This window comes from Zingiber officinale, chromosome 5B (genome assembly GCF_018446385.1).
Source record: "Zingiber officinale cultivar Zhangliang chromosome 5B, Zo_v1.1, whole genome shotgun sequence".
NCBI lineage: Eukaryota > Viridiplantae > Streptophyta > Magnoliopsida > Zingiberales > Zingiberaceae > Zingiber > Zingiber officinale.
Window position 1 is genome coordinate 57,292,832 of NC_055995.1, and position 72,089 is coordinate 57,364,920.

Here is a 72,089-nt window from a genome sequence, read left to right on the forward strand (position 1 = left end):
GCAGTCGACTGGCAACGAATAGAATGTCTCTGTTCGCTCGGATAGTGTGGAATCGAGCCGTTGGGATGTAACGGTCGAATTTTCACATAGGGCAGTCGACTGCATGTTTTAGCAGTCGACAACATGCAGTCGACTGATAGGCGGGGTTTTCCAACCCGTGGCCTATATAACCAAGCCTTGGGAGCTTGGTTGAGGTTGACGAAATAGAGGTGGTTAACCCCTATTAGTAGTCTACCTGTGCCCTAGCTTGTAAGAAGTTCTTGTGAGAGTTGTGGTGAGGTTTCTCCACCCACAAGGAGCTACGTGAGCTAGCCGGAGGTCTTCCGGGGAGTAATCCACCGACGGATAGGGATCGTGATGGGTTTTTCGGGCCGCAAAAACTGCTTTTTCGCGTCGCGGAAACCCCGAATCACCCATGCCACTGGATCTCATGCGAAGAATATAGAACAAAATTTACGAATACGAGTTTACAACTTAGAACTACTCCTAGATCTACATGAAGAAAAGGGTTATACCTTTGAAGCGTGCCTTTCGCGTATCCCGCTCGTCCAAAATGCCGGATCTCGAGAGTATCAAGATAGATACTCCTCTAGAAGTATCCACACGGACACGTAGGTGGAGAAAAACACACAAAGAGGTGTGCTAGAACCTATGTGTGGTTCGGCCAAGTTGAGGAGGAGAGGGAGAGGGAGAGCTAGAGGAAGAAGAAGGAATAATGAGGCTTGAATCAAAAAATCAATTTCATTCACAATGATAAGTGGCCGGCCACTTCTCCAAGGTGTAACCCCCATTCTCATTAAATGTAGCCATTAAAGAGAATGGAGTTGTAACTCCCATGAGGTGGCACACTTTGATGATGTGGCACATCATCATTGGTCCACATCTTGCCATCTCACCAATGATGTGGCAATTAGGCAAGTCAAACTTGACTCTTCCGCTTCCTCTCAAGTCAAGTCAAACTTGACCAAATCTCTTCCATGGTTGATCTAATCTAACCATTTGATTCAAGCCAACTTAATATAATTAATCTAATTCATTAAATTAAGTTGATTTAATGAGTCATAATCTAAATTAGACTCATTGAATACATGAATCAACTTGAGTCCAACTCAATTAGCCCAATTTGGTTTACTCTTAATCCAATTTGATTCATCAAATGAATCCAATCCTCTTGGTTCATCATATGAACCTAATCTCCATCTAATTGTCCTTAGTGTGTGACCCTATAGGTTCTTGTAACATTGGCAATGCCCCTAAACCCATTTAGGAACATAAGTAATGAGCGGTATCTAGCAACACATCATTACTACCCAATGTTACAAGAATGTTGAGATCCAACATCACCTTGTGACTACTAATTGTGACTCCTCACAATATATGACAAGTGTCCTTCTATCCTAGACATCTAGACTGATCAATGTGAGGCATAGACCGTGTCATCTTCTGACCAATCTAAATCTTGAACTCCAAGTAGACTCACTCGATCAAATGAGCTCAATATCCTATATTGACTCATTTGGGCATGGCCATGCACTTCGTGATCTCACTCTATCAAGAATACCGATGTCACTCCCATCATATAGGAGGGATAGATCCCATCTACATCACTCACATAACTCCGCATAATTTGTTACATACCCAGTAATCGCCTTTATAGTCCACCCAGTTACGGGTGACGTTTGACGAAACTAAAGTACATAACTCCTTATGTAGGGAACCATGGTGACTTCAGGTCTAAGGACTAGTAGTCATACTAATAGTCACATGAGAAAGTATATGACACTCATATAACGATCCATGATACTTTCTCATAGCGGGTCATTCAGTATACATTCTCCAAGGCATACCCATGTGTCAACTTGATATCTCTATATCCATGACTTGTGAGATCAAGTCATCGAGTTGACCTACATGCTAGTCTTATTGCATTAACATTGTCCCTGAACGTTAATACTCGACTAGGAATGATTAAGAGTAGTGTTCCCTATATCATCTCACTATCGGTTCAACTAACCGATTGATATAGGTGAGAACCATCTACTCAAGGACATTATTATACTTAGTTTATTTGGCACCAATATAAGTAAGTATAATAACCAAAAACCAAATGCCTTTATTTATATATAATATGATACAACAAGTCCAAAATACAATCATCAAATGATTGGCTCTAGGGCTCTAGCTAACAATCTCCCACTAGCACTAGTGCCAATCAGTGTAGGCTCTAAGCCCCAATGACCTAGTGTGACCATCATGCTTCCTCTGTGCCAAAGCCTTGGTCAAGGGATCTGCGATGTTAGCCTCTGTAGGTACTCTGCAAATCTTCACATCTCCTCTCTCGATGATCTCTCGAATGAGATGGAAGCGTCGTAGTATGTGTTTGGTCCGCTGGTGTGAGCGAGGTTCCTTCGCCTGTGCTATAGCTCCATTGTTGTCACAATAGAGCTCAATGGGGTCAGCAATGCTAGGAACCACCCCAAGTTCAGTGATGAACTTGCGGATCCAAACTGCCTCCTTTGCTGCCTCTGATGCAGCAATGTACTCGGCTTCTGTTGTAGAATCAGCTATTGTATCCTGCTTCGAACTCTTCCAGCTGACAGCACCACCATTAATGCAAAATACGAACCCCGACTACGATCTATAGTCATCCTGGTCGGTCTGGAAGCTAGCATCACTGTAACCCTTTACATCATTGCCTCCATATATCAAAAAATATTCCTTAGTCCTTCTGAAGTACTTAAGAATATTCTTGACCGCTATCCAGTGACTTTCACCTGGATCTGACTGGTATCTGCTCGTCATGCTCAAAGCATATGAGACATCAGGTCGAGTACATATCATGGCGTACATGATTGATCGTATGGCTGAGGCATAAGGGATCTGATCCATGCAGTCTCTCTCCTCTCTAGAAGAGGGACCTTGAGTCTTCGAAAGACTCACGCCATGTGACATCGGCAGAAATCCCTTTTTGGAGTTCTGCATGGCAAACCGTAGGACTACCTTGTCAATGTATGTACTCTGACTTAGGCCAAGCAATCTCTTAGATCTATCTCTATAGATCTGTATCCCTAAAATGCGGGATGCCTCACCTAAGTCCTTCATTGAGAAACAACTCCCTAGCCAGGTATTGACAGACTGAAGCATAGGGATGTCCTTCCCAATGAGTTGTATGTCATCTACATACAATATGAGGAAGACAACTATATCCCCTACAACCTTCTTGTAGACACAAGGCTCATCTTCGTTCTTGATGAAACCAAACTGTTTAATTGCATCATCAAATCGAAGATTCCAGCTCCGAGAAGCTTGCTTTAGTCCATAAATGGACCTATGCAGCTTGCATACTCTACTAGTATGCTGTGGATCTACAAAACCCTCAGGTTGTGTCATGTACACATCCTCGAGCAGGTTTCCATTCAGAAACGTAGTTTTGACATCCATCTGCCATATCTCATAGTCATGGTAGGCTGCAATAGCAAGCATGATCTGAATGGACTTAAACATCGCTACTGGAGAAAAGGTTTCATCATAGTCAATACCATGATTCTGCTTGAAACCTTTAGCTACCAAGCGGCCCTTATAGATAAGTTCATCCATGTCAGTCTTTCTCTTAAAGACCCACTTACACCCAATGGGTTTTACCCCTTCAGGTGGATCAACCAAAGTCCATACTTGGTTGGTGTACATGGATTCCATTTCGGATCTCATGGCTTCTAGCCATTTCTCGGAATCTGGTCTCATCACAGCTTCCTGATAGGTGGTAGGCTCATCCTCTATGAGCATAACGTCATCATGGTCAGACAAGAGAAATGAGTATCTCTCGGTGACGACGTACCCTATCAGACTGCGAAGAGGTATGTCTACTTGAACTGGTTGTTGTTCCTGGAACAACATCATCCACAACACTTTGTGGTTCCAGTTCAATTTCCATCGAGGCATCTGTGCTATTGTTCGCATCTTGAACTTCTTTAAGATCGAACGCGCTCCCACTAGTCTTTCTAGAAACAAAGTCCCTTTCTAGAAAGACCCCAGTCTTTGCCACAACTACCTTGTGCTGACTGGGAATGTAGAAGTAATATCCCTTAGTTTCCTTGGGATATCCAATAAAGTAGCACTTGTCGGATTTGGGTCCTAACTTGTCTGAGACTTGACGTCGAACGTAAGCCTCACAACCCCAAATCCTCATGAAAGACACCTGGGCATCTCTCCCAGTCCATATCCTATATGGTGTCTTTATCACGGCCTTGGATGGAACTCGGTTGAGTATAAAAGCTACCGTGTCTAAAGCATAGCCCCAAAGGTATGTCGGAAGATCTGTGTGACTCATCATAGATCATACCATATCTAATAAGGTACGATTCCTCCTTTCGGATACACCATTCCACTGTGGTGTTCCAGGAGGAGTGAGTTGGGATAGAATCCCACACTCAGCTAGATAGTCATGGAACTCATGGCTAAGGTATTCTCCACCTCGATCGGATCGAAGTATCTTAATACTCTTGCCAAGCTGGTTCTGTACTTCATTCTTTGAACTTTTCAAAGGATTCAGACTTATGTGTCATCAAGTACACATAACCATATCTACTGAAGTCATCAATAAATGTGATGAAGTACCTATAACCACCTCTAGCAGCGACATTGAAAGGGCCACATACATCACTATGTATAAGTCCTAACAAATCAGTCGCTCTCTCGCTGTGCCCACTAAAGGGAGTCTTGGTCATCTTGCCTCGTAGGCATGACTCGCATATCTCATATGATTCAAAATCAAATGAGTCCAGCAAACCATCCTTATGGAGCTGGGATAAGTGCTTGTCATTTATATGACCTAAGCGACAGTGCCAGAGGTAGGTTTGGTTCATGTCATTTGACTTGAACCTCTTGGTATTTATGTTATAGATAGGGCTCTCAAGGTCTAGAATATAGAGTCCGTTTATCAAAGATGCACTACAATAGAACATATCATTTAAATAGACGGAACAACATTTGTTCTTTATAGTAAACGAGAAACCTTTCTTGTCCAAACAAGAAACTGATATAATGTTCTTAGTTAATGCAGGCACATAACAATAATCGACTAACTCTAGTACAAGCCCAGAGGGCAGAGATAGAAAGTAAGTCCCTACAGCAACAGCAGCAACCCGTGCTCCATTGCCTACTCGTAGGTCCACCTCACCCTTTGTCAATGCCCTGCTATTTCTCAGCGCCTGCACATCAGTACAAATGTGAAAAGCACATCCAGTATCTAATACCCATGATGTAGAAATAGATAGATTGACTTCTATAACATATATACCTGAAGTGGAAGTCTCACTTCGCTTCTTCTTAAGATCCTCCAAGTATACCTTGCAGTTCCTCTTCCAGTGCCCGGTCTGACCGCAGTGGAAGCAGGTAGCATCCTTGGCAACCCCTCCTTTAGGCTTCAGTGTCTTTCCTTTGCCCTTGGCTTGGGACTTTCCCTTGCCTTTGGGCTTGCCCTTGCCCTTAGGTTTCTAAACCATCAGAACAGTGTTAGGCTTAGCCTTCTTAAGGTTTAGCTCAGCAATTCTTAACATGCTAAGCAGCTCGGGCAGTGGCTTGTCAATCTCATTCATATTATAGTTTAGAACGAATTTACTGTAGCTATCTGGCAAGGATTGCAAGATTAGGTCAGTAGCCAGCTCTTGGCCAAGAGGGAACCCCAACCTTTGTAGATTCTCTATGTACCCAATCATTTTGAGTACATATGGGCCTACTGGAGCCCCGTCTGACATCTTGCACTGAAACAGTGCCCTTGAGATCTCAAATCTCTCATGCTCGCTTGACCTTGATACAGTTGACGAAGATGTTCAACCATATCGTAAGCGCCCATTAACTCGTGTTGCTTCTGAAGCTCAAAGTTCATGGTCGCGAGCATTAGACAAGACACATCTAATGCGTCATCTTGATGCTTCTTGAAAGCATCTCGGTCAGCTCGCGGGGCAGTGGCAGGAGGACGTACAGTTTACGTTCTTGGGTGAGAACTATTCTCAGGTTCCTGTACCAGTCCAGGAAGTTTACTCTGTTGAGCTTGTCCTTCTCGAGGACAGATCGCAGGGAGAAGGTGTTCGTATTCGACGTCATGGTAATCTACAACAGAAAAAGCAGAAATAAATATCATATTCTTAATCATTTAATTAGGCCTTTAACTAAATGATGCTCCCACTGAATTCTATAATTCATGTGGGACAAGATCCACATCATACTAACCCTTGAGTTAGCTTTGGCTAATACGCCCAAGACTTAGTATGATCGGTAGGTAACGATTACCAATTACATCTCTATGCAACTCTTGTTTTTATAGAATCAAAATCTGTATTTATATTAAAACTCGAGTTAGCTTTGTCTAATACACCCGAGAGTTAATATATATGTGATTTTGACCTAACTTTCCAACCGTTGGAAGAATGCCTATAGTTATACTCGATCCAACCGAGTTAACTAGGAATACTCAATCTAATTGAGTTGTACTCACCCATGTGTTGATAGGCGGGACCAAGATTGTCCCTCCGTACCCTACCAAGATAGTATGTGTTGCACTGCTTTGGCAGATTCAACAACTACATGCGATCGAGGTAGTGGTAGGTATCACGGCATGGTAGGCATTACGAGTTGACGTGATTTAGATCTAATCTAAATGATGATGCGTATCATATACTCGATAGATCTAATCTAATCGAAGGGTGCATCATGTGCACGACTTAGATCTAATCTAATCGTTAGGCACTAATTAATTACTTAATTAACTAACATGCATCACATACACACAAAAGCAATTAATTAAATTAATTTGTGATTTAGTCATGGCCCTACTACGATCTTCTCAAGCCAATGAGAAGATCGGATGGTCAACCTAAGGTCAACAGCTTCTCAAGCTCCTTCCGTTGACCACCTCGTGTTGCTCGTGCCCTCCTCGTAACTCCGTCTCGTGTGGACCTTCCACCGCTTCAAAATTTACATTACAATTTTGAAACTCGAGTTACATTCGAGTCTAAATCTAATTTACAACCAGAATATAAGAGAAAGGCACGACGCGTAGGTCGTGAAAATAAAAATAAAAATAAAAAATAAATACAGCACACGCATCACAAATAACGGCGCGCAGGCCGTAATATGAATTACAGCACAATTCCAATCTTATTGGGTCTTTTTGGGCCATGACTATCACAAAATTAATATATAATTCTAAATTATATATTTTTTATAATTTTCTATAATTTTTCATAATTTTTACAATTTTATGAGTAAATTTTCCCGGCGGTCCTGTTTAGCGTTTTCGGGCGCAATCACGGAACGAATCCCCTTGAGGGGCCAGGGGAAGCGCCCCTACCCGCGATCTAACCATCGCGAGGGTTCCTTTGCGATCTAACAGAGCCTAAGCCCGCTGTCCCAAAAAATTTTGGAGCGAAACATTGCCATTTCGGAAAATTCTTCTCGGTAGTTGAAGCCTACAAGTGTCTAAACACTTGTGCTTCGCTCCTACGAGAAAAATACCCATTAAAACTATAAAAACATGAATTTATAGAAAGTTTACAGATCTATATTTTTCATAAAAATATGAATCTAAACTCGTACTCGCTTCGCACGTGGCTCTGATACCACTGATGAGTTTTTCGGGTCGCGAAAACTGCTTTTTCGCGTCGCGGAAACCCTGAATCACCCATGCCACTGGATCTCGTGCGAAGAATATAGAACAAAATTTATGAATACGAGTTTACAACTTAGATCTACTCCTAGATCTACATGAAGAAAAGGGTTATACCTTTGAAGCGTGCCTTTCGCGTATCCCGCTCGTCCAAAATGCCGGATCTCGAGAGTATCAAGATAGATACTCCTCTAGACGTATCCACACGGACACGTAGGTGGAGAAAAACACACAAAGAGGTGTGCTAGCACCTATGTGTGGTTTGGCCAAGTTGAGGAGGAGAGGGAGAGGGAGAGCTAGAGGAAGAAGAAGGAATAATGAGGCTTGAATCAAAAAATCAATTTCATTCACAATGATAAGTGGCCGGCCACTTCTCCAAGGTGTAACCCCCATTCTCATTAAATGTAGCCATTAAAGAGAATGGAGTTGTAACTCCCATGAGGTGGCACACTTTGATGATGTGACACATCATCATTGGTCCACATCTTGCCATCTCACCAATGATGTGGCAATTAGTCAAGTCAAACTTGACTCTTCCTCTTCCTCTCAAGTCAAGTCAAACTTGACCAAATCTCTTCCATGGTTGATCTAATCTAACCATTTGATTCAAGCCAACTTAATATAATGAATCTAATTCATTAAATTAAGTTGATTTAATGAGTCATAATCTAAATTAGACTCATTGAATACATGAATCAACTTGAGTCCAACTCAATTAGCCCAATTTGGATTACTCTTAATCCAATTTGATTCATCAAATGAATCCAATCCTCTTTGTTCATCATATGAACCTAATCTCCATCTAATTGTCCTTAGTGTGTGACCCTATAGGTTCTTGTAACATTGGCAATGCCCCTAAACCCATTTAGGAACATAAGTAATGAGCGGTATCTAGCAACACATCATTACTACCCAATGTTACAAGAATGTTGAGATCCAACATCACCTTGTGACTACTAATTGTGACTCCTCACAATATATGACAAGTGTCCTTCTATCCTAGACATCTAGACTGATCAATATGAGGCATAGACCGTGTCATCTTCTGACCAATCTAAATCTTGAACTCCAAGTAGACTCACTCGATCAAATGAGCTCAATATCCTATATTGACTCATTTGGGCATGGCCATGCACTTCGTGATCTCACTCTATCAAGAATATCGATGTCACTCCCATCATATAGGAGGGATAGATCCCATCTACATCACTCACATAACTCCGCATAATTTGTTACATACCCAGTAATCGCCTTTATAGTCCACCCAGTTACGGGTGACGTTTGACGAAACTAAAGTACATAACTCCTTATGTAGGGAACCATGGTGACTTCAGGTCTAAGGACTAGTAGTCATACTAATAGTCACATGAGAAAGTATATGACACTCATATAACGATCCATGATACTTTCTCATGGCGGGTCATTCATTATACATTCTCCAATGCATACCCATGTGTCAACTTGATATCTCTATATCCATGACTTGTGAGATCAAGTCATCGAGTTGACTTACATGCTAGTCTTATTGCATTAACATTGTCCCTGAATGTTAATACTCGACTAGGAATGATTAAGAGTAGTGTTCCCTATATCATCTTACTATCGGTTCAACTAACCGATTGATATAGGTGAGAACCGTCTACTCAAGGACATTATTATACTTAGTTTATTTGGCACCAATACAAGTAAGTATAATAACCAAAAATCAAATGCCTTTATTTATATATAATATGATACAACAAGTCCAAAATACAATCATCAAATGATTGGCTCTAGGGCTCTAGCTAACAGATCGTCCACCTTACGGACACGCCGTGGAGTAGGAGCTTTATCTCCGAACCACGTAAATGATCGTGTAGCTTGGTTTGCATTCTTTCCTTTAGTATTTAGCTTTCTACTTGCTTTGTTTGCATTTCCACTTGTGCACTAACGTTGTAGAAAGAAGCGAGTATTTAGGGGCGCCGTCTATCCAACCCCCCTTCAAGCTGGGCACCGATCCCCCAACAAGTGGTATCAGAGCCAAGGGCGCACTTCACCGGACTAACCGCCGAGAAGAGCAACGCATAAGAAGATGGCCGGGTTGATTGTCCCTCCAAAGTTTGAAGGAGGAAGCCTTGGGGACATCACATTTTGGATGATGAAGATGGAAGTCTTCTTCGATACGGATTGGGACACCATGATGGTGATCAAGGACCCGTTCGAAGTCCCAAGAGACAAGAAGGGAAAAAGACTCCGACCACGACATTGGACGGAGGAGCAAACCACACGATCGGAGGCAAATTCAAAAGTAATATCAATGTTGATTGAAATTTTGCCTTCTAACGTGATAAGTGGTGTAGGTGAATATAAGAACGCCCACAATTTGTGGAGCAAAGTGAAGATGGTTCTACTGGAAGAACCTAAACCTACACAAGAAGAAGAAGAACCCAAGGAGATGGGTTTAATTGCTCAAGTTGAGGAGGAGCAAACGGAAGTTGAGTCATGCTCAACATCCGAGGAGGAGAAGGAAGATGAGACATCATCTACATCCTCAAGAATTGAAGAAGATTCCAAGACAAGTGAAGAAGAAGAAGTCTTGGAAGTCAACATAGCAAGCACCTCCACCGAAGTGAAGTCAAAGAACAACATAATTTGCTTCGGTTGTAATGAAAAAGGACACTACAAGAGTAGGTGTCCATTGTGTAAGAAAGAAGTAAATCCTAGACTCATTCAAGTTAATTTAAACACTAACAAGGGTTGTAGGAATGAAGAAGCCCAAAAGAGGAGATTGTGCATTGTGTGCTTCACGTGTGGGGAGAAGGGACACTACCACACCAAATGTCCCAAGAAGGGGGAAATCAAGAAGATTGCACATCTAAAGAAATGGGAGAAGAAAAGGAGCTCAAATCAAGGGGGAGCTCCAAAGGTAAAGGGTAAGGTAAACCCTAGTTTAAATTTGAAGTCAAATTTAAATTCCTCCATGCATGCTAGAAATAACTCTCATTATTTACCCATGCATAATTTTGGATTTAGATATCATGATAGGAATAGGGTTAATGTAGATCAAAACCCTAGGAGACCAATACATGATAAATCTAGAAATGGTAGACCTAAGGAGACCCAAGGCATTAATCCCAAGAAGGGGAGACATATGCCTAGAAAGGGTAGGTCTAGGAATGTCCAATTTGGACAAATTAACTTTAGGGTTAGGAACCTAGAGAAGGAGAATCAAGCCTTAAGGGGAAAGCTTGATAAGTTAGAACAATTCCTTAAGAGATTCAATGTTGGATCTAAGGAATTAAATATGGTGTTGGGTAGCCAAAGACCCAACCATGATAGATCGGGCTTGGGATACTGATCTAGTTCCTCCAAGGCTAATGAGAGATCATGTGCTAGGGTGGCAAATGATCATGGCAAGGGAGAGTCCTCCAAAGCTAAGGGAAAGTCTTATGCTAGGGTTGTATATGACTATAGCAAGGAGAAGCCAATAAATGACAAGGGAAAGCCATTTAATGGTAAGGAGAAATTAACCAAGGACAAAGTGTCCAAGGTTAAGAAAGTTAGATTTGTAGGCCAAGTGTCACCGGAGGTGCACCGGAATGGTCTAGCCATTGTGGATGAGTCACTTAGGGAGGTGGCTAAGGCTAAGAACTCTAGGGGGAGCTCAAAGAGTCAATTTGGGACCCATGGCCAATGGATCTCAAGTAGGTTTTACTTGGGAGTCTAGGTTAGGTCATGGAATGTGCCAAGTGGTTTAGAGACGGACTTGAGTCTCAAACCTAGGGAATTGGCATACATGGGTTGTGTTTCATGCTTGAAAATATGACATTGGGGTCATATAGCATGATAATTGGTTTTGGATGTATAGATGTCATATAAACCAATGCTAGGGATGCATTGTGGGTTAGTATGAGCAAATACATCAAGAGGAAGCCAAAACTAGGACTTTAGGTCAATGTTCAATTGAACTTTTTAGCTAGTTTTATGTTTTGTGTTAATCTTAGGATTGGTGATAGATATATTTTTATATATATTTTTCCTAAATAGATATTGATATAATAGACCTCTCCACAAAATTTGGAGATTTTTAGAGGTCTGTGAAATTTCTGACGCATTTCTGAAGTTGGCCAGAAAAGGTTGATTTTTTCATGAATAGTGTACCAGTCGACTGGTAACACTGTTCATGAGCACAGAATGTTTCTGTAAGCTCATTTTCATGGGGCAGTCGACTGATACTTCTTGCAGTCGACTGATACCAGTCTGAAAGTGTTTTCAACACTGGATTTTGACCGGGTCAGCTCGTATAGATGTATAAAATTCATGGGGGATTAATACATGAGTTTAGGGTCAATTTGGATGACAAGTTGTCAATAATTAGGATGTTGTTGGAGAACTTTTTGGATGTTAGGCAAAGGGGGAGAAGTAAGATTTAGTTGGGAAAACCTGAAAGTACCTTTACGTAGGGGGAGCCTTGGGATAGGTTCTTAAAAAGCCCGTTGTAAAAATCTCAGCTCATTGGGGAGCGTAGGTGTAGGAGGAGCCTTGGGATAGGTTCAAATGCATGATGCATTGATTCGGCGTTGTAAGTTCAAGTGTGTAGTCTTGGCATCGTAAGTCCATTCGGCGGAGTAAGTCCAAGTGTGTAGCCTTGGCATTGTAAGTCCATTGTATGTATTAGCATGTTTATTTGCTATTTGTTTTCCCTAACTTAAATGTATTGCCAAACACCAAAAAGGGGGAGATTGTTGGGGCAATCCCAATGGTCCGTGCGACCATGTGTTTTGGTGTTTGTGCAAAGGGTTTAAGTTAGGTTCACCCTTGTTATTTGATATGTGTACTTGAGTTGTGCAGGACTGCAGGATACACATGTGAATCAAGTTGATGGCTTCGGGTCCGGTGAAGGATGGAGCATCCGAGAGACCGTGGACAAGGCAACAAGGACAAAGGCCGAGGGAAGCGACTTCAAGGCATACGCGAAGGATGGCATTGGGGACGAGCCACGGGCTTGAATGCATCCGAGGGATGAGAGTCAAAGGAAGTAGGCTTGAAGGCAAAAGGTCAAAGCTGCAAAGGAAGCGTCAAGTGAGTCATAAGGGTGAGGGTACGAGTGCACGAGAGATTGTACTCGGAGTAAAATCTTAGTTTTAGGGTTTCACTGTAGCGTTATTGTAGCGCTACTGTAGCAGTACTGTAGCAGTCGACTGCATGTTTTAGCAGTCGACTAGTGCATTCGACTGAGGCAGTCGACTGGCAGCGAACAGAATGTCTCTGCTCGCTCGGATAGTGTGGAATCGAGCCGTTGGGATGTAACGGTCGAATTTTCACAGAGGCAGTTGACTGCATGTTTTAGCAGCCGACTGGTAGGCGGGGTTTTCCAACCCGTGGCCTATATAACCAAGCCTTGGGATCTTGGTTGAGGTTGACGAAATAGAGGTGGTTAACCCCTATTAGTAGTCTACCTGTGCCCTAGCTTGTAAGAAGTTCTTGTGAGAGTTGTGGTGAAGTTTCTCCACCCACAAGGATCTACGTGAGCTAGCCGGAGGTCTTCCGGGGAGTAATCCACCGACGGATAGGGATCGTCCACCTTACGGACACGCCGTGGAGTAGGAGCTTTATCTCTGAACCACGTAAATGATCGTGTAGCTTGGTTTGCATTCTTTCCTTTAGTATTTAGCTTTCTACTTGCTTTGTTTGCATTTCCGCTTGCGCACTGACGTTGTAGAAAGAAGCGAGTATTTGGGGGCGCCGTCTATCCAACCCCCCTTAAGCCGGCCACCGATCCCCCAACAGTTTCATATGGATATTTTCTTCAAGACTTTCGTTAAGGAAAGCTATCTTGACATCCATTTTCCAAACCTCATAATCTATATGAGCGGCAATAGATAAAAGAATCCTGATAGACTTAAGCATGGCTACCGATGAAAAAGTTTCCTCATAATCGATTCACCCCTTTGCAACAAGCCTTGCTTTGAAGGTTTCCACCTTTCCGTCTGTCCCTCTTTTTCTTTTGTAGACTCATTTACATCCAATAGCTTTTACACCATTTGGTAGTTCTACTAGCTCCCAAACTCGATTAGAATACATAGATTCTATTTCTGAATTCATTGCTCTTTGCCAAGATATTACATCTTTATCTTGGAGTGCTTCGTCATATGTCCGGGGATCAGGTTCATGTTCTCCAGAGATCAAGTCCGAAAACTCTCCCAAAAATATGAATCTCTCAGGTTGCCTCACAACCCTCCTACTACGATGAGGCACTGTCTGTAGTTGTGTATCATTTGTGATACGTGTTGCAGTTTCTTGTGATATTTCATCTTGCACTGTTGGTACTAAGCTAGACGTGTCCTTTCTAATTTCTTCTAGAATAATTTCACCCATAGGCTTATGGTTTATTACATAATCTTCCTCTAAAAATTAAGCATTGGTGCTAACAATGATCTTCTGACTTTTAGGATTATAAAACAAGCCACCTTTTGTTCTTTTAGGATATCCCACAAACAGACAAACTTCTGTACATGATTCCAACTTGTCAGTATCTCCCTTCAGCACATATGCTAGACTACCCCAAATCCGAATATGTTTCAAACTAGGCTTACACTCATTCCACAATTCTATGAGAGTAAAGGGTACTGATTTAGAAGGTACCATATTCAGAATGTACACTGCTATTTCCAGAGTATATCCCCAAAATAAATTTGTTAATTCTGAATAACTCATCATGAATCTAACTATTTCCATAAGAGTCCTATTCCTTCGTTCTGTCACACCATTCTGTTGGGGTGTACCAGGTGCAAATAATTGAGATTGAATCCCGGCCTCTGATAAGTAACTCCTAGACTCTCCTAAGAGATACTCGCCACCACAATCAAACCGTAGTGTCTTGATACTTTTACCATGATGCTTCTCTGCATTAGCCTTGTACTCTTTGAATTTATCAAAGCACTTAGACTTGCGGCGCAACAAGTAAATGTACCCATATCTCGAATAGTCATCTATAAAAGAGATGAAATATTCGAAACCACCTCTCGCCTGGATTATCATAGGTCCACACAAATCAGAGTGAACCAATTCCATCACATCTTTTGCTCTATACCCCTTGGCCTTTAAAAGGTCTCTTGGTCATTTTATCTTCCAAGCAAGATTCACAGGTTGGAAAGTTTTCCACCACCAATGGACCCAAAAGTCCATCGGCTATTAGTCTTTGAATCCTACTCAAGTTAATATGTCCAAGCCTTAGATGTCAAAGATATGTTTGGTTCAATTCCAAAGGTTCCTTTCTCTTATTAGAATTAGAGGATGTGTTATTAATTTCCATTTGTTGCATCGTGGGGGTTATTGGTTTTAGAGTAAATTGACAACCAACGTACTAGAACAGATAACTTCCCTATTTTTCTTGATAACAACTTTGTTATCAAAAGAGACAGAATATCCACCCTTGAATACTTTAGAAACTGAAATCAAGTTCTTTTAAAAACTTGGTACGTAAAGACAATTTCTCAAAATCAATATTTTATCCCTATAAACATCTCCCACTGCAACAGCTGCTACATTTGTAGTAGTGCCCATGCAGAGGGTGTTTTCCCTTTCATTTAGTCATCGAGTTTCCTGGAACCCCTGCAATGAATTGCAAACATAATTAGTGGCTCCCGTATCTATACACCAGGTACCGATAGATAACACTACTAAACATGTTTCAAAAACTAATGAAATAAAATACACATTTATTGTTCTTATTTCTGAGAGGATATTCCACCTTAGTGTCCAAGTTTTCCTATCACTATAATTGGGACTAGTAAGTGTATTCTCTAATATAACAACTAGGTAATTGAAAATCATTTGAAATCCTAAGAATCACAAAATATTTGGTCAAGACCAACATCTCAAAATCCCCATGAATCTTGTATTCCACGTTAGTGTGGACATATACAAATTCAAGCATTTGTAAGAGGATATTTTATCCATTAATTTTATTATCTTGTCATCCTAACTTTATGACAAATAAAATTAATAGCTGGTCTATCTTCGATCAAATATTTAGTCAAAACTTTAGAATTTAAAATAATATTGATTTCTCAAACAATATCATTTAAATTCACCAAGACCTCAAATATCATGAATTTTGTATGTCACGTTAGTGTGGATATATACAAAATTAAACATTTGTAAGAGGAGGGATTTACCCATTAATTATCTTTTCAATCTAACTTTATGACAAATAAAATTTTCTCAAAAACCGTGAATTTTGTATGCCACGTTAGTGTGGACGTATACAAATTCAAACATTTATAAGAGGGGTTTTTACCCATTAATTTTTATTATCTTGTCACTTTATCACAAATGAAATTACCTCAAACACCGTGAATTTTGTATGCCACGTTAGTGTGGACGTATACAAATTCAAACATTTGTAAGAGGGGTTTTTACCAATTAATTTTTATTATCTTGTCACTTTATGACAAATAAAATTACCTCAAACACCGTGAATTTTGTATGCCACGTTAGTGTGGACGTATACAAATTCAAACATTTGTAAGAGGGATTTTTACCCATTAATTTTATTATCTTGTCACTTTATGAAAAATGAAATTACCTCAAACACCGTGAATTTTGTATGTCACGTTAGTGTGGACATATACAAATTCAAATATTTGTAAGAGGGATTTTTACCCATTAATTTTATTATCTTGTCACTTTATGATAAATAAAATTACCTCAAACACCGTGAATTTTGTATGCCACATTAGTGTGGACGTATACAAATTTAAACATTTGTAAGAGGGGTTTTACCTATTAATTTTATTATCTTGTCAACCTAACTTAAAGACAAATTAATAGTTGGTATTTCTTCGATCACACAAATAATAGCAGTGACTCCGTTGGGGAGGATACTATTAAATGCACCTAGTGTATACCATTACTTGATATTTAGTCCATTAAATAGGATTGTGCCCCTTCAGTTGTAGAAGATCACATGCTCCTAAATAATTTCCTATAATCATCCATAAAGGAAGTTTGATCTAGTGACCCGCAAACAAACTCATCCGTTGTGGAGGAAGGCACTCAGAGCAACACGCAAGTTTGTTTGCATCACTTACAGACCAGTAATGGAGACCGTGGAATTTATTTAAAAATCCCTCTCCCACTTAGTTATTTAAGGTGAGGAATTTTAACATGCAAACACACATCATATGCACACACACATCACAACAAATAAAAAGCAATAAATATGGAAAAATAATTTTTCAACTATTATGACCTCTGTTGGAGCAATCTGGGTACCCTAGGTTTTGATGTTTGGGCAAAGGTTTAAGTTAGGTTTATTGTTGTATTTGATATGCATTGTGAGTGTGCAGGATACAGGTACAACAAGGAAAGTCCAAGGGTGAGTCTTGGCGGTGTAAGTCCAAGCATGTAGTCTTGGCAACGTAAGTCCAAGTGTGATCTTGACAAAGGAGGAAAGTCCAAGGATGAGTCTTGGCGGTGTAAGTCCAAGCATGTAGTCTTGGCAACATAAGTCCAAGTGTGACTTGGCAATGGATGAAGTCCCGGAGGCGCGACCTCTTGGCAAAGGAAGACCCGACAACAATGACAAGGCCGATGGAAGCTCCAGAAGGCAAGACGTGAAGGATGGGGAGGCATCCGAGGGACGCAAGGCTGATGGAGGAGGCTAGAAGGCTAGGTCTAGGTTGGTCGGGCGAGAACGAGTGCTGAGTGAATGTACTCGGGGTAAAATCCCAAAATTAGGGTTTACTGTAGCAGTACTGTAGCGTTACTGTAGCAGTCGACTGGTGGTTTCATCAGTCGACTGGTGCAGTCGACTGGTAGCGAACAGAGGGTTGGTATCGAGCCGTTGGGCTGCAACGGTCGAATTTCCACGAAGGGCAGTCGACTGCATGTTTTGGCAGTCGACTGGTAGGCGGGGTTTTCTAACCCGTGGCCTATATAACCAAGCATTGGAAGCTTGGTTGAAGTTGACGAAATAGAGGTGGTTAACCCCTATTAGTAGTCTACCAGTGCCCTAGCTTCTCAAGAGTCCTTGGTGAGAGTTTGTGGCGAGGTTTCTCCACCCACAAGGAGCTACACGAGCTAGCCGGAGGTTTTCTAGGGAGTCATCCACCGACGGATCGGGATCGTCCACCTTACGGACAGCCGTAGAGTAGGAGCTTCATCTCCGAACCACGTTAAACAACGTGTCATTGGGTTTGCTTCTTGTTTATTGTTTTCTAGGGTTAGCTTTGCTTTTGTTTGTTAGTATTTTTATTTCCGCTGTGCACTAACAAGCGTAGGAAGCGACGATTTGGGTGAGACTCTATTCACCCCCCCCCCCTCTAGCGGACGTCAAGGTCCCAACAGCCTCTTCCATCACCGTCCTCCGTGTGCTGCCAACCCTAGCTGCTGCCATCTTTAGCCACCGCAATCGGGTCTAGTTGTCGCATCTATCTTGCTTCTTTTTCCGCTGCACCTCTGGTCCTCAAATAGTACCATACCTCGTAAGGATATGATCAGCGATAAAAATAAAATTTTACATTTATCGATCCTATATTCCATGAAAGAATGTACATGTAATCTAGATCGAACAAAAAGTAAAATCCTAAAACTAATACAGCTCCTGCTGTATTTAATACATACAATCATGCATACACATAAAATGCCCTCGACATGTCCGAGGGCCCAATCACACACAAATCACATAGGCCATAATAGTTGGAGCCTACAACCACAGAGTTAATCTATTTACACATCCTATATTATCATGCCTAAATTATGTATGACATGTGCATAATTAAACTAAAACCAAACACACAGAGGCTAAACCCTAGCTCTGATACCAATTGTTGGTTGCTACACCTGGAGACCGTTCTATTCCCCTGTACAAAAATTTTGTAGAAGCATAGAACTTTCCAAGATACTCTTGTGCTCTACTGAAGTTCAACTTGGATTGCAAACAGAACTTAACATTATTAATCCAAGTTGTCATTCAGAAGTTAAATTTGGATTGGGAACGATGCTTAATATTCTTACTCTAAATTTAACCGATGTGTTCTTTTTAAGTTAAATCATATTACAGAAGTTAATCAAATATCTATTTCAAGGATTAGTTTCCAGGTCAAATGTGGCGAGGCACATGACCTTCTTAGATATGGGAGCATCTACCACTGCCTAGACAAAGTCTTTCAAAGAAATCGGATATTTAAACTTCTTAAGTAACCTAGGCTTAACTACGAAGACCTCAATAGAAGCACAATATCGAAACATGAAATCGAAACAAAAAAATCAATTACAAAACGATAACTAAAAACCGATAGCCTCTTGTGTTTGGTTTTTCAAGATATATACAAAAGATGAACTAGTTATGATGCGGAATTAAATAACTAGTTATACCTTTTGTAGCTTATAAACCTCATGATCTTCTATTGTATTCCTCTTCTTATCTCGGACGTCGTGTGGGTGACAATCTACCAAGACAAGACTCCACCAAAACTTTCTTCTTCCTTCCAAGTTTCGGCCACCAACAATCTCCTAGAGATGAAGAACTTCGACCACCAACCAAGCTCCAAGGGATGCTAAGAAACAATGCCTCCTATCTCTCCTTCTTCCTCTAACAAGATCCGGCCACCAACAACTCCTAGAGATGAGATGCCTCCGGCCACCAAGGAAGAAGAATAGGGGAAGAAGAGGGCCGACCACCACCAAGGAAGAGAGGAGAGGAATAATAGATGTGTTGTGTCATGGGGAAACCCCTCCCTCTCTTTTATAATCCTTGGTCATGACAAATAAAGAAAGTTTTAAACATAATTAAAAATTTCTTATTTTCCTTGCCAATGACTAAAAAGGAAAATTTAATTAAAACTTCCTTTTAATCTTTCAATGGCCGACCACATCATGTGCACTAAACAAGGAAAGTTTTAAACATAAAATTAAAACTTCCTTATTTGTTTCCGGAAATTTTTAAAATAAAAATTTCTCTTTTAAGTTCCCTTCATGGTTGGTTATAAAAGGAAACTTTTATAAATTAAAATCTCTCTTTTAAAACATGTGGATGATTACAATTAAGGAAAGTTTTTTTCTAAAAATTTAAATCTTCTTTTTAACTACAAATAAGGAAAGATATCATATCTTTCTTTTAATCCTTTGTAGAAACTATAAAAGGAAAGATTTAATTTTTAAAACTCTCTTTTAAAATCATGGCTTCCACATAAGGAAAGATTTTAAAATAAACTTCCTTTTATTTTTTTATGTGGTCAGCCACCTAAGCTTGGGCTCCAAGCTAGGCCGGCCACATCTTAACGTTGGTGCAACCTTAGGTCAACGTTGACCTGGTTGACCAGACTCGAGTTGACTTGACTCGAGTTATGTTTTGATGTTTGACGAGTTATGTTTGACTATGTTTGACGTGAACAGAAAAGTTGTATCTTGATGTTTTACAAGGATACAAGCTTGGGAGATTGTGGGTGCAACCCGTGGTCAAGGTTGACCTGGTTGACCCGAGGTGAGTTGACCTGACTCGGAAAAGTCCAAGCAGGGAGCTTGGCACGAGAAAAGTCCAAGCAGGGAGCTTGGCATGGGAAAAGTCCAAGCAGGGAGTTTGGCATGGTGAAAAGTCCAAGCAGGGAGCTTGGCACGGGAAAAGTCCAAGTATGGAGACTTGGCACGGAGAAGTCCAAGTATGGAAGCTTGGCACATGGGAAGTCGGAGAGGGCTCGATAGCTCGTTCTCCGGACTGTGGTCAAAGAGGGCTCGGGAGCTCGTTCTCTGGACCGGATGGAAGTCGGAGAGGGTTCGGTAGCTCGTTCTCCAAACTGTGGTCGGAGAGGGCTCGGTAGCTCATTCTCTTGACCGGATGTGGAAAGTCCTGGTGAGTGAAGCCAGGCAGACGGATAAGTCCTGGTGAGTGAAGTCAGGCAGTGGGAAAGTCCTGGTAAGTGAAGCCAGGCAGTGGGAAAGTCCTGGTGAGTGAAGCCAGGCAGTTGGAAAGTCCTGGTGAGTGAAGCCGGGCAGATTGGAAATCTTGGTGAGTGAAGCCAGGTGAAAACCCTAGTGAGTGAAGCTAGGTGAAAGTCCTGGTGAGTGAAGCCGGGCAAGGGAAAATCCAGATGGATCAAGGGTGATCGGACATCTGGTGTTGAGAAGGTCAAGTAGGTCAAGGGAGTGACCGGATACTTGACACGAAGAGAAAAGTCCAAGTGGGTCAAAGGGATTGACCGGACACTTGGTGGGGAGTCTTAGCAGGTCAAGGGAGTGATCGGATGCTAAGCATGATGTACCAAGAGGTCAAGGTTGACCGGATATTGGTTTGGACTTGGTTTGGGCAAAAACCAAGACCTGGATCGGTCTGGAGACCTATCAGAAAGCGATCGGTCTGGGGACCGATCAGCAGGAAGCCTGATCGGTCCCCGGGACCGATCAGGGTACGCACAGAGAGTTGGGCAACTCTCTGTGAAAGCGTTCTGATCGGTCTGGGGACCGATCAGCATAGAGCCTGATCGGTCCCCACGACCGATCAGATCAGCCCCAGACCGATCAGGGTGATGCCTGATCGGTCTGGCCCTAGCCGTTGTGACTCAACGGCTAGGTTATTTCGGGCTTCTGTGTTCTGGCCTTTTTGCTTGCAGATTCGCAGGATGGTTCAGGATATCAGAGGTTATAAAAGGAGATCGAGGGCTACTGCTTCTCTTCTTCTTCCTACTCCTGACTGTGCTCTTGAGCTTTGCTGAGCTCTGAAGCTTCGTGTGAGCTTCTTTGACTGAGTTGCTTGTTGGCATTCGTCCGTGAAGTTGGTGCTTCATCCGGGACTTTAGTCGACGAGAAGGCAAGCGAGTATTTGTACATTCATTGTGTATTTTGTTCTTGCTCTTCTTTGTATTTCCATATTGCTGTTGCAAGCTATTGTGGCGAGGTTTCTCCACCCACAAGGAGTATTTATTAGCCGGTTCTCCGGGGTCTCATCCACCGACGGATTGATCGGATTCGTCCACCTTACGGACACGCAGAGGAGTAGGAGTTTCATCTCCGAACCTCGTTACATCGACAAGTTTGAGGTTTGCTATTCTCCGCTTTCGTTTCTATTCGTTTTATTTCCGCTGCACTAACTTGATTTGTAGAAAGAAACGAGCAATTTGGGGCGGCTATTCACACCCCCCTCTCTAGCCGCGATCATCGATCCTAACAAGTGGTATCAGAGCGAGGTCGCTCTTCGCCGGATTAACACCCGAGGGAGCACAAGCTAGAGATGGATCAACTCGGAGAGGACATCACGATTCCACCCTTCTACGATCGCGACGACTTCGCGTATTGGAAGGTAAGAATAAGGTATTTTCTTATGACTAACCTTGAAAATTGGAGTTGTGTTCAATTAGGTTTCAAGCCTCCGATGGACAAGAAAGGAGAAACCCTAGAGAAGAAGAAGTGGACCAAGGAACAAGCCCACCAATCCCTAGTCAACGATGAGGTATTGAAAATTTTTGAATTTTCTTTACCTAATGATGTTTTGTGTAGGATAGGTGGATATAACGATGCCAAGGAGTTGTGGAACAACTTGGCGAAGTTCCATGAGGAGAGCTCCAATTCAAGCCATGAAGAGGAGTCAAGTGAGCCAAGTAGCTCACATCATGGAAGTGTTGAATTAGAAGTTGAGGGCTACTCAACATCTAAGGATGAAGAGGAGGAGAGTTCTTCTTCAAGTTCGGAGCAAGAAGAAGAAGAAGCGTCTACCTCCGGAAGGGATGAAGAAGAGAGCTTTCATCCATCCTCAAACCTAGGTAACTCAAGCATTTTAATTTCTAGCAAATTACACATAAGTTGCTTTGAGTGTAGGGAATTTGGACGCTACAAGAGTAAGTGTCCAAAGAGGATTAGAAAGTCTCCACCGGCGCCAAAGGTCAAGAAAGTCGGAGTCCCGATACGCAAAGGAAAGAGCACGTGGTGTGCTTCGAATGCAAGCGAAGGGGACACTATAGGAGTCAATGTCCGAGGGGGAGGCAATCTCACAAGGACAAGAAACCAAGCACGTCGATAGGGGGAGCTAAGGCAAACCCTAAGGTAACCTTTAAGGCTCATTATTGCAATTCTAATAAGACACATGCTAGTAGTTTTATTGCAATTGCTAATAATGATAAGCATGTTAATTATAGGAATCAATATATGTGCTTAGGTGCTAAACATGTTAGCCTAGGTAAAGACAACACTAGAAATGTCAATCCTAGGATTAACTCATCTAAGGTTAGGGAGAACCTAGGTAGAAATCCCAAATCAACTAGACACATGCCTAGGAATACCTCAAAGAAAAATGATAAATTAAAGCTTGAGGTATTAGAGAAAGAAAATCAAGTCTTGAGGTCAAGACTTGACTCTCTAGAAAAGGCTCTTGAGGACTTGACTCTAGGGTCTAGGGGTCAAAAACCCAAGTCCAAGGACAAGAAAGGTTTGGGTCACAAACCTAAGTCCCAAGTGGTCAAGCCCACTTATCATAATGTTCCATTCGATTATGGAACAAGACCTAGGGTTAGGAAGACCATCACCAAGGTCACAAGGGGAGTCACCCCTAGAGTTGATCTTGATGAGTCCCAAATGGCCAAGGCTTTAAAGCCTAAGAGGGTCATTAGGAGGGTTGCTAGGGAAGTCATCCCTAGTGAATATTTAGTGAACCCAATGAGCTCAAATAGGTATTGGGTTCCTAGGAGCGTGATTTCATCACGCTAGATGAGTTAGGGTGTGCCAACCTTACTTGAATAGGTAGTTAACCTAATCATGGCAAAAGGTGGCACTTTAGGAATTTTCAAGGTCTAATCAAGCCTTGAAAATGAAAGTGAAAATTATTCCTAAGATAATTAGGATGTGCCAACCACATTTGAGGAATTTTCTAGAGTCAATCTAGTTGGCACATAGTGATCTAAAAGTCTTGAGGATATGATTTTAGGTCTATTACACTTAGGAATATAGAATTTATGGCAAAATGATCAAAATTATCAAAAATGGCAACTAAGGCTAGAATTAGGTATTTTCTATACCTTGACATGTTATTTGCCATATATTGTTTGCCATATGCCATGTCATGACATCATAATTAATCTATGATCATTTGAAATGTCATGATAATGCTTAGGTTATTTATATGTCATGCTTTATTTAAGTTTCATACTTTATGCCATGACATCATGACATTGGCACATGTTATTATGTATGATATCATTTTATGCCATGTCATCATTTCTTGCATTTATAATCAATGAAATTGATTTAAGGTTAAAAACACAATTTGATATGGAGATCAAATTGATGTTTAGAAAATGCATAAGACCTTAGCCTAAGATAACCTAAACCCATATCTCACATCAAAATTGACTTGGATGTGTTTGATACACCTTAGATGTGTGTGAGATATTAGGATGATGAGTTAGGATCAAGGTGCATAGTTCTTGTACCTAGATGAGCCTAATTCAAAATTGGAGATCATAGGGAAAGCTTATGTACAAGTCATGTACATTTAGCCCAAAGAGTGTGGTCCTAAATTAAAGGGTTTAAAATCATTTCAAAATTGATTTGAAAAACCTTGATGAAGCTTTTCTAGTAATAGCCTTCATCATTGAACAAGTTGATACAAAGATGACTTAACTTTGAGTTATTTCAAAGTCTTTTGAACTTTGTATCAAGATTGAAAAATGGAAGATATTTTCATAGAAAACTATTTTTCCATGATAGTATATGTTATGAGGAATGTATCCTCAAAGTTTTATAATTTCTGGAATTTTCTAGAATTTTGTAGGGGTTTCTGAATTTCTGAAGGAAATTCAGAACTGATATCAGAGGTTGTGGACCGATCAGAAGGGAGTCTGATCGGTCCAGGCAGTTGTGGATCGGTCACTGTGACCGATCCAGGGAAGACCTGATCGGTCTGGTGACCGATCAGGGCGTGCCAGTTTCGACTGTGCTGTCTGAAATTTCTGAAATTTCAGCAATGAAGTTGGTGTTTTGGATTTCTAAAGGGTTGAAACTCTCCAAGACATTGTTGGTGCAATGGTCAAGGGGGAGTTTTACCTATTAGTCAAGGGGAGTTGACTTTTAGGGGGAGCTTTTACTCCTAAAGACTTGAGTGATATGGGATTATCACTAAGTTAATTGTTGGACCTTAGTATCAAGGGGGAAATTAAGAGTTTCAATGAAAGGTATGAGACTTTCATTAGGAAGAAACTCTTGACCTTGATTCACTCTTTTTGATGTGTGTCAAAAAGGGGGAGAGTAGGAGAATGGAGAATGTCTAGAGAATGTTCAGGGAAGAACATTGGAAAACCTAAGTTAGGTTATCGGGTTAACCTAACTTGATTATGGGTTTTGTCAAACATCAAAAAGGGGGAGATTGTTGGTGCAACCTTAGGTCAAGGTTGACCTGGTTGACCAGACTCGAGTTGACTTGACTCGAGTTGTGTTTTGATGTTTGACGAGTTATGTTTGACAATGTTTGACGTGAACAGAAAAGTTGTATCTTGATGTTTTACAAGGATACAAGCTTGGGAGATTGTGGGTGCAACCCGTGGTCAAGGTTGACCTGGTTGACCCGAGGTGAGTTGACCTGACTCGGAAAAGTCCAAGCAGGGAGCTTGGCACGGTAAAAGTCCAAGCAGGGAGCTTGGCATGGGAAAAGTCCAAGCAGGGAGTTTGGCATGGTGAAAAGTCCAAGCAGGGAGCTTGGCACGGGAAAAGTCCAAGCAGTGAGTTTGGCATGGTGAAAAGTCCAAGCAGGGAGCTTGGCACGGGAAAAGTCCAAGTATGGAGACTTGGCACGGAGAAGTCCAAGTATGGAAGCTTGGCACATGGGAAGTCGGAGAGGGCTCGGTAGCTCATTCTCCGGACTGTGGTCAGAGAGGGCTCGGGAGCTCGTTCTCTGGACCGGATGGAAGTCGGCGAGGGCTCAGTAGCTCGTTCTCCGAACTGTGGTCAGAGAGGGCTCGGTAGCTCGTTCTCTTGACCGGATGTGGAAAGTCCTGGTGAGTGAAGCCAGGCAGACGGATAAGTCCTGGTGAGTGAAGCCAGGCAGTGGGAAAGTCCTGGTGAGTGAAGCCAGGCAGTTGGAAAGTCCTGGTGAGTGAAGCCGGGCAGATTGGAAATCCTGGTGAGTGAAGCCAGGTGAAAACCCTAGTGAGTGAAGCTAGGTGAAAGTGAGAGTGAAGCCGGGCAAGGGAAAATCCAGATGGATCAAGGGTGATCGGACATCTGGTGTTGAGAAGGTCAAGTAGGTCAAGGGAGTGACCGGATACTTGACACGAAGAGAAAAGTCCAAGTGGGTCAAAGGGATTGACCGGACACTTGGTGGGGAGTCTTAGCAGGTCAAGGGAGTGATCGGATGCTAAGCATGATGTACCAAGAGGTCAAGGTTGACCAGATATTGGTTTGGACTTGGTTTGGGCAAAAACTAAGACCTGGATCAGTCTGGAGACCTATCAGAAAGCGATCAGTGTGCCTCTGTAAGCTTACTGATCGGTCTGGGGGCCGATCAGCAGGAAGCCTGATCGGTCCCCGGGACCGATCAGGGTACGCACAGAGAGTTGGGCAACTCTCTGTGAAAGCGTTCTGATCGGTCTGGGGACCGATCAGCATAGAGCCTGATCGGTCCCCACGACCGATCAGATCAGCCCCAGACCGATCAGGGTGATGCCTGATCGGTCTGGCCCTAGCCGTTGTGACTCAACGGCTAGGTTATTTCGGGCTTCTGTGTTCTGGCCTTTTTGCTTGCAGGTTCGCAGGTTGGTTCAGGATATCATATGTTATAAAAGGAGATCGAGGGCTACTGCTTCTCTTCTTCTTCCTACTCCTGACCGTGCTCTTGAGCTTTGCTGAGCTCCGAAGCTTCGTGTGAGCTTCTTTGACTGAGTTGCTTGTTGGCATTCGTCCGTGAAGTTGGTGCTTCATCCGGGACTTTAGTCGACGAGAAGGCAAGCGAGTATTTGTACATTCATTGTGTATTTTGTTCTTGCTCTTCTTTGTATTTCCATATTGCTGTTGCAAGATATTGTGGTGAGGTTTCTCCACCCACAAGGAGTATTTATTAGCCGGTTCTCCGGGGTCTCATCCACCGACGGATTGATCGGATTCGTCCACCTTACGGACACGCCGAGGAGTAGGAGTTTCATCTCCGAACCTCGTTACATCGACGAGTTTGAGGTTTGCTATTCTCCGCTTTCGTTTCTATTCGTTTTATTTCCGCTGCGCTAACTTGATTTGTAGAAAGAAACGAGCAATTTGGGGCGGCTATTCACACCCCCCTCTCTAGCCGCGATCATCGATCCTAACACTTAATCCCATCCAAGGCTTGTTTGGCCGGCCCTTGCTTGGGCTCCAAGCTTGGCTTGGCCGACCACCTAAGGATGGGTAAGAAGGTGAGCTTTAGGTGGATATAAGACTTTATAATTAAGAGGCTACAATAGGGACCGAGAGGAGGAATTGATTTTGGTCTCCCGATGAACTTGAGTTTCCCGTGTTCGCCCAGAACACCCAACTCGAGTTCATCAATAATAACTCATACCACTAAAGAGTTATTATTGAACTACCACACCAATCCCATATTACTATATGGGCTCCTTCTTATCATGAGTGTGTTAATCTCCCTGTGTTTAAGATATTGAATGCCCACTAATTAAATGAGTTACTGACAACTCACTTAATTAATATCTAACTTCAAGAGTAGTACCACTCAATCTTATTGTCATGTCAGACTAAGTCCACCTGTAGGGTTTACATGACAATCCTTATGAGCTCCTCTTGGGGACATCATCAACCTAGATTGCTAGGACACAGTTTCCTTCTATAATCAACAATACAGACTATAAATAATATTATTTCCCAACTTATTCGGCCTCTTGATTTATCGAACTAAATCTCACCCACTGATAAATTAAATAAATAAATATTAAATATATGCGCTTGTTATTATATCAGGATTAAGAGCACACACTTCCATAATAACAAAGCTCTTGTTCTTTTATGCAGTCAATATAAAAAGAAACTACCTTAAATGGTCCTGCTCAATACACTCAAAGTGTACTAGTGTAATTTTATAATCAAGATAAATTAATACTAAATACACTACAACTATTCCAATGGTTTGTTCCTATCCATCTTAGTCGTGAGCTACTATTTATAATTTATAAGGAACTGATAACATGATCTTCTGTATGTGACACCACACACCATGTTATCTACAATATAAATTAATTGAACAACTACACTTAGCATATAAATGTAGACATTTGACCAATGTGATTCTTTATTTCAATATAAATGTTTATAAAAAACTAGGTTTTTAGTATACACTCTAACATGGAGCAGAGGGCTCGGACTAAAAAAGTCAACATGATTGACTTTTCAGTTCCGGGTGCCCATAATTGAATTCTATCCGGATCGAGTTTGATCGCGATCCATTACAAAGGGGATAAAACTCTATCTCCCTCCAGCCGCCTGGAACCCTTCCAAGCGCCCCGACTAAGGCTATAAATACAGTTTTGGTCCCAGAAGTTAAAAACAACCAACAATTCTTGATACAACACTTGTACATGCTTTAGTTTCCATTTAGCTTCTCATTTTCTATGCTCCATTGCTGTAAAGAGGCTTCTCCGCTTGAAGGAGATCTTTAGTGCGCATTCACTTCCTTGGATTAACAACTTCCCCAGTTGTAACTAAGTAAATCCTCCGATCCTCTGTCTTTCTATTTATTTCTTATTTTATTTAATGCAAGTGTTCCTTTAAGTCCGAGAAGGGTTTGTTTGTTTTGATTTTGTGCAGGGTTATTCAACCCCCCCTTCTAGCTGGCCAATGGGACCTAACATTACTATCCTGAGTAAGATCCATAATTTTTTATATGTGATTTTACAAGATAGAATATATCATATATGCAATTTCTTCTTTCTAGTGAGTTCCATCAGAAGAGTTTACTACTCTAAGTAACTTTAGGGCTCACTTTCCAATATGAAAGTGATAAAATCCATTCTATAGGATTTTCTACTCGAGTTTTTTTTACTTTATCTAAGCTCAACATCAACTGGTTTATCATCTTCTTCTACCTCTTGCCATTCAAATGTCCATTTTGAGGAACTTGCATCCTCTCAGCTCTTATATAGAAATAGATGCTTGAAGAATGAGGCATTTCTCAACTTTATTATCGAGCTCTTATATATATCCGATATTTATGACTCATACAAAAAAAAATGATACACACTACTATTATGTGCATATCCAATAAATATACAAACAATAATTTTTGATCTTATCTTCATCCTTTTCGGATCAGACACCAAAACTTTTGCTAGACACCCCATATTCACAAATATTTATAGAATAATTATCTTCCATTTGACAACTCATAAGGGCTCGCTCTTATCTATTTTCTTTCTAGGTACCTTATTTAAAAGGAAAATAGTTGTTAAAACAACTTCCCCCCCACATGAACTCTAACAGTCCAGAGTTTAATACTTCTTTTTTCACTCAGCAATTCCATTTTAATAGGGAGTATAAAGAGTTGTTGTTTTATATCTGATTTCATATTCAACACATAAATCAGTGAATGGTGATATATGTTCACTGTCTTGGTCACTTTGAACTACCTTAATCTATTTATTAAGTTAGTTTTCAACCTTATTTTTATAAAGAATAAATTTCTCTACAACTTTATTCTTACTTTTGAGAAGATACACATAATAATATTTTTGTGTTATCATCTACAAAAGTGAGAAAGTAAGTATTCCCACCATGTATTGGTGTGCATTTTAGGTTGTACATGTCGTTGTGAATTAGGATACAACACATTGTTGAAAGTAAACTCCTTGCCCAAGGTCATCTTTAGCACCACTTTTCTGTGGCCCATGATGTCCGAGGTTGCTAAGTTCTCCATGAATAGCTTGTCCTCATCTTTGACTTCTTCAAAGTTGTGGAGCGGCTCATTGTTGCAGCATATATGTCTAGTGGCACCAGTATCGATCCACCATTACTGTGGGTTTGAACTGACCAGGTTCAGTTCAGAAACCATGAAGTAGAAGTACTTATCCATTTCTGGTCCCTTGTTCAAATTCGCATCCTACTTTTTCTTTGTCTTTCTGTACTCTAAATATTTGTGACCGACTCGAACATAGTTGAAGCACTTCTCAGTGAACTTTTTGCTTATTCCTCCTCTGGGTCCCATATTAGAAGATTTGAGATTCTTCTATTTTGAGTTTTGATCGTGCTTGACTACGTTGGCTTTTATAGTAGTTTGAGAGAACAACTTTCTCTTTGAACTCTTGTTGTCTTCCTCAATGAGAAATCTAACAAAAAGTTCTTCCACGTTTATCTGCTTTTGCTTATGCTTCAGGTAATTTATGAAGTCTTTCTAGTCGGGAGGTAGCTTCTTAATGATTTTTTTCCACCTGAAAGGTCACTGTCTTTCGAGTGAATCTCATGCAAGATCACTTGAAGCTCTTGTACTTAGCTAATCACTATTTTCGAGTCAACCATTTTGTAATCCAGGAATCAATCCATGATGAATTTCTTAGCTCCTGCATCATCCATCTTGTACTTATTGTCTAGGGATTCTCACAACTCCTTGGTCGTTCTCTTTGTGTTATACACAGTATACACAAGTCGGCAAGATATGTGAAGATGTAGTTTTGGGATAGAAACTCATAATAAGTCCATGTCTCCACTACACTTATGGTTTGGACATTAGTAGCATCCTCAACACGCTTGAGAGGTTCCTCTTTCAAGAACTGAGCCAAATTTAGCATGGTCAAGTAGAAGAACATCTTCTATTGCCACTGCTTGAAGTTTAACCCAGTGAATTTCTATAGCTTCTCCTCATGATTTATTGGAATATTTTCAATTGGGGTGGAGGGGATCTTCATATGATGAGTCAGTTATATCTCAATACTTTTTGTGGTCATCTCAATAGAACGATTCTATTTTAAGACTGTTAGACAATCTTCCACAATGAAGATTGTTTGCTGAAGGTTACAGGGAGAGTTACTGAATTGAAATATATTCAATATTTAACTTTAGACCTGTTGAGATGACTTGAGCTGATAATCTTAGAATGTCAAGTAGGAAGGAAGAGTTGTTTGGAAAGTTAGGCTGCTTGGAAGACTTAGCCAAGATGAGCTAGTCCAAGATCGAGCTAAGCTATCTGAGTTTGTGCTGAGCTGAGATCGAGCAAAACTGCTCATGTTCGAGCTGAGCTATTTAAGGTTGAGCTGATCTATCGAGACTGAGTTGATCCGTCAAGGCTGAGCTGAACTATCGAGTGTTGAGACCGAGTTATCTTAGCTGAGCTGTTGAGGCCAAGTTATCGAATCTGAGTCAATAGAGTCAAAGTCGATAGAGTTTGGCTAAGTTCGAGTGACCAAGTGCTCCTGCTGAGTCCGAGTACTCCCAAGTCAGCCAAGTCAAGTACTCATGTCTTGGTCAGAGGCTAAAGGATATGGAGGATAAAGGAGATACGGTAAGTAGCACACCCTTCCCAGTTACTTGGGTATCAGCTAGCCTTAGATACAGATCAAAGGATGTCTAGATACGGATCAGATGGTGACTATATATGACACAGGAGACGACTACATATAGATGGATCAGCTCTGGATGGGGATTAGATGGTGGCTACACTAATGCATGAGATGACTATGTATTGAAGGATGTTGTGCATGTGGCACCAACAAGGTAATGTAGACTTGGCACCTTGTCAAGTCAATCATGATTTATGGTAGGCAAGGGATTGTAATATGTTGGATGGTGATCTTTTAGATGTCAAGCTGGCATTTATGAAAATACAAAAACATGTATATTAAACCTCAGGTATTTACTCAGATTTCATACTTTATCAAATGAGCAATTATTTTTGGACATTGTATGATCGTAACTCTGATAATATATATTCATCTTTCATAAAAAAAAAATATATTATTGATAATAGGATGAAAATAGTGTTACGTAATTATTATAAAATATCTATTAATATTTTAAAATTTTCATATTGCATTCACTAATTCAAACTTTCTCATCACATCTACTTCAAATACATTCATCTCATTCATATCGACTTCATAGGGAGGATTAATTATAATGCTTGTTTTTTTTTTCAACTTATTTAAACACAAGTTCAATTTAAATTAGAGAATATTATAAATTGCTATGAAAAATTCAAGCATTCACCTCCATAGGTTGATTTTGTTATAAGTTCTGCAAAATCATTTTCATTATTACCACCTTCGTATTACATAAAAGAACAATAGAAAGAAAATACCTAAAAGTCAAAATGCAAAAGAGAAATACAGTACATCTATTATTTTTAATTGATATCGATATTCAACGTATGTTGATTAAATTTAAAAATAATCGATTCAAATTTATAAAAAAAAAATTATCAACCATCAAAATAAATTAAAAAATACTAAGCTATCCATCAATTCAACGTTGTTAGATTATAAAAAATTCATCTGTTAATTTATAACTCGATTCTAAAATGTCAAAAAAACAAAAATTAGGAAAACATCCTATTGCCCATGGGCAAATTACATCTATTTTTTTCTTATTAGAAGGAAGATCAAAAGAATAAAATTAATAAAGAAACACGGGTAGATAGGGTTAACAGAGCACGAGCAATGTGGGCGACAGCAATTTGGGAGACAAATGTATACCGTGGCAACACGAGATATGACAATGCAGGCAGCAGCAACATGAGTGGCGGCAACATGGGCAGCAATGTCATGAATGTGAAGGGATGAAGAATGCATAGGTCTGAGAATTAGGGTATTAAATTTGTACTTTTGCAAATAAATCCATAAATCACAACTAAATCCTTTAATTAATATAAGATTAGCAGTTCAAGATGAATACTTCAGTTGAGTGGAAAAAAAAAAAAACCGCCATATCAGCACCCCTAGAGTCAGTCTCACGGATATAAAGAGAGGTAAAAATTGAGTGGAAAATAAAAGAATGTAATGGTAGTGTCTGTCGTTTCTAGTAAGACAAATATACATAGTTACATACAAGATACCCTAACAAATTGGCCCCTTGAAATAAAATAAACAGCAGTAGCAGCTTTCTTCGGTGAAGTTGAGCCAATTGAGTCTAAAACCACTAGATCATTAGCACTAAGAACGATAATCTTGCAAGCTTGAAAATTTTTGAAGCGGCTGATCATTGGAACCTCAAGGAGCAACTCAAATAACCCACAAAATTGAAGATGAATAAAGATAAATGGCTTCGATTCTCAATCAATGCGAGGTAATAAGAACATGAAACCTGAGTTCTCTCTAATAAGCGGTGGCGGCTCGATATCAGAAATGTCAATTGGTTTCATTGACTTTGATATGTCATCAACTGAAAATGGTATGCTGCATTATCAAAAAAAGAATATGAGCAGCCAGAAGATTCTCAAATGGTAGAATAGCCATCAAAAGATCATAAAGCAATGTCAAAGATCCAGTATGGACTAGTCATTTTGCAATTCCTACCTCGAATCATCATCTAATAAGAATGAGTTGCTCACAGAATTGTTCGACTCTTCAGCCATCAGCATCCTCATACTTGATATAACCTAGTCAATTTGCAGATGGATTATTAGACATCTCACAATCTAATAGTTGTTCTCATAGCATTCTTTATGAATGTACTGGACAACAATCTTGCCTCGGGAGACACACTGTGTGTTCCATATTTATCGTCCCAATACATTGTACTTATCCGGTATAATTGTTGCACACCAAGTACCTGCAAAATAAGAAGTAAAATTTATTGGATTCTCAATAAAGGTGGTAGTGGAGAAGCGAAATAGATTAAAAATAAACCACTCACAGGACAAAGGTCATGGCTAATTTCATCCAAGGTCTTCTTTGGCTTTTGATGGATGACCTGAAAATTTCACAGATGATTTGTAGATTCTCTAATTTGAAGTTGTAGACTTTGCAATCATTTTTTTAATTTCTAATTAACAATTAAGCAACTAATTACAGCGTGTAAGACTCATGTGTGTTGATTGTAGATGAGCTGCTGATTTGGCTGATATGACATGAGATCAAACTGAATATAATTGTAAGAATATATTATTAATCGAAAGTATCAGGTCGAGCAGATAGGAGGGCACTTTATTCTGATTTATGTTCAAATTGAAGATAAATATGCACCAGAAAAATTATACAGGGGTGAATTATTAGTCATTGTGGTTCTAAAAATATGCATTGTAAAATGAAGTGGATGTAATTACCAGGAACCCAATAGCCTGTCTTATATGCTTTAGTTCATCCCACGACGAACCTGCATACTATAACCAAGAAATGGATAAATTTGGAAAAAGATAAACAAGGTATTCTCAAGTAACCTAGTTCGACTACACGTAATTCAACATACAGTAACTATTTTAAGCAAACAAATAAATCAACCTTCACATGCAACAAATAGTCATTGCTAATGCTGCATGTAGATCTATGTACTCAACCATGCCAATTATTTTTTTATCCAGAAACGAATACAAGTGTTAAGAAAAACTATATAGGCATCAAGATCTCACATGCAGTACTATCATTAATAATTCTAAACTGTTGAGAAAAACACCCATAGGATAATAACCATATGCTCTCGGATGGTGTTGTAATGCTATTATAACTTCTTTGTATAAAGCCCAATGGAAATCTCAGTACAACTGAAATTGCCAAGATTCTTTGTTGAAGAGGCTATTCATACTTGAGCATTGACCAAAAGGGTCCTACATAACCACAATGAACTGAAGGAAGAAGCTTAGAGAGCATTTGATTTGCGAGTTTTCCATTTTCATTTTCTGAAAAACGTGTATTTTCTGAAAAATAGTGTTTGATTTGTATTTTCCACATCTGTTTTCTAGAAAAAGAGATAGCATTTTCTAGAAAAATAGAGGATATCTCAAAGTCATTTTCTAAGAAAAGGGAAAACACGCGTTTTCCAAAAATAAAAATGGAAAACGTGCATACCAAACACTCTCTTATCTTTTATTATTCTCGCATGCCTTCCTAGACCCAAGATAACTGGAGGGCCTTGATAGGAGGCCAGTTCAACCTAAAAAAAAATAAAAGATATGTGAGGAAGGGGGATCCTTTGATAGTTAAGCGTGCCAAGAGGGTCTCCCACTGCCATGTGAACTAAAGGAAGGAGGTGAGAATTTTGCCTCAATGTCAATATCATCAGAGGCAATGGACTAGCTCTGAGTCTTTTATACTGTGTGAAAGCCTAAATAAACCAATCCAAACCAGAATTTCAAGACCCTTTAGGTGGGATTTTTTTGATAATTAAGCAAGTCCAAGAGAAAGCCTCAAATAGCAATGTGAAACTAAGGAAGAGGTACTCTTGTTAGTCTAATTCCCTTTTACATACCTCTTCCTGAGTCCAATATCACCTCAGGTGGAGGGCTAAACTACTAGTTGCTAACTGATAATATGAGAACTAGACAACTAAAAATTTATACCCTGCATAGTTGTTTATTCCTATTAATGTCTAATTTCTCAACGTGTTATGTAAAGTTTATCATAGAGTAAACAGTTTACTGACATAAGCTAACTTAACAAATAATATTGGCCTACTTTTCATCTGACAGTCATTTAAAGAAAAAAAAAATAACCTTGAAAAAAAAATCAGAGAAGTGAAACAAGGCTACAACATATTATATAAGAGTTGTTTGCCCTGGCATACAAAATCAGTAATATATTTTTATTCTGGAATAGGATAGCTACCTCATCAGTTGCTTTGTAGCACCAATGTTCCAGTTCAGCTAATCCTGCTTTAACATACTCACCATTACTAAATGAGCAACATTCTCTCCTCAAAAGAAGACTGCACAAAGAAACAGAGTTTGAAAAAAAAATTTCCATGTCAGCCACAAAATTTCTTTTAGAAGGCAGTCCAAAATGTGCACCTGTTAAATAATTGAACATTTATAAACGAGAATATCTGTGTAAAGACCTTCCGAACTAAGAATGGAGGCACCTGGTCATAAAAGGGCAACTATCATGAGTAAGAGAATTGGAAATGCTAGAGAAAGTACAGCAAGGTTCGAGGATGGAGAATAAACCAACATGATTTGATTTCAATGTGTTCAAGAAATTGTCAAGACTCTTGACGATCCCTTGCCAGTGAGCAATCAATGTTTGCTGTGCAGCAGCAGTTCCAGGTGAACGAGAAGACCCTTTGACTAGACTAGCTCTTGATGTTCGAGGGGCCTGTATCATTTAATTACAGAAACAAACCCAAAAATTTGAGAAAACACCAAACCATAAAGACACTACTTAACCAGAAACAAAGCATCATGGTCAAACTAGTAACACAAAGTTAGCAGGGAAATAGCATGAATTGAAATTCAAAGTCCATTATTAGGCTAGTTTTAGAGCACAAACAGCCCAAATTTACCTGAATGCAAAAACCAAGCAATGGAGATATCTCTTTCTTCAAATTATCCCGGATCATTCCATATATTTTCTCCACATAGGCAGTTAGTTGTTGCTTGAATAATAGAGCAGGATACTTTGCTTCAACTTGGCGTAATTTATCTACTCCACTTGTCAAACTCCCATTAATTAAGGCAAGGTTCACACCTTGTGGTGTACCCCTGAAACTCTAAGGAAAAAAAGATGCAGAATAAGAAAGTGCCATTACTTCTTAATGCACAAGATATATTAAATAACATATTTCCTAACTTGAGTCATCCTCCCAAAAAGAGTAGCTGATGATGAGCGGCGACGTTGGGGTGTCATGCCTGCTGCACCACTTGCTTTCAGGGTGCGTTGGAGAAGCAACAATAACATTGAAGAATTGGAAAGCCAATATGCCAATATCTCATTATTATCCTGAGTCTTAGTATAGAAAGAATAATATCACATGATCAATAAAATCAAAACAAGAAAAAATAATAGACATAATAGACCAATTTAAACCTCAATAGCATGACCAATTGTCTGAATAATACGATCAAAGACACTTGTCCGCTCCACTTCAAATGATCGCCATTGCAGAAGGCATTTATAAGTAATAGAAGCAGCAACAGGTCTGTTCCCTGCAAATCCCAAGTCTTGTGCAATACACCTAATCAATAACTCTTGATTTTCCTGTAAATGCAGTAAACAAGTCAAATTGAAGTGACAGAATCAAACAAACGTGCACAATTGGAGAACCATTCTTGCAGAGAAAAGATTAGAAGTTATTCAACCTGTTGTTTCTCATTGAGGTTTCTCTGTGGCTTATCCTCTATTTCAGAACTCTCCCTCATGTTAAATGATGCACTTAGGGAATCCTAAACCACACAAATCACATCAGTTAAGAAAAAAAACATGTTCAGTTATTCTGTACAAATCTAGATTATGGACAGAAAGAAGTTTCATCTTACTGAGATAGTTCTAGTCTCCCCATTGATTGCATGACCATTTTCAGAATTCCTCTAGAATTACAACCAGAAAATAGGTTTAATAGGACAAGATACGAGCATGATAAATGAAGTAATAATTTTGTTACATTCACCTGAAGTATCGATTTTGAACGCCCAGATAACAATCTATTGGGTGCCATGGATAAAGCCTGCTGACGCAATACCTTATTTTCTGACTCCACGTTTGCTAGCTTCTCTTCAAGCCTAATTCAGCAAGATTATAATTAATGTACCTAAAATGAACTTTGCTACTATACTCAACTGGTCAGCAGTGCAGACAACTTCAGATATTATTTTCTCCTATCATGCCGCATAAAATGAAAATTAATAATAGAAAGCATTTTTACACCAAATGGAACTCCAATCATGGCCATAACTTTTAGTGTGCATAGTCTCTTCCAACAAAACAAAGTTAATCTTCCATGGTTAACAGTAGCAATTTTTAAGAGAACTATATATTGTTACACAATCATTTAAATTTTCTCTGCATCAATCACTTGTAGAGAATAAATGATGATGCAAATAATTCAACCTCTGCGGGCTTGATTGTCAAATACACTTCTTGAAATATTCCTAAAGTTCATAACAAATGCAGTAGGGGAATTCAACTTATGGGATTTTTACAGCGAAGGTCTACAACGAACTAGTATAGTAGATACCATTTACCAGATAGTTGGCAAATTGATGCTAAGGTCAACACATTTCTCAATAGGCATAATAATATCAACCTATTAAACTCTATGGAGTCCCTGATTTTCACCATAACTATGTATTTGAGAAAGAGCTACTAAACACTTTTATTAATAATGGGGAACTCCCGATACACTACAAGATAAAGGAAAAGTTAAAACCTGTGCGCAGTTTCTTTTAGTTGAAGTCTCTTTCCTTCCTCTTCAAGTAACTTCTTCTTTCTTTCTTCACTAACTTGATGATCTTCAGTGTATTTGATTTCAGCATCATCAGCTCTTTGTTTTTCAGACTGTAACGAGGCCTAAAAGAACAAGAAAATTGGATTGAAATTAATCGCTATGTTCACATTGTAAAAGCTAAATTTCTGGGAGATGTGTAAAATTGAAATAATAAAAATAACTTGCCTAGAAATTTGTTTCATAAGAAAATTCTTCCAAACTAAGGATAAACATAAACAAGACCATCATATGTAGCTAATCCAGTAACCATAAACTATATAAAATCATGAAATCTGGAAAATTAAACTCTATGTCAATCCTTATCACTTATCAGCTATTGGATACATTCCTCTTGATAGATAAGAAGACACATGTTGAACCATGTTACCTCATTAAACATACATTATCTAGAAAGGAAAATACTGTGTATTTCACTTCTCATCCAATTTAAATAAACCCAATATAATCTATCAGTAGAATCAATTCCTGAAGCTACTACCTCAAGATGTGAACAATGAAGGGGGAAATAAATCACAGAATTAAATGAATCTTGATTGCAATTCATTGAAAGAACATCATACCCACTAGGCTTTGCAATATAGAAAAAGTAGCATTAAGCTAAAGGTATGGCCATAGATGAAGATAAGTACCTTCAAATTCTCCACCTCAGCTGTCAAGGAATCAATCTTCTCAGTATCTTGCACAAGCACAGTAGTTTCCTTGACAACAGGAGGTGCTTCTTCAATAGCCTTCCTAGCAGCCTCTCGTTCCTTGACAAGCATTGCAGCTGTCTCATCTAATTTACTTTGCAGATCTTGCAAAGTGTTTTGTAATTTTGCAATCTCTTGTCCTTTAGCTTCCTCTAAATCTGTCTGTATCATCACATGATTAACCTAACTCCACTTCAGTACAATGTTTAAAAAGTGCAACAAAATGAGTAAGAGATTACAGAAAACATATCATGAAGATCTGTGTTCCATTCATGATTATTCACTGTAGGCCAGCTCCATCATTGAAGCTATTGAAATAGTGATTGAGATATTCAAACATTACCCGCAAACGTTTTTCCAACTGCAAACGCCATGTAAGATCTTCTACTGCCTTTTCAAGTTTATCCTTTGCTTCCTTGAGAGCACCTGTTTCTCTTGCAGCCTGAAGCAAACAAAAGAAACAGAAAAGATTTACTAATGATGGGTGGCATACCATGGATTACAAATAGTCCTCTCAAAAACAACTTTTTTTATAAAAAAATTGGGAAGGATGTGGTTATTTTTGGAAGCATTTCCTTAATGTATGAGAGAACTAATGAAAGAATAGATATATCTGGGAATGAAACAGTTATATAATTTCTTGTTTCTCTCTTTTCTTTGCTGTCTTACTCAAGATTATAGAGTACTACTGCTAAGCACAATGTACAAACACAATCATTGATATAATTCATTGTGGCAGCTCCCAAGTAGTTGGAACTAGTAGTTTCTTGTTGTTGTTATGTTTTTATAAAAGGGATGGGAAGGGAAGGGATGGATGCTTATGCTTTCCTTTTCAAATGAGGGTTCTCATATTAATGCATAGAATGTGTACCAATTTATGCCCATGAAATTTCATGCGACAGAAATGTAGTCTGGATTTATATACCTTGCGACAATTTCTAAAAAAGAGTATATAACAATAAAATTATGGAGTTGTAAAATTTTCAGTTTACAACTAATAGTTTCTCATTTTCTTAAAATTAAACAATAAGTCAATTCCAAGCATATCGCATAGTGTAAAATTATATGTACAAAACTCACAGTTGGGACCTTCTTAAAACTAACAAAAAACTTAATGAAATCCTAGTCTTAAAAGTTGTGGTTGCACCACCATGTGCAGTGAAATAAGATGCATTAATTCTCTCATTGTCTCCCAATATAAACATGTGTCAAACAAGTTTCATCAGAATATATATATATAGAGCAAGAGAGAGAGAGAGAGAGAGAGAATATGCTGCCCGACTCCCTGCACACGACTCCGTCCGCAACTGCCTCACACTTCCGGACATCCTGCACACTCAGTCAGGCAACATATATATATATATATTACATTAAAGACACTTAAACACTTCACCCAATGATGGTAAGATTTTTTTTTAAGGATATGCAAAGAAAACATGAAGGCTAATGAAGAAGAAAACGTAAAGAACCCAATTTGAAGACATGTTTTTATCCTCATGAACCTACACATATATTCGCCAGAAAGTAAAGTACCAACCATTTTTAGCTTCCTAAGCTCTTTTCTTGCAACTCTTCCCCTCCATCGACACTGGGTGACAATTGCTGCTCTCTTCAGCCTCTTGTGGTATGAATGAGCTCTATAACAACGCCATTGAGCCTGCAAAAGAAGACAATAAGATAGAGAGGATTATAAAAAGAAGAGAGTTAATGTTATATGATCTCATTGTGAAAGAGCAACCTGAATAATAGTGGCTGCCTTTGTTTGCCTCCTAAATCTAAACTCATTACGAGCAGCCAAAAATCTAAAACCAGTTTGTAGGATCAGAACTGAATGTTTCAGCTTTTTGTAAGCGTTCTTAGCATTATATCGCCACAAATTTTTCTGAACTATAATTGCTGCATTCTCCCTTCTCATGTGCTCATACAACTTACGAGCCAATCTTCCTACAAACATAATCATGTTAGATGTTGATGAATAAAGAGCCAGAGAGTATACCAAGACACTGAGATGAGTTGAACACACTTCTCCACAATGATTGCACGTGAATGGTAGCCTTCCGTAAAGCAATAAATTGCTTCCGCAAAATATGTGTTCGTATTTGATTTTGGATAGTCTTTGCTGCTCTGTTAAGCACTTCAGCTCGTAGAGCATCTAACTCTGCCATCTGACCAGCTCTAAGGAAAACTTTTGTTTTACCTATCTGAAAATTCAGGAAGAAGTGCAATAAAGACACAAAGAGTAAAGAGTTATTGATTGACCCAAAAACTTGAAAGCCAAGGAAAACACCAAAAAAGTTTCTAGTGTTAGTTTCATGAAGCAAGCTCATTCCAGATAAAAGTGGCCTGCCTACATGTGTCATAAGTATGAAATTGTAGTCAATATAGCAAATGTGGTCAATATTACTAAACTATGATAGGAAGAATTCAGAAATGATGAATTCGCAAAAATAGGAAACTATTGTGACAAATATAGTCGAGGAATTACTTGAAATCCTTTCAACCCTTTACTTTCTAGAATTTTCCTGCAAGCTGTCTTTTCATCGCTAATCATGAATGCAAAACCAAAAAAAAATAAAACTTCATAAATTCAAAGTCATATAATCTAATTTAAACCCCACACACTATCATATGCAAGATTAAATAGGACTTACTTCCCAAGTAAAGTTTCTGGAGCAAGTACACCAAAACGGTGCAAAAATTCATAGAATATACGACGTGTAGGAAATCCAGCACAGCTGATCCTTATAGCCTCAAGAACACCCTAATGTCACAAAAATCATAAGGAAAAGATAGATTATGGAATGCATAATTGTATCAAATGACATCTTTTCAATACTGAATAACATGCTCTATGATACTCACACCACAGCGTAATTGTTGCATGACATTGACATTCTCAAATATGGCAGGCTTTAAAAGGTTGTTTGGCTTCACACATCTGATGTAATGGGGTTCTGTGGAATTTAATGTTTCCATCAAAGCCTGCAGTTGTAGCTGAAGCAAAGTTCAAACTATAGTGAGAAACACTATTCCATATCAAGCGGATCTTAAAATGTTTTCAAACATGAATTTTATCAACAATAGAAGAAGATAATTATACACCTTAAATCGAGAACCAATTGATGAAAATTTAGAAGACTTGCTTGTCTCCTCAGGCAGAGAAGGAAAAAGTCCTGAAACAAATGAGCATTTTGAAGCACTCAACAAATCTTGGTGTTCTGCAACAACATAATCCTTGTTTTTGTCCAGGAACTGATCAGATTGATATAAAACCTGATAATAAAAAACAAACACATTAAATTTAAAAATGTTTTATAATAATTTTAAGCTAAATCAAGAAATCCAACCTCTCCAGCATAATGATTAATAGCAAAATCAGTGCGTGAAAGCTTGGGCTTGATGAAGCGCTTGTGTGTTTTAAATGTCTGGTAAAGTTTTTGCGCAAAGGTTTCATGTGTTGATTTTGGAAACATACTGCATTTAAGAAGATTATCAGACATAAGTTATCCATTCTAAAAAAGTTTATATCCAAAACATTTAAAATCTAGAAGAGGACAAGTGTAAAAAATAAGATGAAAAGGCAAACCATGCTTCATCAAGAAGTGCAATCACACCTCCAGGTTTCTGTCAAAAAAAAAAGGAACAGAAGAATTAGCTTCCTTGCACGAATCTCCATTCATTACAACAGTTTATAACCATTTGCATTTATAGTCTTAATCAGTTGTATAAGAAAATCAAGTGAGTTAATAAGGAAATAACATTTAAATTGAATAAAGAGAAATACAACAGTATAAGAAGCAACACGTAAACGAGAACTCATACAAGTTTGCATGAAATAAGACATCTCATCAAATAACAAGAAAATCATGGAAATAGGAGCAATATATGAAGGAAGAGTTGGTAGCAAGGGGTTAAGAAATTTCATTGAATAAAGAGAAAACTACAATAGAAGAAGCTTGCAGTTCACAAGAGGCAATTATATACCTTTAGGGACCAAATATAAAGCAAAGCAATTATGCAAATTTTATGATCTCTATGAACATCTAAGTGGAAATCTAAATCCAAGATGATCAAGGTTGAAGACCAAGACAAAAAAAACTGTTATTTTTAATTCAGTTAAAACAAGGAGGAAGAGAATTGAAGTTGTTAATAAATGGGATAATGGCACTACGAGTAAGGGATATAAGGATTAATGTAGGGGTTTTACCCATTTGTAATAGAACCTGTGAAGATCTAATTCTGCTACTGCTAACCTGGTTGAAAATATCTATTGGGTTGGGTGGAATGGATTGGCTCCTAGAACTGCTGATCTTAGTAAGAACACCTTCAGAGGTGTGGTCTGCTTTGAATAACTTGTATGAGGGTAATACCCTAAGTCTAGATGGATGTAATGTAGAGTCTAAGTGTTTATATAGGAAAGTATTAAGCTGATTAAATGGGTGGTGCCTTGCCTATGGAACAAGAAGGATCATTTTCATTCCTAAGAAAAATGAAAACAGAATGACTTTGTTAAATTGTTTGTAAAAAGAATGCCGCCTCATATGATGAACATAGATTTCAATGAACCAAGGGACTCTCTTACCTGGTAGGAATATTCAATACAACATTACCGTTGTAAGATGGTGTGCTCATTCTATTTGTGACAAAACTCAAGTCTTTATGTTATTGCAAAAATTGGCAAAGTCCTTTTGATATAGTTTTCTTGAAATGCAGTTAATGCTATCATGAAACTCATGAGTCTTTCATAGAGGTTTCTAGGATGGATTAAGGCCAATCTTGCTTCACCTATTTTTTATTGCCAAGTAAATGGAATTGTTTTCAAGGAGTTTAAGGGGAATATTGGCATCAGGCTGGGGATCCTATATCACCTTACATATTTATCATGTTGCAGCAACTTCTCGCTGGGGTTCTTGGCAAAGTTGCGGACCATGCTAAAAACATTCCTTGTGTACTAGGAGTGTTTTAAATCTTGTTTGATGGTTTGTGAACCTTGTTACTAAATGCAAAAGGTTTTTCTAAGCTACTCAGCAGAAGATTAATCTACAGAAACATGCTATGAACCTAGGGACTTAAACATAAATACTATATAATACTAGAGGCTTGCTTGTAATTTTACATTGATGAATAATAAAGATAGATGAGATGAGACTACCAACCGTAATAATTTTTTTCATTATATGGTATGAAAGAGAAATTAATCCTATAAATTTTGTTCCTCTCTTGGTGATGAGATGAGACTACCAACTTCACTCAAGTTATTGTATCCATTGGATAATAGCCAGTGTCGAACTCACATTATATGAGACTCCTCCATTCCATCTTTATTGAACATATACACGAGGATATTGAAAGCTTATACTACCTTCTCACCCAATGAGGTTGTAACAGGCAATCTAGTGAACATGACAAACTCAAGCACCCAAACTAAGAGAAATCAAGCAATATCAAAGATGTTTGCTACTTTGCATGGCTACCCACTGGTCATCCTTCACACACTACTCATATGGCTTAACTACAAACATGTCCTACCAATGCCACAATAATCAATAGATCTCACAATATTTCTATTTCACCTTTGTTGTGCAGCACTCGATGTCATTTATGTTTTCATTAAGATTCAATAACTAGCAAGGTGATCAGCGCAGAGCATAAGTCTCAGTAATAGTGGCAGCTAGATCTACTTCCATTTCCTTCTACTTTTTTTTTTTTTTACAATCCCATCACCTCTTCAGATCATCCTAGTCTTCAAAAGGCTTTGAGTCATGTGAGTTCTACTCTTGGGTTTAAGTACTTTATGGTAATCATTGATGATTATTCTCAAATAGCATGCTACTTTCTAATGAAAGAGAGCCTTAAACTTCTCTATATTTTCAACTTTTTATTTTAAAATTGTCTATTAAAGTGTTCACGATGATAATTCTAAGAAGCCTTATACTTTAGTTTTCTCTTTCGAGCTAAAGTAGCCTTCTAGCCTTCTTTCCCTTACATCCTATAGCAAAATTACAAAGTAAGAATCATCAATAAGTTGAGATTGCTCAGGCTCTACTTATACATATGTTTAGTTTCTTTCTTTTAGATTGATGCATTTCTCACTAGGAATGGGTAATAAAACCAAACCACCCGAAAAATGCTAAATGCTTTCTATAGTTGGGTCTGGGTATCCAAAATTTTATATTTTGAGTTTGGATAAGGTGTCCGTCCAAGTATTATGCAAAAAAAAAAAAACTGATATTACATAATGTGAATCATATCTATATATATACACACACACCATATTAACTAAAACATATCTCACATAATGAATATATATTTTATATGCTTTATGTTATCAAGTAGTTGTAAATTAGATTAATGAATAACATAGCTACTTAATTTTAGAGAAACTGTCATTACATGTGTCTATTCTTTCAACTTCCAAGTTTCTATTTTTTTCTTCCATTGTTTATAATCTCACAAGATTGAACAATTCACCTTCATCATATCTGTTTGTCTCCATTGTGTGCCCCTTCCTTTGTTGTCTCATCTCATTCTACTTCAGCAACATAGCATCCCTCCCACATCTGACATCCTTTCAGAAATCCCTTTTTCCTTCCCCGATCTCAGGAGATCATTGCTTGCATCTTTCCTTTATATAATTCCTTCTAGCATCCTTTCTACCTTCCACCGTTCCACGATCTCATGAGAAAGTTGCTTGCATTTGCCTCTATCTTCTTGTCTTTTCTTCCACATTTGCAACTCAAATTTATTTGACATACCTTCTATATTTAGCCTTCCTTCTGCCATTCCTTGTTAACATTCTCATTTAGGATGGTTAGGATCCATAGTAAATAGTTAATAATGCACATTTTTCATTGTCGACACTTTTGTTTAACTACCTAAGATACTTGATATAGTGAGAAGAAATATTAAATTATTCCCTTTCTAGCAGATAATAGTGGCTTACAACTAAAAGATATCAATAGCATGTGTTTTCATATTTCTTTTTTAAGTCCACAATTTATAGTTCTTTAATATAGTTCCTGTAAATTGAAGGGGAGCCTTGGCGTAACGGTAAAGTTGTTGCTTTGTGACCAAAAGGTCATGAGTTCGAATCCTGGAAACAGCCTCTTGCAAAAAGCAGGATAAGACTGCGTATAATGGATCCTTCCCCGGGACCCCGCATAGTGGGAGCTTCGTGCACCGAGCTGTCCTTTTTTTTTTTTAATATAGTTCCTGTAAATTGCAGATCTTGTATTCAATCACATTATTCTAGATACATTCTTAGAAGTACAAGCTCCTTGTATAGTTTTTTTGTTTTAATTCAATTACATTATAATTGTTTATAATTCTATTGATAGAGTTTTTGTATGGTTTGGTTTCTATGAATTGGACTTCATTTCATAATTTTGTAACTTTAGATGAAACTAGTTTTAAAAAAAATGTAATATTCCTAAATTTCCCAAAATCTATAAAAATACCAAATTACCAAAACCCAAATCTACCTGAACCAAAATATTTGGGTTTGGGTTTTTTAAATTTTTTTCAGGTATGGGTATGGGTATAGAGATATCTTTATAATCTGAAATCAAACGGTTATTTTTTAAAAAGATTTAGTTTGACCCTTGGCCACCCCTACCTCTCGCTACATGCTATAATGTGAACAAGGGAAAAAATATTGATTTGAATTTTAATTTGGTTGACAATTACTTTATTTAGGTAGGTATGGTTAAATTGGGTTGGAATTTCTCAAAATTTGGTAGTAGTTTAATGGGTATCTTTTGATTTGGTAAGAGTTTATTGGCATCATTATGTTGTCCAATTAGGTATTGCTTTCTTAGTCTAGTTGGCATTAGCTTAAGATTGAATAGATGAATTGTGGGCAATTCATGTTTTGGCCAGGAGACATGTCATCAATTATAAATGTGAATTGAAAATTGTGATGTGTTGAGGGAAATGATGATTTTTGAAGCATATTTAAAATTAAAAAAAGGTGAACATCAAGTAAGAAAATCTTCTATATGAATGTATTTCCACGAACATGTAATGTTTGTCAAAGATGAGATCTCCCAAGAATGTATTTGTTATCCAAATGGATCCAAGACTCTCGACATCTAAGACCATAGAGTAAGTTGATCCCATTATATTGCTTGGACTTGTCAGAAATCTCCTAACCAGTCTGTCTTCGTGTAAAAAGTCTAATGGATATCTTAATGAGCTCGAATATTCAGATTTAAACAATCTTAATAATCAGCAATACTCCCATTTCAACTACAACATTATCATATGAATTTCAAGCAGCATGGTAGCCACAATAGACACTATTCAGAACACTGATTGAGATACACGCACAAAGAACTACTTTGGAAAATATGCATGCTTCTGAACAGGAAACTGAGCCAGAAAGAAGGAAACTATACTACAAATAGATCTTGTGCTGGTAAAGAGAAATGAGATAACCTTCTCAATAAGATCCAGAACATCTGTGTTATCAACAAATTCAATGTAACTCCAATCTATTGCCTCTTTTGTGTATTCTTCCTGCTCCATCTTGAAAACGTGCTGAAATTAAAAGTTGCAATCCAGTAACTGTTAACTAATCATTCAAATCATTAATCCTCATTTTCCAATGAATGATCAAATTCTTCATCATCTAGGTTAAACATTACTACATAAACAGGCATTAACTTGAAAAATAACTTGCTGTTATTGGAATTTTTGTCATATTGGAAAGTAATTTGGAAAATTTGCAAAAATTGCATATGATGTCTACAAAGTGAAATTGTGCTTCCTAGCACACTATAATTACTAGAGCCGAGAATGAATGAACCATATAGGAAGAGCTTACTTGGTTGAAATGCTGTTGTAGTTTCTCATTTGTGAAGTTGATACAGAATTGCTCAAAGCTGTGAATAACAATTTTCAGTCAAATTTTTGAAATAGCCTAGTAACATAGACCACATCATGAATGAAATTTTGATAGTCAGTAACTACCTATTCGTTTTAAAACTTTCAAACCCATAGATGTCTAAGACCCCAATCAGTGACTTAGAAGTTGGATCTTGTCCAATTGAAACATTTATTTTATCAACAATCCTGTTGGTAAAATGAAATAGATCAACAAACAATCCCACAAAAATTATAATTTTAGTATCACTAATTATTATGAAAATTAAGATAATTATGAAATTGAATCATCAGACATTTCTTTACCAGTCAAATAAGCGAGAATATATTGTTTTAGCTAAGCCATCCCTGCTGACAGCTGCAGATTGAGGATCAAGTGGCCTCTTAATGACTTCTTCAGGAGTTATCATCATACGCTTACACAATGCATCTTGCAAACCATCAACATCACACCTGATAATTGATAATTTTCACAACCTTGGAGAGACAGCATCTATAGCAAGAGTAGAAGTAAATGAGAATTTAGACTTCACATTAGAAGCTCAGCAGCCATCTTAAGATGGAACTTAGCTTTGTCATCCTTTGGAACTGATGAATCTATCTCTTGTCCCTTGGTAAAAACAATATTTCCAAGATGAAGAATGGCTGCAACAACCCTAAAAATGGCATCCTATGAAGAGAATAAAACAGAATATAATCAGATTATTCCCTTTTGTCAGTCATGATAGCTGTTATAAAAATAAAATAAAATAAATCTCTACCTGTTCTTGTGCACTGATTCCAACAATATCCATAGCCCTCCTAGTGGCTAAATATTCATAGGCATCATTCACACCAACCAATTCATAACAGTTTGATTGGTTAAGATAATGAAATGTATTTGGTTTCCCTAATTTGTACTTTTCAGTCACCTGGAATGTTATGTGGGAAAATGTTTCAACAATCACCATGACCCTCACAGCACATAGTAACATCACAAATAATAATTGTCCAAGAAAAAGAAAGACACACCTCTGTTGGTGCTGCACATAGAAGGTAAAAGCAGTGATAGTTACGCTCTGGATCAGATATCTGGCATACTCTTGACCTCTCAAGAAGGTAGGTTCGGATGGCAGCACCAGATATTCTACCTTTATTATCAAACTGAATCTCCACAAACTTGCCAAAACGGCTTCATTCATTATAAAATGAATTAGTAAAGAGGTTCACTGCATCATTACAAACAAAACCTTCTCATGTGTTACCTTGAGTTATTATTTCTCACAGTTTTTGCATTGCCAAATGCTTCAAGAACTGGGTTTGACTGAAAAAATGGTCACATATCAAACACTTAGTACTCGATGATAGCATTAGCTAGTAGGGAGCTCCAGTTCAACAGCGCATAGCAACCATCAAACCCTCAACTTACTTCAAGAACTTGCTGCTCCACTGTTCGGCCTTCAGTGGCTGCACGTCCACCCAAGTAAGCTAGATAGCGCATAAGCATCTTTGTTGTCTCAGTTTTTCCAGCGCCACTTTCACCACTAACTAAAATGGAATTGCTCTTTGTCTCATTTATCATTGCCCTGTTCATACATAACTCATAATCATACAGTTTTAAGTTAAAGAACAGAATCCTTTAAGCAACACCATTTAAGTAAAACCTGTATGCCACATCTGCTACTGCAAACACATGAGGACTTAGCTCGCCTAATGGAGCCCCTTTATACTGTGTCATCATGTGAGAATCATATAGATGGCTTAACCTTTGAAATGGATTTATAGCAATTAGAATATTTCCTGTGTAAGTCTGCCATGGAAATGCTTATCAATATTAGAACACTATACCACAAAAGTAAAACATACAATAAATGAGGTAGAACATACATAAATTTCATTCAGTTGGTATCTTGTGGACAAATTCTGCAGAACTCCCGGTTCATGCAAATATGATAGTTTTGTCATGTCATCAACCCCGCCAGGAGGGGCTTCCGTATCTTTTGGATACATTTTTGACAGTGTAGTGACAACCTAATATAACCAGAAATACATACTTGAGCCTGTCATTTGCATGTGATAAAAATATATTCTCCGAGTGAATTGGTAGCTTCCCACCTTTTTGATCCAAGATGATTTTTTTAAAAAAAAGTGTGATTAATTCTTTTAGACTATATAGCCGTTAGTTTCTATGCTTGAACACAATAGGGACAGCAGCATTAAGCATTCGGCTAACCTTTTTCCCATTAGAAGTCTGGACCTCGGCGTTTTCACCAGTAATTTTAGTGACCTGTCCATCAACCCATGCCAACTGTGGATCTTCAACCCACACATGAGAATCCATAATAATGTTAACGGAAGTTCCCTGCAAAAAAAAAAAAATTGAATTTTTACAATTTCCACTTCTAATCGTAAAACAAAAACAAAAAAGAACGGTGTTTTCCTTTTCCTCGGGAAAAAAAATCCCGAAAGATTGTTTCTGAGGGATGACAAATAACAAAATGTGACCAGAAAGAGAAGAAATGGAGGGTTTCCGTTTAGAATTACGTACCATTTTGGATCAGTTCGCATCAAGCAACTTCTCCGAGGGAGGAGGAGGGCGGATAAAGAAGTAGGTAAGGAAGGATTCGGAGGCGAAGGGGAGGCAGCAGGGCGGGGAACCCTGAAACGAGGCGAGGGGAGTAAAGGAGAAGAGGGTGGGAGTGCTTAAACCAAAAGTGATTTAGCGCGCGCTGTCCAGCCATTGGGAGAGGACGCGCGAGGGGAGCCACGAAACCTCCCGCGTGATCCGCGGTCGCTAGTGGTGCCCGTTTGCCGATGTTCCCCTTCAACCTCGCCACCTCCATCGGAGCTCACCGTCTATCGGCCTCTCCGAAACAAAATGCACCAGAAATGGTTAATTCGACAATTTTTACAAAGAACCCTATACTTTTTTTTTTCATAAAACACCTATGAGATGTCGGAACATTTACAAGCACCGATTAATCAAATATTCACCCCACTTTAACTTATCACTCTTTCCATCCATTTTTCATAGCATAGTTAGTTGTCAAATGACATATTTACGGAATTGAATAACGGTTAAATCCTGATAAAAAATTACTTCCTATTTCTAAATTCTAGGTTCGATTTTTTGATTTACTATCTTCTAATATGATACGAAATAGTCATAAAAGATTACTAAGATGACAAATTTTATTTTTTACAGAATATTTCAATTTATTTTCATCTATTATAAAAATATTCTCAACATGGTATGATGATGAAAGATAAAAATGATTCTCATACATTCAAATCTCATAATGAGAATTTTCAAAATGTCCTTAAAATTTAAATTACTAATGATGTAGGATGTCATATTAAGATCTATCTGAATTTTTTGAATTTATTTAATGATCAATCTATAAGGTTAAGTTGTTCATATCTATAAGGTTAAGTTGTTCATATCTATGATCATCGAATCGAGGACTGGATACTTAAATTAACAACAACAACAAAAAAAAAAAGGTCTCATAAAACCTTAACATTTCAATATTGTCATCTCTAATGACTTCCTATGAAAGTAGCATATCTCTTCCCACTCACGCCTATCATTATTCTCACTCTCCTACTATGTTTTTTTTCTAGCACATTAATGTTGTTAGCAATAAGTATTGTATCGTTAAATCATAGGAACACTAAAAAAGTACAATGTCATAAGTCGACCCTTCATTAAAATTATCATCTAAATCTATCAAATCAAATATAAGATAATTAATATTTTATAATATTTATTTATTTTTATCCTATCTATAATATAATGTAAAAACTCTTACGTATTTATTTAATACTATATCAAAATTTTCATAAATATATATTAATAGTTTTTATCAAAAAGTTACGGTCGGATTTGAAACAATCAAATTTAACATAATAGTTTAATGCATCCTGCCATACCATGCACAATCTCTCTCTTAATTCCCTAAAATGATAAAAAGACGACCACCGAGTAAAATTCAAAGCTTGGTTGATTGACACGTTTTAATTACAAGGGAAAGTGCAGTTTTCAGCATGCCTGTCTTAAAATTATGTGAGATTTATATCATTTTAATCTTTTTATATTTTTAAAATTTATAATTTATACAACGTCGTTTATGCAAAATTGTTATATGAATTTGCTTAGGCATGGACGTCCGAGCAGTTGGGCGGCAAATCCAATTTTTGGATGGATAATAAGGTTAAAGCAGTTAATTCAATGACATAGCGGAACACTTGGGATGGGCACCTTTGAATTTGCTAATGCATCTAATCATGGCATGGATGATCTCCTCGGGAGGAACGTTAAGCCTTAAGTATTTTTTAGTATTATTTTTTTTTATATTTATCTTTCAAGTTGAGAGGGTAAGAAAAAGGGATTGTAACAAAAACTATAGTAATAAATGTTTTTGACAAAATTCACTGCTAAGAAAACTATCGTAATAAAGGATTTCGACAAAACAAAATCACCATTAACAAAACTATAGTGACAAAGGATTCTTAACCATAGTTAACCATAAGATCCTAATTAATGCATTTTTAAATCATACGAAAGTATGTTTGGAGCTAAAGATGGAGTGTGGACAAGGTGAGGCGATCATGGGCGAGAGAATCAGATGGTCATGGGTGAGGGAAATTATATCATAGCTATAGGGATTTTCATAGTCAAGGCCGTCGCTTTCATGTGGAGGTTCTATGAGATTTGGAGGCGAGTGGTATTTTGGTGCTCTACAATGCAAGGGTGATGGCTCCTTGCTATACATCTTCTATCAATCTTTCATGAATTTTATTTGATTCAATTGTAAGGAATTTAAATTATTTTTACTTGTAGAATGTCAAAATTTAGGACCATTTCTCTTAAGCCCTTGATGGTTAAGGTTATCTTCAAATCTTAATCCCAAATCTAGTGGGGATTACTAGATTTGGGATTTGTCAATGGAAGAATAACAACAAATTTTTTTGTGTGTGCTATGAGAGTTTCGAATTAGTGTAAAAGGGAGTAAACTTTGATTAAAAAGTTAAATTATGTAAAATCTTTTGGTAATTGATGCAGGGGTATTTCTTAGGTACCACATGGCCAAGAGGGTCAATGAACAAATCAAAATGGCATGCAGGTCAACAAAGGCCTGACTACCAACTGCTGATTCCCGGCTACGCTTGGTGTCCTACTTTCGGTTACACCCGACTGTTGATTCACGGCTACTACCGACTCCCGATTACAATCGGTGTCCTATTCCCAATTACTCTCGACTGTTGATTCCCAACTACTCTCGATTCTTGGCTATGCTCGGTGTCCTACTCTTAGTTACTCCAAACTGCTGATTCCCTGCTACTCTTGGCTATGCTCAGTGTTCAACTCCCAGCTACTCGCGACTCTCGACTGTCGACTCTTGACTTACGATTCTAGGCTCTCTCAAACTATCAAGGACTGGAGCAATAAAGTGTTACACTATTCTTGGAGGACAATGAATAATGCAGTTGTTATTGCGGGGAATGTGAAAATTGCAACTATTAACTCCGACATAAATGGGTCATAATGGGTATTTATTTCAAGGATGTAGCCATGACAACGAGAAACAGGGGCACGGGGAGAACTTACTGGAGAGATCCGGTCCTATAAAAGATAATTGACTCTCGTGAGCAAAGGTACGCACACATATATTTTCAAAGCCCTAATTTTCTATAACCACTTTCTTCTTAAAAAAGAATTGACTTAGCATTGGAGTGGCTTCGTCGGGGACTTCTCTACCTGTCATTCTAACTCATTTTCTAGGATTTCTTCATCTTTGTAGAAGGGGAACCACATCACTTTCCTAATCAGTAATTATAGTTGTGCATTGCTGATGAGTCAGACATCTCCGTTCTCAAGCAGGATCAAATTGACGCTATTTGGGGGAACTCTGAGTTAAGAACTAAACTGAGACGTAAGATGGATGACACCAGACGATCTAGAGTGGAAGCTAATGAAAGGTCAAACATTATCACCATGATAATAGAAGAATTCAACAAGCTTGTGGCGACTACTATATAAGCGGTGTTACAAGGGCAACCCCGACCTTTAACATCCTTGGGGATTATCCTCCTGAATGAGCAACCATCCCAACCTGCAGAGGTGACACCGACATTACAACCGAGATCAAACCGGCTAGGAGAAACCCCCAAAGAGGCATGCCTAGTCCTTGTTGTTGGGATTTTCGAGCCGCAAAAACCGCTTTTGCGTTGCGAAAACCCCGAAATCCCATGCCACCAGATCCGTGCGAATATTAAAATTTTACATATACAAGTTTTCTAATCCTAGATCTACTTTAGATCTACATGTTTAGGAGTTTATACCTTTGATGCGAAGCCCTTCGCTTATCCCGCTCGTCCAAGGTTCGCCGGATCTCAAGGGTGTCAAGTGAACACCCCTCTATGTGTATCCACACGAACAAAAAGGTGGTGAAGAAACCTTAGAGTGTGTTGCACCCTTGAAGGTTTCGGCCAAGGTGGAGGAGAGGGAGAGAAGAAGAAACAAGGAGGAAGAAGATGGAGTTACAAAACAAAAATGAAACTCACAACCATTGAATAGTGGCCAGCCACTTCATGAGGAGTTTTAAACTCCATGGAATTCCAAAAGTCACAACTCTTGATTTCCCTCATGAGGTGGCACACACATAAACCAACCTTGATGATGTGGAACATCATCATTGGCCTACCTAATGCCAACTCACAAATGAGGTGGCAATGGTCAAGTCAAACTTGACCTTTCATATTCCCTCTCAAGTCAAGTCAAACTTGACCACTTCTCTCCCATGGTTGATCAAATCTAACCATTGGTTCAAGTCTATTTTAATTTAATGAATCTCTATTCATTGAATTAAATTGACTCAATGAATCCAAGTCCAAATTAGACTCATTTAACACATGAACTAAATTGAGTCCAACTCAATTAGTTTAATTTGGATTACTCTTAATCTAATTTGGTTCATCACATGAACCTAATCCTCTTGGTTCATCATATGAACCTAATCTCCATCTAATTGCCCTTTGTGTGTGACTCTATAGGTTCCGTTCTTGTAACGTTGACAATGCTCCTAAACTCATTTAGAAGCATAAGTAATGAGCGGTATCTAGCAACACATCATTACTACCCAAGTTACAAGAATGTTGAGATCCAACATCACCTTGTGACTACTAATTGTGATTCTTCACAATATATGACAAGTGTCCTTCTATCCTTGACATCTAAATTGATCAATTTGAGGTATAGACCGTGTCATCCTCTAATCAATCTAAATCTTGAACTCCAAGTAGACTCACTCTAATCAAATGAGCTCAATATCTCATATTGACTCACTTGGGCATGACCATGCACTTAGTAGTCTCACTCTATAAAATATAACGATGTCACTCCCGTTATATAGAAGGGATAGATCTCATCTGCATCACTCATATCCCTCCGCATAATTTTTTACATACCCAGTAATCACCTTTATAGTCCACCCAGTTACGGGTGACGTTTTGACGAAGCCAAAGTATGCAACTCCTTATGTAGGGAACCATGGTGACTTCAAGTCCAAGAACTAATAGTCATACTAATAGCCACATGAGAAAGTATATGACACTCATATAACGATCCATGATACTTTCTCATGGCGGGTCAATCAGTATACATTCTCCAATGCATACCCATGTGTCAACTTGATATCTCTATATCCATGACTTGTGAGATCAAGTCATCGAGTTGACCTACATACTAGTCTCATTGCATTAACATTATCCATGAATGTTAATACTTGACTAGAAATGATTAAGAGTAGTGTTCCCTATATCATCTCACTATCGATTCAACCAATCAATTGATATAGGTAAGAACCTTATACTCAAGGACACTATTATACTTAGTTATTTGACACCAATACAAGTAAGTATAATAACCAAAACAAATGTCTTTATATACATAGGAATATGATACAATGAGTCCATACAACAATCATCATATGATTGACTCTAGGGCTTTAACTAACACTTGTTAGTATTTCTATTATGATGGAGGAATCTATGGGGTCTTCAGGGGAAATTCCCCATCGGAGTCTCCCGAAAGAAAAGGTGCATGTAGCTAATAAAACCCCAAATTCTAAAGGCCCCCTTTTTCATCAAGAGTTCTCAAAGATGAATTACCAAGGTATTTCTGAGCCCTATAAATTGGAGAATATAATGGTGCAATAGATCCTGTAGACCACCTCTATAAATTTGAAAATGCTGCCTTATTACATCAATATATAGTTAGGGTCAAGTGTCGAATTTTTCTAATGACACTGTCAGACTTGGTGTAAAGATGGTTCAATTACTTTCTAACATCTTCCATACGGTCCTTCAAGGACTTTAAGACATTGTTCATGAGGTGTTTTTGTTGAGTCCTTAAAAGATTATCTATAGAGGTTCAATTGGATGACCATAGATGTATGTTTGGTTACTCCAAAAGTACAAGTCAGTGCATTTTCTCAGGGACTGATTGATGGAGATTTATTTAGATCCTTGGTAAAAAAACCCCAATTGACTTTGATGGATTATAACCTTGGGCTATCAAATATGTTCAAGTAGAAGAAGTCCAATCTATTAAGAGAAAAGAAGTATCAGCCCAAACCTCAGCACCCACTCTAGCAGATTAGAAGCCACATATACCTCCTTTACGAAGTTAGGATTTCATGAACTGAAGGGAAAAAAGTTGTGCAAACAATAGAAAGTAATCCAATTATAGAATCAAGTCGGGAGCTTATGACGGGACCTTATTATGATTTTCATTGGTCGAGTACTCAGTCCACTAGAGAATGTCAACAATATACCTGAGAGATATGATTGGTTGCCAATCAAAGAAGAGCAAGGCATAATATCAAAGAAGAGCAAGGCATAATGCACCATCTAAGAAACTTGATGGACCTTATTATCGTCAATAAAATGAGGGGTAAAAGATGGACAGTGGGCGAAATTCACAATAGTGATCTTATTCTCCTGAGCACCATTCTGACAATACTTGACCACAGCTACCCTCGATGGACCAGGATAAAAATAATGATAAGAGCAATGGTAAGGTCGACCCTTGGGAATGATTAATATGATTTATAGAGGGGCAACATATGGTGATTCCACCTGGCCTAGGAAGGCCCAAGGATACCGATTAGAAAATTATATGGTCAGCTCGAGTCATGGTATCGGTCTCGGTCCCATGATCAACTTTGGTCCTAATGATCTGGAGGGAGTAGAGGTCCCTCATGAAAATTCTCTTGTAATTTGGACCCTTATTTCCAATTACATAGTCAAATGAGTATTCATTGACAAGGGAATCTCTGTTAATATTGTTTTCAAAGATGCTTTTGATCAATTGTAGTTATACGGAGAAGAGATGTACTCCATGAATACCTCTTTATTTGGATTTACAGGGCATCAGTTACAACCTATAGGGTAGATTGAGTTATCCCTTTCGATAGGGGAAGAATCGAGAAAAAGAACTCGACGTACACCCTTCTTGGTGGTAAATACCAAGTCAGCTTATAATGCTCTATTAGGAAGACCAACGCTAAATACTTTCCAGGCTATGGTCTCCACCTTCCATCAAAAGTCAAATTTCCAATAGAAGGCCAAGTAGGGAGGTAAAAGGGAGGCAGTTGGTGGAGAAAAAAAATGCTATGTGGATGTAATCTGTGTGGACTCTTAGAAGGCTCATCGCACTCACAACACCTTTTTTCAGGTTACTAAGAAGTCACTAGTAACTCAACCCAAGGAGGGTCATTAAGAAGTGTAAATTCACCCGACCCACACCCAAGGGGGTCGTTTGGGTGGCTAATGACCTTGTACCATGCCTCAAAGGCAAGTTGATTGCTTGTCTCTCTTACAATCATGACGTCTTCATTTGATCACCTAAAGAGGTGGCAGGGGTCTTTCCTTTGATAATGGTTCATTGGTTGAACACTCTGCCAGGAGCTCGACTTGTATGGAAAAGGAAGCAAAAATTCTCACCTAAGTAAAGTCAGGTGATCCAGGTAGAAGTAGATAAATTGCTAAAAGACAACTACATACAGAAGGTTCAATTCCCAACTTAGCTATCTAATATGGTGCTGGTCTCCAAACTAAGAGGTAAGTGGCGGGTTTACATTGATTTCCAAGACCTCAACAAAGCTTGCCCAAAAGGATTGCTATCCACTTCCTTGCATTAATCAATTAGTGAATGTGACGGCTGGTTGTGAAATCATTTTTATACTAGACTCTTACCAGGGGTATCATCAAATCCCCTTAGCCGAGGAAGATCAAGAAAAGGTCAGTTTCATCACTCCTAATGAGACATTTTATACAATGATATGCCCTTTGATTTGAAGAATGCAGGGATAACCTACTAGTGACTCATTAACCAAATTTTCAAGCATCAAATCGGGAAGAATGTGGAGGTATATGTTGATGATATTCTAATCAAATTCATAGGCATCGATACCCTTATTTTATATTTTGAAGAGACTTGTACCACCCTTTGGCAATACGGTCTTAAGCAAAATCATCACAAGTGTCTGTTTAAAGTCAAGATTAGAAAATTTTGGGGATATATCATCACCAAATGAGGAATCAAGGCTAATCCGGAGAAAGTTCAGGCCTTACAAAGCATGCTACCCCCTCATAATATTAAAGAAGCGCAATGACTGGTGGGTCGTATCATGGTATCATCTCGATTCATATCCCGTGTAGTTGGCTAGAGTCTACCTTTCTTCAAGATATTAAGAAAAATGACTAAGTTCGAATGGAATGATAAATGTGATCAAACTTTCATGGAGTTAAAATAATATTTATTCCGACTACCCCTACTCTCTAAGTTGGTATCAGGAGAAATATTGTGGATGCATTTGTAAGCCTCCGAAGAAGCAGTTACAATAGTTTTGTTAAGACAAGAGGATAAGGTATAATATCCCATCTACTTTTTTAGTCATCTATTGTCATGTCCCAGGTAGTCCCTGCCAGAAGAAATTTCGACAACATCTCCCATGTACGGGTGATAATATGAAACTTGACTACATCAATCCAGATACCTCGGCCAACACGGCCGGAACATATGTATAATAACAATGAAAATAATCAAACACCCACGTAATTTAATAGTAAAACATTAACCTAAACAACGATAAGATAATCATTTCAAATAACCTACTCAACTACACCCATAAAGCACAAATCCGATATCCTACTCAACTACACCCATAAAACACAAATCTGATATCCTACTCAACTACACATATAAAATACAAATCATCAGCATGCATCTAAATGAAAATCCATCAAGAATAAGAAATCGTACAAGATCCAAATGTCAAAAGATACAAGTCTGAAACATAGTCTATAACATAATAAGGAAACCGAAATGTGCGAACTCGCCGCGACGCGCAGTGGTGGGGGACTAGCGACTGGAACCTCCTGAACAGCCTCAACCTGAAGATAGTAATAACGGGGTGTGAGTCCGACACTCAGCGGATACCTAGTTGACATGCATAGTAAATAGTAACCAGCAGAAAAAAATATGCATACAATCTCCTGAATAGAAAATGCAAAACGGTAAAGTAAGGAGTATCTATACTAATCAGAACCTGGGAATAGGGATATTAAGGCGGTCAGACCCTAAGTATCATAAATCTTGTATGCATGTCAAACAATGCATCCATCCAATATGCAGCATATAAAGTACAATAAATACAAGCAATAAATGCAAATAATGCATATGACGCCAATAACATGCCTGGTCACCCCTGATGCCAGTCAGCTATCTTACACACGATGGTGAGACCGAGTGGGCAGGGCTATGACAACCGTGCACTCTGTCGTCACTACTCCTGATGAGTGACCAAGTGGACGGGATGCTGTCGGAGTACACCTATCCTCCTACCCTAAATCATAAGTGGGGGAGCGTAATGCTCTCATCTCCCTGAGCCAGTCCAGAGGAGGGATCTCTGCCGGCTACCACACTGTGCCACACTACCCATGAGCAGACCAACGGAGCCAAACAGAGCAACCTACTGCACACACCCTGCCTGAATAAAAACCACTAACTCATGAGTGATTGTGTGTGCAGACCAATGTAACTGGCGATGCGCTCAACAATAATGGAGCCGACTATCGCACAACATGCAATCATGCGAGATGGTGCATGACACTAAGCATAGAAATATCATGATCCTATATACCTCCATAAAAACATGTACCATATACGCGGATCAAATAATATGATCTAGGTACACATGTCAGGTATGATATCTAACCAGTCCGGTATATCATAAACTATGACATGTCACTACCTCCATAATATAAATAATAAACATGGCATGAACGCTAAACAAGTAACAAACAAATCATGCTCAGAAACAAATAGTGACATGCTGATGTAGATATAAATATAATTATTGCTACTTGCTAAAATCTACTAAACATATCAACAAGACATATCAAAATAGATAGGTCAAGGTACCCGCCTCCAATGTAGATCGAGCTAATCAACCTCTATGTCGAAGTGCTTGTCCCGAATCCGAATCCTGTAATAAATCGTACGGTGTAGCTAAGTTTTATTGTAAATAAAATAGCTAAACCAAAATCCTTATTTACTAGGAACCCTAATTCAATCATTAACGTCGGTTAATTAAATAAATCGGATCTAATCCGAAGCTTAGATTAGATCCAACCTTTTTAACCCTAATTATTAGACAACCACTTGGGTCTATAAACAGCAAGTATAAATTCCTTCACTAATCTAATCCAATTGGTTATCCCTTCTATACTGGCATACTACAATTATCCAACATACATGAATCAGCAAAACCACTAATCCATATTTATAATTTACTACTGTTGACTTGCAGCTGGAAACAATTTACTGCTGCCTCCTTGTGGCTAGTGCAATAAGCCACAGCTAATCCCCAAACCAGATTACCTAGATCAGTACTGAGTAAATACTAAAACATCCACAAAATGAGTGGTAGCAATTTACCTTATGAGTGCCAGCCAGAAAACACTATGAGTTCTAGTGCCGATGGCTGCGATGCACTCCCAGCGAAGGATGCAGTGCGGCGATGTCTGAGATTTACACATTGGATTGCACATCAGAGCTATAAATCACTCCAAATCATCACCGAATCACACTCTTCACAAAACATAGCTTACCTCAACTTGGTTGCTCGCGGGAACAAGGGACAGAGGAATGAGGTGTTGAGGTTGGTTGCTCACGGCAAAGGGTAGCATCGACTGTAGATCGGCAACAGTCTGCTAGATCAGCAGTGGTTGCCGTCGAGATGCCCCTCAGATGATGCTCAGTAGCGATCAAGCGTCGGCCAAGGTGGTCGGCGGCAGCACAGAGGGAAGGGAGGTCTAGCGAATCAAATATAGGGCTCAGATTCCCCTTCTCTTGAACGAAGGCCAACCCGTGCAGCGGTGCGGTAGTGAGCGATCGGACCTAGGCTTGGGCACGGGAGTGCCGATGGTGAAGTCGGTATCGGCAGAAGAGAGGAAGAGGGAAAGTGGCAGTGGAGGAGATGGCTAGGGCTTCCTTTGGCCACTCCTTTTGTACCAGAGGGGAAGAGAGGAACCGACACAGGGGTGGCGGCGTCGGTTGGGAGAAGGGTAACGACAATGACGCGACACGAGGCGCGGGGGAAGAGGAGGAGAAGAAATCGGCACACGGTAAGGAAAAGGAAAGAAAAAGAGGAAAAGAAATATTTAAATAAATTAAACATTTCCTCGTTAAATGGGGTAGCCTAAACAGACTTTCCCGAGGCCCAATATTCATCCTCGTAAACTCATCGTACGAGCTCTGAAAAATTTTCAAAAATTTTTCAAAAATTTTTCTTATGGTTGTTCGCCCTTTTTCGATATTTTTCATCTATTAAAGGAGACAGAAAGCAAATATACCAATTTGGAGAAGTTGGCATGAGGGTTTACCTTAGTTGCTCAAAGGCTGAGATCTTACTTTTTAGCCCATTCAATTACTGTCCTCACTAATAGTAATTTGTAGTGAGTACTCATCAACTTGAAAGCCTTAGTACGATTAATCAAATTAACTACTGAGTTGAGCGAATATGACATCTAATACTAGCCAAGAACTGCTATTAAGGCTCAAGCCCTAGCTGATTTTCTTATGGAAGTATAGGGCAAATTGTAGGATAGATAAACTAGAGGGGGGGAGGGGGGGAGGGTGAATAGCGCTCATGACTTATATATTCGTTTAAAAACTTTTGAGAGATAAGCAGCGAAATAAAGACAGAAAGAAAGACAAACAATCGCTAACACTTTGATTTATTTGATTCAGAACCTGTAACGACTCCTACTCCAAGGCCCGCACATGAGAGTACTTTTGATGAGAAATCCACTAGTAGTTTGAAGAAAGATTATAAATATTATGTATAAGAACTACAATTATAAAATTTTAAACAAATACCGATAACTTGTAAAGATTTAAAGTCGCGAGCCTTCGATTGTTGAAGTAGCGTTTAGGAATTGTCGAGTCCTTTCTAGAGTAGCGCACAGGAGGGAAACTTCTTCAGAATGTTGTTATTGAGGTGATAGTCGAATCCTCCTTTTATAGCCCACTCCGGGTGTCTTAAACCTCCCCTGGGTGTCCCCACAGGGCTAACATGGCGTACTCTTGTCGAAACTCGATCTTTAAAATTATCCATCTCCGAGCACCCAGACTGTGACGTAGGTCCGCCAATCATCGTGCTCCAACTCGCTGTGAAGATCGATATTCAGTCATCCGGGTACCTAGAGCAACTCTAGGCACTCGGACTGTGAGGGCACCTAACCAGGCACCCTATTGCTTGGTGAAGGCATCTCAAGCACCCAAAGCAGCTCTGGGCACCCGGACTTCGGGCGCCCAGGCCACCATTTTCTTCCAACTTCTTTTTTCCAAAACAAGGTTAGTCCAGACAAATAATATTTAAAGAATAACAAGTTTTGACAGCCTTCGGACTGTCCGGTCCTGACTTTGAGTTTCACAGAAACTCTAGGTCAGACCGATGCCTGTTGTTCTCTCTTCAGGGAACGCGTCCTCACTTACTCCTCTCAGGAGAAATTACCTTTTAGCATATCGATCCTCCAGATTGTCTGGACTTTTGCTCAGCATTCAAAATTTCAGGACTTTATGCTAGATGTCCGCTCCACGACCCGTCCAGTCTTCCACCTAGTGTTTGTCACCCCCAGGATTTTTACCTAGAGTCCTTGACTTTGGGATTTTGTCCAAAGTTTTTAACCCTCCAAGACTTTGCCCAGTCCCCTAGACCAGGTCTTTATTGTCTAACCACAACTAAGCCTTTCTACCTGGCTAGCTTCAACTAGGACTTTTCCTTTGCCTAAGATCACTTAGGACTTTTCTACAAACTTAGTCACACTTGTTAGATCACAAGATAGCTTAACTTTGAACCCCTTTGCTATAATCAAAACATAGGTTAGATCGTCTAGTACTCCTTGTACTAACACAAATGGCTGAAGATATCTGGAAAGTTTTATGTGGATGACTTCTCTAATCGACAGGGTAGCGGAGTGGGAGTTCTACTGATATCTTCTCGAGAGGAAGCATTGTCTCTTTCTATCCGGCTAGTGATGTGAATCCAAAGAGAAAGATATCTCAAGAACCCACAATGAATGGAAGAAGAAAGAAAGAAAGAACTAAATCAATAATATTGATGAAAAGAACCTCGACCCAATGCTTAGGAAAGCATGAACCTTGGTATAGAAGATGGAAGACGCCACAACCTTAGGATGGAGGTTGATAAGTCTTTGAACACCATAAGGAAATACCTTGATAAGTTCTAATTCAATGAAGAACCAACAAATGAGAGCCCCACCACACTTTGGATTGAAAATATGTCAAAGATACATGTGTGGCCGTCACCCCCTTATTTATAGCTATAAGGTGATCAAAAAACCCTAAAAGGCCAAAAGAAAACCCATTTAGTAAAGGCCTATATAGACTACTTAGCCATTTTAAACTTATGGCTTTATTACAATCTAAATAAAAGTAGAAATTAAGTCTAAATTGAGCTTACATATCCTTACTACATAGACATGAGACTTAAGTGCCAATTAAGCTCATCTAAGGCTTGAATTAGGTTGACTATGCCGAATGACTTACTCTTGGTCAAACCTTCTTCAATGGTAGCTTTGGCCTTCACATCTTCAATTAGTACATTAAGTGCTTCCTTCATCTTTCTAGCCTTAGTCCTTATAATTGGGCCTCCATTGATGTATAATGGATCAACATTAACATCTAGAGTGGGTTGACCATGAATCATATCGTTAGCTTGTTGCTCTCTTTCTTTGACTCCATCATTCCCCCTTTCCCCAAAATGATTCATCCTCAAATCTTGATCACCTACATCAAAGGGAGAAAGATCAGAAACATTAAATGTAGCACTCACATTATACTCACCTGGTAAGTCAAGCTTGTATGCATTATCATTGATTTTAGCAATGACTTGAAATGGACCATCTCCTCATGAATGTAACTTAGTACGACGTTTAGTAGGGAATCTTTCCTTCCTCATATGAACCCAAACCCAATCTCTGGGTTCAATGATCACTTTCTTTCATCCCCTGTTGGCTTGCATAGCATATTGTTCAGTCCTCTTTTCAATTTATAATCGAACTTTTTCATGCAGTTGCCTCACAAACTCAGCTTTTCTGGTACCATCTAAACTGGCACGCTCAGAGACAAGCAAAGGTGACAAATCTAAAGGAGTTAAAGGGTTGAACCCATATACCCTTCAAAAAGTGAAAAATTAATAGTACAATGCACAAATCTATTATAAGCAAATTCAACATGTGGTAAATAATCTTCCCAACCTTTTAAATTCTTTTGAATGATAGATCTCAATAACGTAGATAAAGTTTGATTTACTACCTCAGTTTGTCCATCTGTTTGTGGATGACAAGTTGTAGAAAACAAAAGCTTTGATCCTAATTTTCCCAATAGTGTCTTCCAAAAGTAGCTTAGGAACTTTGCATCATGATCTGAAACTATGCTCCTCAGTACTCCATGAAGCCGCATAATCTCCCTAAAAAATAGATCATCAATATGGGTAGCATCATCTGTTTTCCTCTAAGGAATAAAATGAGTCATTTTAAAAAATCTGTCCACAATGATAAAAATAGAATCCATACCTCATTTAGACCTTGGCAGTTCTACAACAAAGTCCATGGAAAAATCAACCCAAGATTCACTAGGAATTGATAAAGGTGTATACAATCCATGAGGTAAAGATTTAGATTTTGCTTGCCTACATGTACTACACTTCTCACAAAACTTGACTACATCTCGTTTCATGTGTGGCTAAAAGAAATACTCTACCAACACTTTTAGAGTTTTTCTTACTCCAAAATGTCCCATTAGTCTCCCACCATGAGCTTCTTGGATTAATAATTCCCTTAATGAATAATTAGGGACACACAACCTATTCACTCTAAAAAGAAATCCCTCATGCCTATAAAACTTTCCAAATGCAGCATGTTCACAAACATCAAACATATTTCCAAAGTCAGGATCATTAGAATATAGATCTTTAATGCATTCAAATCCTAAAAATTTAGTGTTCAAAGTAGAGATCAAGGTATACTTTCAAGATAAAGCATCTGCAATAATATTTTCCATACCTTGTTTATGTTTGATCACATAAGGGAATGATTCAATAAACTCCACCCATTTTGCATGACGTCTATTCAACTTACTTTGGCTCTTCAAATGCTTCAACGATTCATGGTCAGTGTGAATGACAAACTCTTTGGGCCACAAGTAATGCTGCCAAGTCTCTAAAGTCCTTACCAATGCATACATCTCCTTGTCATAAGTTGGATAGTTCAAAGCCGCTCCGCTGAGTTTCTCACTAAAATAAGCAAGAGGTCGACTTTCTTGTATTAGCACAGCTCCAATACCTATTCCTGATGCATCACACTCAATTTCGAAAGTTCTAGCAAAGTTAGGTAATGCCAATAATGGTGCAGAACTTAGCTTCTCCTTAAGTAAGTTGAAAGTTGAAACTTGTTCACTATCCCAATGAAACTCAACATTCTTTTTAACAACATCAGTCAAGGGTGCAACTATATAACTAAAATTTTTAACAAACCTCCTATAGAAACTTGTCAACCCGTGAAAGCTACGTACCTCAGTTATCATTTTTGGTGTTCGCCACTCACGAATTGCCTTAACCTTTTCTTCATCAATTGTTATTCCCTTAGCACTAAAAATATAACCAAGAAACTCTATTTGACTAGTGCAAAAAGAACATTTTTGAAAGTTAGCATATAATTTTTCATTTCACAAAACAAGTAGAACTTTTAGTAAATGATTGACATGCTCATCTAAATTCTTACTATAAATCAAGATGTCATCAAAATATACTACAACAAAGTTTCCAATATAATCACATAAAATATGGTTCATTAATCTCATGAAAATACTAGGTGCATTAGTTAGCCCAAATGACATAACTAACCATTCGTACAAATCATACCTAGTCTTAAAAGCAGTTTTCCATTCATCACCCTCACGCATGCGAATTTGATGATAGCTAGACTTCAAATCAATTTTAGAGAAAATGCAAGAACCATATAATTCATTTAGCATATCATCTTGTTAGTTAGAGCCCTAAAGCCAATCATTTGATGATTGTATTATGAACTTATTGTATCATATTCTTATATAAATAAAGGCATTTGTTTTGGTTATTATACTTACTTGTATTGGTGCCAAATAAACTAAGTATAATAGCGTCCTTGAGTAGAAGGTTCTTACCTATATCAATCGATTGGTTGAATCGATAGTGAGATGATATAGGGAACACTACTCTTAATCATTCCTAGTCGAGTATTAACATTCAGGGACAATGTTAACGCGACGAGACTAGCATGTAGGTCAACTCGATGACTTGATCTCACAAGTCATGGATATAGAGATATCAAGTTAACACATGGGTATGCATTGGAGAATGTATACTGAATGACCCGTCATGAGAAGGTATCAAGGATCGTTATATGAGTGTCATATACTTTCTCATGTGGCTATTAGTATGACTACTAGTCCTTAGACCTGAAGTCACCATGGATCCCTACATAAGGAGTTATGTACTTTGGTTTCGTCAAATGTCACCCGTAACTAGGTGGACTATAAAGGCAATTACTAGGTATATAACAAATTATGTAGAGGGATGTGAGTGATGTAGATGAGATCTATCCCTCCTATATGGTGGGAGTGACATCGATATTCTTGATAGAGTGAGACCACGAAGTGCATGGCCATGCCCAAATGAGTCAATATGAGATATTGAGCTCATTTGATTTAGTGAGTCTACTTGGAGTTCAAGGTTTAGATTGGTCAGAGGATGACACGGTCTGTGCCTCACATTGATCAATCTAGATGTCTAGGATAGAACGACACTTGTCATATTTTGTAAGGAGTCACAATTAATAGTCACAAGGTGATGTTGGATCTCAACATTCTTGTAACTTGGGTAGTAATGATGTGTTGCTAGATACCGCTCATTATTTATGCTCCTAAATAGGTTTAGGGGCATTGCCAACGTTACAAGAACCTATAGGGTCACACACTAAGGACAATTAGATGAAGATTAGGTTCATATGATGAACCAAGAGGATTAGATTCATGTGATGAATCAAATTGAATTAAGAGTAATCCTAATTGGGCTAATTGAGTTGGACTCAAGTTGATTCATGTGTTCAATGAGTCTAATTTAGATTATGACTCATTGAATCAATTTAATTAAATGAATTAGATTCATTATATTAAGTGTTGGTTGCTACTCGGAAAACCTAGAGGTTCCACTGTACAAAAATTTTGTACAAAGGTCTGAACCTTTTCCAATCTACCATGTGTTCTTTTAAATTAAACTTTGGATCGCCTGCGGAACTTAACACGTTTGATCCAAAACTTAATCTATTCGTTCTTTTAGGTTTTGAATTGGGTCTCCTGCGGAACTTAACACGTTCGACCAAAATCACCTTAAGTTATTAATTCCATTAAATATTAATTTCCATAATTGGTTCCCAGTACTGACGTGGCGAGGCACATGGCCTTCTTGGATATGGGAGCAACCACCACCGACTAGACAAAACCTTTTATGGAAAGCTAATATTTAATTTCCTAAAATAACTTTAGGTTAACCGAAAAGAACAATCAAATCACAAGGGAAAGAAAAACAAAAGAACACTATATCGAAAACAAATTCGAAACTCTAGAATCGTATGCCTCTTGTATTTAGTATTATTTCCAAAAATAACTAGTATGATGCGGAAACAAAAATTACTAGTTATACCTTTTAGAAAGACCTCTTGATCTTCTACCGTATTCCTCTTCTAACCTCGGACGTTGTGTGGGCAACGATCTTCCGAGATGAGAACCACCAAGCACCTTCTTTTTCCTTACAAGTTTCGACCATCAAAACTTCTCCTAGGATGAAGAGGTTCGGCCACCACCACCATGCTCCAAGGGATGCTAGAAAAGAGGCTTCTTTTCTCTCCTTCTTCTCCTTCTTAGATCTTGCCACCAAAGCTATCTCCACCATGAGAAGGTTTCGGCCACACAAAGGAGAGGAGAGGAAAAAGAAGGGCCGGCCACACCCAAGGAGAAAAGAGAGGAAAAATAGAATAGAGTCATTAGCCTTGAAGCCTCCTCTACCCCTCTTTTATAATCCTTGGTCTTGACAAATAAGGAAATTTAATAAAACTTCCTTAATTCTTTTGCCATTGAAAAGGAAAATTTATTTAATTAAAATAATTTTCTTTTCTTAATAATAATGGCCGGCCACCTCTAGCCCCAAAACAAGGAAAGTTTTAATTAAAACAAGAATTAAAACTTCCTAATTTGTTTCTAGAAATTTATAAAAATTTCTCCAATAATTTTAATCCCTTCATGATTGGTTAATAAAAAGAAATTTTATAAATTAAAATCTTTCTTTTAAACATGTGGATAATTTCCAAAAAGGAAAGTTATCTCTAAAAATTAAAATCTCCTTTCAATCTACAAATAAGGAAAGATATTAAATCTTTTCTTAATCTTTCGTAGAAACTAATAAAAGAAAATTTTTAATTTTTAAACTTTCTTTTAAATCATGAATATAATTAAAAGGAAAGTTTTTACCAAAATTAAAATCAACCTTTTAATCTACAAATAAGGAAAGAGATTTTTACTCTTCTCTTAATCTTTTGTAGAATCTTATAAAAGGAAGGATTTAAATTTTTAAACTCTCTTTTAAATTATATTATCCACATAAGAAAAATTTTAAAATTAAAATTCCTTTTTATTTTAATAGGGACGACCACATGAATTCACCCATGAACATACCCATGGCCGGCCCTAGCTTGGTCTCCAAGCTAGCTTGGCCGACCCCTATAGGATGGGTAAGAAGGTGGGTATAGGTGGGTATAGTACTCTATAATTAAGAGGCTACGATAGGGACCGAGAGGAGGAATTGATTTTGGTCTCCCGATACAATTAAGCATCCCGTGTTCGCCCCGAACACACAACTTAATTTTATCAATAATAATTCATTCCACTAGAGAATTATTATTGAACTACCGCACCAATTCCAAATTACATTTTTGGGCTCCTTCTTATTATGAGTGTGTTAGTCTCCCTGTGTTTAAGATATCGAATGTCCACTAATTAAGTAAGTTACTGACAACTCATTTAATTAATATCTAAATCCAAGAGTAGTACCACTCAACCTTATTATCATGTCGGACTAAGTCCACCTGCAGGGTTTAACATGACAATCCTTATGAGCTCCTCTTGAGGACATTATCAACCTAGTATCTCTAGGACACAGTTTCCTTCTATAATCAACAACACACACTATAAGTGATACCATTTCCCAACTTATCGGGCTTGTTGATTCATCGAACTAAATCTCACCCATTGATAAATTAAAGAAATAAATCTCAAATATATGTGCTTGTTATTATATTAGGATTAAGAGCACACACTTCCATAATAACCGAGGTCTTTGTTCCTTTATAAAGTCAGTATAAAAGAAACGACCTCAAATGGTCCTACTCAATACACTCTGAGTGTACTAGTGTAATTATATAGTCAAGATAAACTAATACCTAATTACACTACGACCTTCTAATGGTTTGTTCCTTTCCATTTTGGTCGTGAGCTACTGTTTATAATTTATAAGGTACTGATAACATCATCTTCTGCATGTGATACCACATACTATGTTATCTACAATATAAATTAAATGAACAACTACAAACAAATGTAGACAATTTGACCAAATGTGATTCATAATAAATATTTATACCAAAAGCTAGGCTTTTAGTATACACTCTAACAATCTCCCACTTATACTAAAAGACTAAGCTGCCATATATGCTGTCATACATCTGATTCCCATGCCTTTCAAAAAGCTCTTGCCTTAAGGACCTTAGGTTATCATCTGATGAAATCTAGGCGGCAACAACTTCTCCTCGTTATACAATTTCTCATATTGGGTAGTACTTGCGCTCTATTGTGTTTACTTGCCTTATAGACTCATGGTTTCTTCGAGTTTGTTACTGCACCATTATTATTACAATAAATTGTAATAATCTTTGGACAAACTAGAAATCATATCTAAGTCTATCTTGAGGTAATTAGGTCATTCAGCTTTTATGGCTATCTCAGAGGCTTGCCATATACTCAGCTTCTATGGTGGAGTCCAGAAAAACACCTATACTTATCACTCTTCCATAGTTATGACTTTTCCTCCTAAAGTAAACACAAAACCCCGAGGTCGACTTATTATTGTCCCTATCCGATTGGAAGTCAAAATCCGTGTAACCCACAGGGACCAAATTAACTGCCTTGTAAGCTAGCATATAGTCTCTAGCGCCTCTAAGGTACTTTAATATATGCTTTACTGCAGTCCAATGTCCTTGTCTAGGGTTACTTTGATATCTGCTAACTATGCCCTTGGCAAAACAGATTTCTGATCTTGTGCATAATATACATTAGGTTGTCTAACTGCCGAAGCATAAAGAACTGCCTACATGTCCTCAATCTCCTTTGATGTCATTGGAGACATCTCTTTAGATAAAGACACTCCATGCTTAAAAGGTAAGAAACCTTTTGAGGAGTTTTTCATGCTTAAAACGAGCAAGGATTTTCTGATGTATCAAGCTTGGGATAAGTAAAATATATTTTTTTCTTTCGATCCCTTATTACTTTGATCTCAAAAATATATACATTCTCCCAAGTCCTTTATATCGAATTATTTGGACAACCATACCCTTACTTCTGACAACATTTTGATATTGTTTCCAACTACCAAAAATGTTATCTACGTATAGTACAAGAAATACCACCACGTTTCCATCACACCTTTTGTATACACAAGACTTATCCGTTTACTCAATAAATCCATAGGTCTGGATTACTTTGATAAACCGGATGTTCCAAGACCTTGAAGCTTTGCCTCAGTCCATAGACTGATTGAGCTTGCACACAAGATGCTCTTAGCCCTTTGCAATGAACCCTTCTGGTTGCTTTATATGGATGCTTTCATCAAGACTTCCATTAAGGAATGCTGTCTTGACATCCACTTGCCAAATAGATAAAAGAATCCGGATAGACTTAAGCATGACTACCAGTGAAAAATTTTCCTTTTTCATCAAGCCTTGCTTTGAAAGTTACTACCTTCCTTTCTATCCCTCTTTTCCTATTATAGACCTTTTTACACCCAAAGGCTTTTACACCATTTGGTGGTTTTACAAGCTTTCAGATTTTATTAGAATACATATATTCTAATTCTGATATTCATTACTCTTTGCCAAGATGTTGCATCTTTATCTTGGAGTGTTTCGTCATATGTCCGGAGATCAGGTTCATGTCCTCCAGGGATCGAGTCCAAAAACTCTCCCAAAACATGAATCTTTTTAGGTTGCCTAACAACCCTCCCACTACGACAAGACACTTTCTACAATTGTGTATCATTTGTGATACGTGTTGCAGTTTCCTTGTGGTATCTCATCTTGTACAGTTGGTACTAGATTAGACATGCCTTTTATTATTTCCTTAAGAACACATTTTCTTATGGGCACATGGTTTATTACATAGTCCTTTTCTAAAAATCGGTCATTGATACTAACAATGATCTTCTGATTTTTAAGACTATAAACCTACTTTCATTTTACTAGGATAACCCACAAATAAGTGAATTCCTGTTCAACTTATCATTGTCTCTCTTCTGCATATGTGCTGGACTTCTCGAATCCGAATATGCTTCGAAATAGGCTTACGCCTATTCAGCAATTCTATATGAGTAGAGAGTTCTGACTTTAGAAGGTACTATATTCACTCCTGTTTCCAGAGTATATCCTTAAAATGATTTTGATAATATTCTTAATAACTCATCAATCTACTTATTTTCATAAGAGTCCTATACCTTCCTTTTCCTACACAATTATGTTGGGTGTACCAGGTGCAGTTAGTTTGGATTGAATCCTTACTTCTGATAAATGACTCCTAAATTCTCCCAAGAGGTACTTGCCACTACGATCTTACCGTAGTGTCT

General features: G+C 38.3%; 1 protein-coding gene and 1 pseudogene across 1 annotated transcript; both read right to left on the bottom strand.

Moving 5' to 3' along the window:
* The window catches only part of LOC121987423, a 9,672-nt pseudogene extending 8,470 nt beyond the window's left edge, over nucleotides 1–1,202 (bottom strand).
* A 31,239-nt stretch (nucleotides 1,203–32,441) lies between these two features.
* Nucleotides 32,442–50,386, bottom strand: LOC121984422 (myosin-11-like). Its single transcript, XM_042537348.1, has 39 exons — nucleotides 50,063–50,386; nucleotides 49,748–49,876; nucleotides 49,402–49,545; nucleotides 49,179–49,324; nucleotides 48,944–49,100; nucleotides 48,780–48,838; nucleotides 48,547–48,706; nucleotides 48,297–48,446; nucleotides 48,069–48,205; nucleotides 47,842–47,988; nucleotides 47,623–47,724; nucleotides 47,477–47,534; nucleotides 47,089–47,190; nucleotides 42,239–42,276; nucleotides 42,000–42,126; nucleotides 41,755–41,925; nucleotides 41,515–41,646; nucleotides 41,304–41,413; nucleotides 41,138–41,195; nucleotides 40,676–40,853; nucleotides 40,391–40,596; nucleotides 40,190–40,309; nucleotides 38,996–39,094; nucleotides 38,593–38,814; nucleotides 37,886–38,025; nucleotides 37,127–37,238; nucleotides 36,996–37,046; nucleotides 36,819–36,902; nucleotides 36,547–36,717; nucleotides 36,310–36,465; nucleotides 36,023–36,229; nucleotides 35,692–35,835; nucleotides 35,532–35,602; nucleotides 35,350–35,449; nucleotides 33,855–33,911; nucleotides 33,446–33,502; nucleotides 33,281–33,361; nucleotides 33,106–33,188; nucleotides 32,442–32,985 (listed from the first exon to the last, which is right to left on the bottom strand). Exons 1-39 carry the CDS (start codon nucleotides 50,063–50,065, stop codon nucleotides 32,862–32,864), a joined length of 4,593 nt encoding a protein of 1,530 aa, XP_042393282.1. The 5' UTR covers nucleotides 50,066–50,386; the 3' UTR covers nucleotides 32,442–32,861.
* Between the last annotated feature and the right edge of the window lie 21,703 nt (nucleotides 50,387–72,089).

Bases quoted from the DNA above. Each gene is read 5' to 3' on its own strand.
- LOC121984422 (XM_042537348.1), bottom strand. The intron at 36,903-36,995 runs GTAAGATGAAAC...TGTGTGGTTTAG, and splicing joins GGGAGACTAGAACTATCTCA to GATTCCCTAAGTGCATCATT. The intron at 35,603-35,691 runs GTTGGTTTATTC...TTTTATGACCAG, and splicing joins ACACATTGAAATCAAATCAT to GTGCCTCCATTCTTAGTTCG.